Raw genomic sequence first — 72,089 nt, 5'->3', positions numbered from 1 at the left:
GATTATTATATGTAATCATGTATAACAATATATTAAAACTAAGATGCCATTTAATTATGTATTCAACAAAAACAGTTTGTCTAATTAAATATTTTCTATGAATGGAATAAAGAAAATGAAGAAAATTGATGATGTTTCCACAAATGCCATGATCTTTGCTCTTAATATTTTATTTGAAAAGTAATAGAAGAAATGGTTGAGAATTTGCCACTTGTTGGAATTTAAGAGATGTCAAATCAAAGGGGGTGGGGGTCAAAATCAGAGTGGTCTTTGCCATGATCTTTGAGACCGCCGATTTTTGGTGGTGAAAGACAAGTGAGGGGGTGGGTAATAATAGAATGGACTCACTATGTGAACAATATTCTAAGCTGTTAACATTTAACACTTGATGTGTTATCAACTTTTATGTTTGAATATAAAACACGAATTGAATTTTAATAATCTCAATTTAATAAAGTTGTCATATGATAATTTCAACTTAAAAAATAGCAATCGGTTCAAACTTTTATACAATTTGTTTTTATTGGACATCTGTTAAAAAAACCTTAACAACGCTAAATTGTTTCCAAATTTCAAATTGATATTTTAGGGCTTTCGATCGAAATAAGGATACGAATCGGTTGATGTAAAACTTACCTCGAAACGGTGCCCCAAACAACTTGATTTTTGTTAATTAAAAGTTTACACGTCGGAATTGAAGCATCCTTTAGTCGTTTGAACCACCGTTTTGAGGTAAGTTTTTACATAAATCGACTCGCATCCTCATTCTGAATGAAAGCCCTAAAACATCAATTTAAAAATTTGGAAAAAACTTAACGCCGATAAGTTTTTTTTAACGCGGTCCAATGAAAACAAACAATGTGAAAGTTGAGACTTGTGACAACTATTTTCTAAGTTAAAATTATTATCAGTCAACTAAATTAAGTTGAGATTATTAAAATCTAATTTGCCAATATAAAACTAGTTGCTTCATCCGTGCATTGCGGCGGGAAGTGACGTGAATTGGATCTATATTGATTCAATTTGTTACGTTATCGGTTCGTAGCGTATTAAAAAATTGTGCGGTTACCTGTATAAGTTAACAGAAAATGAGGATTAATTATGTATCTAAATGAATCTAGAGAGGTATATTACGTACATTGTTATGCATGGATTTCAAAATTATACTTTTAATATATAGATAGAATATCATAAGTTTCTCACCCTCAATACCCGAGTGAGCATTCCTGAGACGGGATGTCAACCGTCTATATTAATTTTGACGTTTCAGACCTGACTCATTCAAGGACACCTTCAAGGAGGAAACTCATCACTGTAGGAAAACCCCATTGAGTCAGGTTTCAAACCTGAAACCTTAAGAATCTCAAGTCTTAACCATCACCTCATGTCCAAGTTTTAATAACCTAACTAGCTAGACTCTAACATAATTTACATAAACAATTAGTACGTCATAAAGGGACATGGTATATTGGTATATCAACGTATCTGCTACACGTGTAGCGGATGGAGCTATTATGGTGGTGTTTTGCGTAACGTGGCGTCACGTCACAATAGGGGCGTTTATAACAAAGTGGTGTATTGGATGAGTGTTCAAATCATTACATAATTATTAGTTTATTATTATTTTTTTATTAAAAAACAAATAAAGTAACCACCAATCACCTTCCACCTCTTCTCCCCCTTCTGACGCTTTGTGGGAAGCCCCCCCACCCCCCAAAGTGCCACAGGGGTGGTGTTCTCGGGCGCTTTGGGGCTTTTTGGGCAGACAAAGCGTCCCACTACATCCAGTCTTAGTATGGTATTTGATGATGTACGTATCATATTTGGATGGGGATTATAAATGGTAAAATTATGAAATAACAACCAAGTTCTGTATAGGTTTAAAGAATTACACCTTTTCTAACTGTTAAAAGTTAAAAGTAGGTCAGTTAAAAATATACACCTTAATTCTCACACACACATATATATATTTTTTTAATCACAAGGTACTTCAACCTTAATTACTTGGATAATGATATTTTTATCTAACATCTTAATACCACGAGACCAACAACTTTGATAACATTTTACTCGTACTTTAATCTGAACACACGCTATTAATTTGAGGAAGAGTTATATGGTCAACTCCGGGTTGTTACACGTTAATGACTAACAAAATACATCTAACAGTTCTCCATTCTATTCACATGATCTCTCTAGTTTCTAATTATTGAATGATAGTTTAAGAACAATATATCAATTAGTTGGTCTGATTAAAGTTTCTAAACAATCAGATTTTCTAGTTCAACTAGAAGAAGCATTATCTTATACATATATAATGGTGATATTATATATTAATAATTAGGTGTGTCTAGCAATATAAAATATGTAAATATGTAATCACATTTATTTACTCGAATATGATTAAAAATCTGAAAATTTAATACTATGTGAAAACTAATACCAAATGTAGAATTTAAAAGTTAAAACTAAATTACAAAATTACAAAATTACAATAGTTAAAGTTTATAAACAAAGTGGTATTGCGCTAAAATTTAGCACATATCTAGTGACGAAGTTGTATTAAGCTCGATTTTAGCACATTTCTATATACGATATACATTTGAGTATAATATCTTTAGAACTTTGATGTCTTTTGGAATTTTGGTATTTAGAGGCTCCATATCCGAAGGAAGCTTGAGAAACTCTCGGTTTTAATTTATCTTTATCCTCATAATATCAACAAAATTCCTAACAACTGAAGTAAATGTATGTCTACTCTTAACAAATATTTTAATTTAGTTAACTCGAAATCTTACCGTTCGTAATAAGTCACATGTATACGATGGTTGTAATATTTCGCTTAGTAAGAACTTCACACGTAAGCATAGACACTATTGTGACAGCATGGTCTAGGTGAGAGAGTTTTATCAACAATTAATGATATATGGAACCTAAACAACGAACAATAGACAATTAGACACGACTAACCGCTTAGATAAACAAAACAAAGTATAACATTATACCATTAGAGTAATATACATGTATAAAACTTAATTCTTTGCAAGTTGTAAACTTAATTAACTAAAAAGTTGCATATATAACATGATCAGTCAACATCCATATTTGTAGTTTTTAACCAGAATGTAAATAAAAAAACTTATTTGTAAAATTGAATTAACTAGTAATAGTTACTAAAATGATGTTACTATTATTAACTAATGTTTTGACTTAAAAAAGCCTACATATAAAATACAAAAGTACTATTTTCATTAAAATTAGGTATATTGGTTTTATTAATCTCAACTATTGTCTTTTAGTCACTGTTGGTCCCAACTAACGAATTGACTGCTGACGGTCCCAAATTTTAACATATATATTCATAACGGTCCGCACTAACAGAATCCTAACACCGTTAGTTGTAGGTCACCGGAAAAACGTTTTTGACCGAAAAAGTCATTTTTTTGCCGGAAAACACCACCTGAACACCACCACCAATTGACTCGTCGCCAACCAACGACCATCACTTGAACACTATCAACCGATTCCGATGATGGTTATAGGGTTCCAACGACCTCAATAATCAGGGCTTTTATTAGAAAAAAAAAATTCCTAAAGGTCCGATACAAGGTTACCAAGATGTTTGGGACGAAAATGTTGAGTTTTCAGAAAAAAAAAATGTGAGTTTTCTGGGCAAAAACTTTTTTCCGGCGACCTGCAACTAACGGTGTTAAGATTCTGTTAGTCGCGGACTGTTAGAAACAAATACGTTAAAAGTTGGGACGGTCAGCAGCAAATTCGTTAGTTAGGACCGACAGTGACCAAAATACGATAGTTGAGATTAATAAAAACCAATATACTTTAAAGTTATGGTACATTTATCTCTCGCTAATTACAAATTTGTTGTTATTCTAATCCATTAATTACACACTCCTAATATGTAGGCCTCATTGTTAGACTCTTCCAAACAATATTATTCACTCAATGTTAATGAACTACATGAGACATGAGACCCCCATCTGGGCATATATATCATCTATTAATGACATAAGTTTATTGACAATGGCCAATGTACAATAAATAGGGCATGTGCATGACATCGTTACCATCACGTTTCCTTCCAGTTACGATGACGCTCGTCGTGCATCACAAACGATCGTTAACTTGATTGCATTCGGTGCATGGTTGTGTCTGCGTGCTGCAGTGGATTAGTTTTGAATTAAATTTATATCGAATTGTAAATGTTGTTTGGAAGGTATTGGTTTAGTTGGGTAACAAATAAGTAATTTATTTTGAATATAATTATGTTTTGAATAAAGTTCGTATGGGAATGTATATATATTTTTAAACATAACTGTGTACTTAGAATGTTTTTTAAATAACGAATGTAAGTTATTAGAGATAAATGGAATAACATCGAGACCGGAAACCAAACAATAAAAGAGTACAAGTAGAAGTGACGGTGTTATTAGGTTAGTATATTAGGTTAGTATCGGTTTGCTTCGATATACGATATTGGTACTTGTTGGAAGCAGGCCCTTGTTCGAAAACACAAATAAGAAAATGAACAACTTGTTCGACTCTTTTTATTATTAATCAACAAAAACACACAAATTATTACAATAACCCTAACCATCTAATTATACTAAAACTATCAACTTGCAAAACAAGAAAACTTAGAAAACTAAATAACCCATAATATTCTTATCATGCTAAAATAAACTTATTAAAACACTTTCACTTAGCCTCTCAACTTTCTTAATAACCCGTTTCATGATTACCTTTCAATAGTACTCAATGTATTTCACATTACAAAAAAATATATATTTAAATATGACTTTACTTTCAATAAAATTTATATCAGTGTTTAGAAAAAAATAAACTAAATATAACTGTATATTTAGATTTCTTAAAAAAGTTAACAAAGGAAATTTGTTATGGAATAATAATAATAATAATAATAATAATAATAATAATAAAAGAAGACAAAAGACTTAGAGCATTCACATCCCATCCTCTATAAAATTATGTGTGGAGAGTTTGTAAATTATGGGGTGGGGTTGTGAGTATTTGTGAGTGTAAATTATAGGGTGGAGAGAGAAATGTAGTGATTTTTTGTAAATTTGGGGAACATTGTTTGTCCCTATCTATCTTTTAATATTTGTTGGATTGGTTGTGAGTAGAGGAGAGAGAAAACTGTAATGATAAAGGTATAAAAAATATTATTTAATTGAACATGAGAGAGAAATATAGTGTTTTTTAGTGTAATTATAGAGATGTGGATGAGGAATGGGATGAGAATGCTCTTATAAATATGAGAATATAAGTTTGTTTTGAAAAGACCAATATGCCCTCACATGCGTATCACGTGAGGGTATTTAACTGAGTTTTTCTAACCCAGTTAGCGTAAAGGACATAACGTGTATGAAAAAAATGTTTAAAGGACACCGCCTGCAAAGAAACTAAAAAAGGGACACGAACCATAATTTGGTTTTTTTTAAAGGACAAAATTTGTAATTCTGTCTATATAAAATCACTATGGTAAGAAATTTCTAACCAGAAACAAGACAAAATTACATACTAAGTAACGGGTTTTTAAGCCACGTCACCCAGTTCTTACGGTATTTAAAGTTATGAGACGAATACCACCAAAAAGAAACCGAAACAATGGAATCAAAGAGGCTTTCTCTATACTTGATACTCGAACCATATATCATTTCGTTCCAGACACTCCAAATAATCCACCAAACTGTAAAAATACACTTTGTAGTTTTTTCTATTCCTTGTCGTATTAAAGTATTAAAGTTCCACCTATTAGAATCCGTAATTATTACTAGCATTCACAAAAATACTTTTATATAAATATATACTGGACCACATAAACAGTATGTGGTAAATAAATCTGAATATAATTTAAGATAATTGGTATTCGTATCTCACTATCTCGTTGCGACCTATCTTATTTGGTGATAACATTTGGGCCACATATTTTTATTTTTTTTCAAATATAGTCCCATATAAAGCGTATAGAACTAAACTACCATATTGTACGTGAGAAAGTCGATCAAATGGTTCATTACGAGTTCATCATATCAATTCAGCCGATCAACCTTTGGAAACACCCACAAAACCCGTAACTCGGGGTCCATTTCTCAAACTACGACCCAATATTAAAATTTAGAGTATCTGATAAATCCCCATCTTACGAGGACGTATTAAGGATATGCTATTTATTATGTTACATTTCAAATACTTAGATAAAGTAATCTTTATTGCTATTTATTTTCATCATTTTCTCTTTGCAATTATAGGCTATATATACAAGTATACAACCATTAATCAATATATTGTGCACTATAAGTCTAATACATTTATATACCCCACGGAACACTTTAATAATATATTTGTTTCAACAATTCTACTAAAATGATTGTTACATATTACATAAGTAAGCAAATTAGACCAACAAGAACATACATCTATGGGCAGTACTAATACTTAGTTCTAAAAGAAGAAATTCGAAAATCGACAAGCTTTTAAATGATAAGATGTTCTATTTCCAAAAGCATTTTCACTTTCGCGCACACGTTAACTTTCTAGGGATGTAATGGAATATTTCTAAATGATTGACGAAATAAACATTCAATTTAGTATCAATATTTTTATGTAACAAATGGTGTAAAGCAAACACCATAGGTGAAAGAAAACATATAAAGCGAAGAACCATTGGATATGAAAACAGAAGATCTTGAGAAGGCTTTTGCATTATTTTTAAGAAATAATTAATATTTTATTTGATACAAACTCTTATAATTATAATGTTTGTTTAATTAATGTTATAAAATTTAATTTTTTATTCTCTTTAAAAGGAATATGATATTGCTATATACTTATAAAGTAACATTTTTTTAAAGTATAATGCATATTCATATCATTTACGCATCACAACTATATCATTTTATATAGTGTGGGTATGCGTCTAACGAAGTTGTACGTTGTGGATATGTACCCAGGTCTGAAGTCAGTTTTGACTACGTATGAACAAGATACAGTTATTCTGTTTCATACAATGCTATAATCTGTGGTATAAATTCTTGTACAAAAAATTGATGAACTAAGTAAACCAACCAGGTTTTCAGCTGAACTAAGACAATTATAGCCATTGTTAATGATGTGTATCATAACACTTTCATAATATCGATTTCCATTCTCTTTAAGTAAAAGAATGCAATTCATAGTTTTAGAAACATGACATACATATTTTTGGTATGTAGTATAAAGGTTGAGGACAATGATCATATTTTTGGTTCGTGTGATATAGCTTCCGGTGTATGGTGCTTGATTGTGACCTGGTCTGACACTGATATTATAATGGTGGTTCGGCCTAAAACTTTGGAGTTCTTAATGGTACGAAGGTTAATGGTAAGAAGAAAAGGCTTATTGAGGCGGTTTATTTCTCGACATGGTAGGTGCTTTGAAAATACATAAACAAGTTTATCAACCATACAATCTAAGGAACTTTTATTTTCTTTTACATTATTCGTATTTATGGTATGCTCACATAAACCGTAACGTTTTATTTTCTTGGGACGAGTGCTTAAAGAACCCTCTCCTTTTGATGTAAGCTCTTTCGAAATCTGCATTTTAATAAATCCTTTGCCGTTAAAAAAACACATGGCCTACATATTTGATTTGCTTAAGAATATGTTATTTGCTATAAAAACTTTATAATTTAAAGTTCCACTCAATAGATCGAGAACTCAATCAGTATCCATTTTCATGAGTAAGGACACACCCTTTTAAGAAGTAAAGTTACATGTACTTAGGGCATTCAATGGCTTCACATGCAACAAAGCGAGGTCTAGAATCCATATGTGAGTGTTTCAAGCAAAACTAAGCTTTTTGTGAAAACATGAAAAACAAAATAACTTGTCCATTTTTTCAAATTTAAAATTTTTTTAAATATAAGAAAATGTTTATTTTTTTACCAACCAAAGATAAAATTAAATATCACAAGAAACAACGGCTAAAAACTAGCCGAAAGAAGAAAATTAAGTTACACAACAAGTAGTGGATTCTTCAACCACTCGATCTAGTAAATTTTAAATCTTACATTTCTACTCGAAACCTATAAAAATACCATCACCATAATGGAAACAACAAGCGGCTCCCTTTTGAGGTCATTTTTGTTGAACACAATCTTATACTGATGCCTCATAATAAATCACCACAATGTGAAAAAATAGCTTCCGCTAAATCTTTTTACTGCTTCTTGATTGGAGAAGAATCCAACCAAGAAGGCAAGAACACATATTCACTAGAACTTTGGAAGTCGAGCATGACACCTCTGGCCACCTCCTAATCACTCTCATTGGCTACCATAGTACAATCACCAATAATATCAGACTAAATTTCTACATTCGTTTCATATAAGGAACACATAATAAACGAAACATCAGTCGCCTTCTTGCATAGATTACTCCTCGTAGGTAACCGGTCCAGTAACACCCTCCAGACATGAATGTTAACATTCTTAGGAATAGACTGAATCCATCTAGTAGGTTTCAGACATGAATGTTAACATTCCTAGGAATAGACTGAATCCATCTAGTAGGTTTTATAATAACCGGAAGAATACTTCTATCAATATAAATACAAAGAGGCTTAATTGAAAAATCTTCATCAGGATCCAAATCCTGTATCCGTTTACCCTTGTTCGACGACCATTCTATATATTGGAGTGAATTTAATAGAACCTGATGTTGGATCAATTCACCCCCCCCCCCCCACCCACCCAACCCTTGACATACAACGCCATTTCAACTCCTAATTCAGATCAAGAAATTGATCCGATACATAACATCTTTTTTCCAGCTCCAGATTGTAAAGTCTAGGAAATCTTTCCTTTTACGGAACATACCCCAACTTATTACAAAATTCAACATTTCTCTTAGTTTCCACTTTTTCGTCAGAATATCTACAGTAATATTTTTTATCAAGAAGTTTCGTAGATTTAACAATTCGTACCGAAATCCTATTCAACTTACCTAACCAAAAGCCATTAATGATACCTGGCCCCTCTAAGTCTCCATTAGTTCAAGATGGATGAATAAACATCTACATGTTACTAGTGTGGCTGGTTCTCCCCAATTATCCTTGCTATCCCAGTGTTTTTTACACGATTTTGACAACATAAAACTTTTTCTTACTATCAACATCTTACAATGAAAACTAACATTTTAACCACCAAAAATCATTTCTTAAAAATGTGTGAGCATAATATAAATCTATAAAAGATTCTTATAAAGAATAACAGGACAAGAAAATTAGACATTAAACTTATTTCTTTCTTATTTTTTAAAGCTCTCAAATTCCGAAGCTTTCGATTAGCAATCTTTTAATTTTAACCGTATGTTCTTGATAACCATCTGTTTGCGTTTCTACATGCATCAAAGGGGCACAAACCGTAAACTGTCTTATAGTTAAAAGAATACAAAGTACAATTTACTTGGTTAATTATGCTATACTACAACATAATTAAAATTTTAAAACTTGTCTATTTATTTCATAGTTGCCACACATCCCAAGTTTACAATTTAAATCTCTTTCCATTTCTTTCGATGTTTGAAATCTGAAATTAAAAAAAAATAAAATTAAATCTCTTATTTAAAAAAATAAAAGATTATTGACTTTTTTATCTGAAAATATTGTCATTGAAAACTAGATGTGTTGACTAAATGAATGCATAAGTTGGTTTCACGTCTACAAGAACAAGAATATACTCAAATGGTTTATGATCTCTACTTTATCCAAATGACCTTCCATTAACGTCTTGCTAGTGTGTTTTATTAGTTTTAATGTATCTACGTCTTTCCAAAAAAAATAAAAGAAAGAAAGAAAGAAAGAGAGAGACTAACCGGAACATGTAAGGGCAAAAAAGTAGATTTCACCATTTAATTATAAAATACATTATTTCAATATATTATTAAAATAACCTGATAAAATGGGTAAAAGAAATAAAAAAAAAATAAATTGAAACGGTCCCAAACATCGGAGAAACATAATTTGGTTGTTGAATAACCATCGACGTAATTTGGTTTACTACTTTTGCAACATGTGCCAGAAAAGCCCTAGATCGGTCCCAAACATCGGAGAAACATAATAGGATTTTTGGACTGACTAATCGCATATAGTAGATTTAAATTTAATAAACTAAACCTAACATCAACACTTCCCCAAATCGAATAGGGATACATATATAATAGTTTCCCAATCCAATGGCAACTCCGATTATGGGATTCGATGTGACATGGAAGTTATTTCCTAGTTGTGTTTCACTCGAGAAACTATTGACCAAAATGATCATTTACATACCTAAAAACCATGCAACCCTAAAAAAAACATTCTTATATATAATAGGCTTTAAAATGAGCACGTATTTTGAAAATACGAGAAACCATGCACACATATGAAAACCCGTCTCACATACCATAAGCACATATGTAGAAGTTTGGACCATTGCACATGGGGTTCCCACAAACACAGATGAAGAATCCATGACCTCATGTGTTCTCGTCCTCTTTGGGATATGTATGGTTGATTTTAGTTTCATGGTACCAATTCCAACAAACTAGTTACCACAATACAAATAAGTTTGTATAATACATGTGAAAAAATACAGATAGGTATCGAATAAAGAATCAATATCGAGAAACTCCCTAATAGCCTTGTCATAAATCTTATTAAATCAATATTATCAGTGGAATGACCTTAAAATTGTACCCAATTTAAAAGGTCTGAAAAGTCTATCTTTATCTTTACTTATAGAATACTAAGAAATAAACAATCCGTAGACAACATTTGTACCCACCTAAACACAAAAAGGATAGACCAAATCTTATTAAGAGTTTTAATTACGTGAGTGATTTTAGGAATTACCCACGGAAAATTCAACGAAAGTTTTTCTTCCGATTAGACTATCCGTTCAGATGATTATTTATAGTGTTGTTTATTCATTATTTTGAGATTCATGAGTATGCAATTAGTTAATGGAATCTTGATGAAATCTATTAGAAAGAACATTTGAGAATACATAAACACCACGTTCTTTAAATGGTTTGCTATTCATGTCTCAATCTAGGTTGATTTACCAAGATTTATGCAAGATATGATGATGATGATATACGCATATGTTTGTGGGGACATGCATAACCATGAAATGGTGAAATATTGGAACAACGTTGGTGTCACCAAATATGATACTAGAGGGTAGAGATGTACAAACAAACGGGTTCGAGCTCAATCAAGCTTTATTGATAGTCGAAACCAAGCGTTACTAAAATTGTGATTGAAAGATTCAATTGTGATCAATATGACCACACCTTTAATCTTTTCGACCACTTGGCTTTTATGTACATGTTAGATAATGTAAAGGGTGTTTGTCAGTTAAAGTATCTAAGCATGTGTACGCACATACATATCTTAAGTTTCAATAACACAATATTTACTCTATTATAAACTATAAATTGGGACCGAATTAGGGGTGCAAACAAGCCGAGTTTGAACTTGAGCTTGAGTAGGCTCAAGTTCGGCTCGTTCTTACTTACTAGAGCTCAAGCTCAACCCCAGCTCGTTTCGAGCTCTTGTCTAAAGCTCGAGTTCGGCTTGGGGTCTACTCGCTTATATTAATTTACTAATTTATACACTTTTTTTTATTATTTTTATATATTTTGAGAAAAACTTGAAACGAGCTTAAACTAGTCAAAGCTCAGCTCTAGCTCGATTGTGCAATGCAAATACTTGAAAATACACAAGGCTCAGGCTTCCCATAACTAAGCAAACTTTTTATCGACCTGTGATTAAGTAGCTTGTGACCAGCTCAACTCGTATTTACCTGTAGACCGAACGAACACGATCTAAGGACATGGGCTTTTATTGATGGGCTTCTATCATTGGACTCTATGAACCATATTTGGTCGGAGAATGATGTTTGCAGCCGCAATTTGACTCCCAACATGCAAAAGCAAAAACAACAACTTTGAAGTAATTCAAACACCGACCACCGTCATTGAAATGCCTACCGGTCCTTTGTGGTCCGATGATAGTCCTTAACTTTCAATGTATCTTTTAAGGAATATTTTTGTGATTTTGTCCGACAAAAAATTAAAATAAACTTTTTATAGAATTATTTTTAAAGTAACATAATTGTTGTTACTTTTATTTATTATTATAGAAGATATCAATTTTTTTAAACTAAAATGGTTAGGCAAATTTATTTATGTAAATTAAAGAAGTTAACTCTTTTTTTTTTCCTGTGATTTACGTTTTATAGCTCTTTCAGCCCAAAATGAAACTCTTGGACGAATCCAATACGGCAATACACAAACTAATATTCGGAATATAACTAAATTGGTTTAACAAAACCTAATCGAACTAAAATCGTCTGAATTTAGTTTGATTAGTCATTTGTGAATTTGGATCGGTTTGGTTTGGTTATATGTTAGTGGAAAAAAAAATCAAATATGAATAAATTGACGAACAAATCGAATAAATGGTTATCCGAATTGATAAACACCCTGATTTTTAGTGTTTTCTTTAAAAAAAATATATATTTTACATAATAAAGATTATCATAATTTGATGTTGTAGATATTTGTGTACCTCTACATTACGTAGATATCATGTATACTATTAATCTTGATCGATGTTTGACTGGCTTATACATCCAAGACTTTTGACAAAATGTATGAACTAAAATCAATAGGCATGCACCCTGCCACCCTGTATGTTTGAATCGAAACCACTAGTGATTCAGACAAGACATTTGATAAAAGTTTGAACCAAAATCATTAATTATGCATACAAGATGTTTGAACAAAAATCACTTGATTTTTTGAGAATTATGCTAAACACAATGCTATTTGAATCTTGTGTTTCAACCTACGTCAAATTAATATATAATTAATTATATATTCCTTTTGTTTGATAGCGTTTTTGAGATTCCTATTGGAGTATCTGCAACAACAAAATTTACAAAATGTTATATCAGCTCTACGTCAAATTTTAAACTTTTTTTTTAAAACCTTCTCATTTTTCCCACAATAACAAGCCTTCACAATTATAATACATATACACACACATGTGTAAGTGCGTATGTGAGAGAAGGGCCCCATAACAGTCGTTTGCCTCTCATTCTGCATACACAAACCCAGTCCGCCTCTCCGTCTACATACAAAAACCCGCTCTATAGACTTTAGCTCAACAACATGGAAGTTTGCAACCCTTCTCTTTAGCCACCAAGCCACATCATCTGGAATTAGGGGATTGTACCTCGTGGATGATTTCAGATATCTTCAGATGCGTAGACAAAAATATGTATTGAGTATTAATACATAGACAACAATTTCAATTTCATATAACTATTTGATCGAAGAAATTAAAGATACTGAGAATAAATTCAAGGGGATTTTATTTCGGGGCATTCATCGTCCATATTTTATCTTCATCTCTATAACTTAACTAAAACACATAATTTTTTAAATTTATGTCACAAGTTTTAAAAACCTTCGCGATCTCATTTATCATATCTATCTTTGTTTAATTAAACAATACTTCTTTATTCTTCCACTAACAACAAATATATAAAAGCAAATACAAGAGACGGATACGAACCCTTTAAATATAGGGTGCGTGTTTGTTTTCCCCTAAAAATACGACGATGTGTGTGGGAACGGGGATGAGATATAGTGAATTTTTAAGTTATTTTTGTTAAAATGCTGATATTAGGCTAAGGATTAGTGATGAAGTGTGAATGCTCTTAAACTACACGTGTACTTGTATTTAATGTATTGTCCATTGAGATACACAACTCATATGAATGACAATGTATTCAGTGGAGGTCTTACTTGGAAGACTAACATGGAGACCTAAATAATGTAAGTATATATGTAACTGAAATACCTAGTAACTTAATTCAAGTTCAATGTGCAAAGACTAGGCCTGTTCACGAGCCGAGCCGAGCCCGAGCCAAGGCAAGCTCAAGCTTGGCTCGATAATCAATCGAGCTGGCTCGGCTCGAGCTCTTAACCGAGCTAAAAATTTGAGCTCAAGCTCGGCTTGGTTTTAAATCGAGCCGAGCCCGAGCTCTTAATCGAGCTAAAAATTTGAGCTCAAGCTCGGCTCGGTTCGGCTCGATTTGGCTCGAGTTTACCTGTAATAATAAAAGTTATATGCAACCATCAAGCTAAACTAAATAAATATGACGTTAAGATCAACACCAACCAAATACAAACTAAATAAATACGTCTAATAACACCATCGAAAACAAAATATGTTCAACAAGTCTAAACCAAACCAAATACAAAATTAAGCAGAGAAGTATTATCTATGAGCGGCGGCCGACGGCGGAGGTGAATATGAGCGGCTAGGGTTAGGGTGGAAAATGGAACGTATACTGATTATTGAGTGTGTGAACTATGAAGTTCCATCTTTCAGTTACTCAGTATATGGAATTATGAATATGAACTATGGAGTGAGAAAGAAAATTGGGTTGGATTAAAGGAAAGCCCAGTGTTAAATTAATTGGGCTCGATAATTATATGCATGTATGTATATATATATAAATATATATAAAATAAATTAAAATAAAATACTTCGAGCCAATCGAGCGAGCCTATCAAGCGAGCTTGAGTCGAGCCGGGGCTAGCTCAGGCTCGGCTCGTTTAGAAATCGAGTCGAGCTAGGCTCGGCTCGTTTACAATCGAGCCGATTTTGAGCGAGTTTTCTCCGAGCTTTTTTCGAACGAGCTTCGAGCCGTGAGCTTTTTGAACAGCCCTAGCAAAGACCAAATGCATAACCATATTGAATGTTTAGTTATATAATAAAAGTATAATTTTAATAACATATTTTCTACATAAAATCCTTTAAACCTTGCACTTGAAAAAAATTTAAACCCACCATCGCATTTATGAATAGACAATCAAATAACTACTTGTGTCATGTATTACAGTTTTGCGAGACCAAGTTTCTTTTTTTTACTTTTATTTCACATATTTGTGTTTATAGTAATAATTAATAAACGTCAATACATATATATACGAAATTAAGTGAGATACTTAACTCCAAATATATTAAACTAGTTAGTAAGTTATAAGTAATTTCAGTCGTATTTTTTTTTCTCAAAATATCGTTTTATATTTTTGTTCTTTTTATAACTTTCAATTTATATAGCTTTTATAACTTTTATTAATAAATACAATTTTTTACTCATTTTATTTCTTGAAGTATAAATCTACAACACCGTCGTACCTCGCCGGAGCCGTGGTCATTCACCCTTAAAAGTAGGAAAATGAATAAAAGAAAAGTAAATGAAACAAAAGAAAAATGTTAGGTCTTTTGGTCCTCAATAACGGTTAAATGGTCAATTTTTTATTTTTTATTTATTTATTTTTTTTAAAACTTAACATAAAATACAAACATCTATTATGATGAAAAGTACGTAAAGTGTGACAATATATGAAATTGAACTATTGAAGGACATTGAGTGTAAATCATAAAAATAATCCAAAATGAAATGTATGTGGGCATGCATGCGAAAGTGACACGCCATTTGTGGCTTAGAATGGTTGAGTTATTTAGTTAAGACTTAAGTTTGATAATTAAAAAATTGTCAGTTAAAATCTTCTGTTCACGGGGCTTTCATCCCACGCTAAAGAGTCATGTTTTAGTGACGGCATAACATCTGTCAAGTGGCAACTGACTGTATGGTTTCTCAGGGTTCGTCCAAGCCAAATTCTGAAGCAAACGTGGGTCTAGTTAGTACAACATAGTCTGGCCTGAGTAAGGCAACATGACTATAGTTTGGAGAGTGCGGCGACCTAGAAACACAAGAAAGTCATCGTTCTAAAAAAATGCATGTGCATATATATAGGTAAAAGATCCAATACAATAATACTTTAACGTACAATACGTACGCGAATCCCTTTTTTCACGAATCGATTCATGAAATCACATCCCAACATCTTGGAATCATCAATACATACCAAATTAATCATCGATTCACCGAAAAAAAACAGTTTTGGGTTGTTAATCGATAAAATTTTTACTTTTTTTTCACTAAACCCGTTTTTGAGCGTTTTAGTTTCGGCTGAGCGTTTTAGGTTTCCGGCTGAGCGTTTTAATATTTTTGCCTTTGAGCGTCTCGCGTACCTATCGTACGTTAAGGCATTATTGTACGGTATCTCGACCCTATATATATATATAGGTATGTAATTGATGATGATAATATTGATGGATGGAGATGGTCTCTCATTAGGGGGGAAGACAAATAAGAAATAACGGCGGATGTGCCACCAAATCCAAATCCAATTCCACTTGGTGGGGTTGGTGAGAGTTTGGCCGGAGAAGCCGCAATTCAACTCTAACCGACCATTTTTTATTCCAAATAATAATAATAGTAATAATAATAATAATATACTTAACATTTTCATTTTAGTTTAGTTTTAAACATATGGTGAAAACTATTATTAGTTTACTACTAGGGGCGTAAACGAGTTGTGCCGAGCCTAAGTTTGACTAGTGAATTGTTTTTTTCAAGCTTGTGTTTGACTCAGCTTGTTTGTTATTTATTAATTAGTTTAGATACATTTATTATTATTATTATTATTATTATTATTATGTTTTGAGAAAAAACCTTAAATGTGTCAAAGTTCGGGTTGAGCTCGTTTAGTACCTTAAATGAGGCAATGCTCGACTCGAGCTAGGCTATCAAGTGTTAATCATATAGATAGAATTCAAAAGATGTATAACTTAAAGATATACAAGGCTTGGCGAACCTAAACGAGCTTGTCATACAAGGCTTGACGAACCTAAATGAGCTTCACGAACATAAATGGGCTTTGTTTAAGGTTCGGGCTCGAAGAAGCTCGGCTCGATATGTACTCGAGTAGCTTAGCTCGTTTGCATCCCTAGCTATTAGCCTTTGTGTATTGGCGGACTCAAAATTTTTTTCCCCAAGGTTCATTAGTTTTTGGTGGACAACTTTCTCACAATCACACGTTAAAATCTTCGAGTCGAGTATTTCTCACATCAAATGAAGTCACTATTTTTAAATGCTTCAGTTTCATTTAATCGAACAAAAATAAAAAAATTCATTATGAACTTTCCTGAATAATTTGAGCCATTCGTTTCGTGGAGCAAATACGCGCGGCTACTAATTTTTGAGTGTTAGTTGTTTGAGACTCTTCATAAGGTTCATAATGAAGTTTGTGGGTCTTCCCATGTTTATGTGATTAAATGTGAACTTAAATTCATTTATTTTGAACGTGTGTTGATCCATATTAAGGAGGTGGGGGCGTATGTGGATTGTGGCCATCGAGAGAGACAAGTGCATTTAAAACTCACCAAAAGCCATTCGTTTCGTGGAGCAAATACGCGCGGCTACTAATTTTTGTGATGAGTTGTTGAACATGGGTTGGATGTTTGCCGGGTTCTAGCGGGTTGCGTCACTTCCACCATATATCATCTAAAACTCACCAAAAGTCTTATAAAATAACACTTCCACATTATTATCATTTTACAATTGGTTTTTTCATAAAATATAGTTTAAATTATCATAATTTAAAAAAAAGCCTTTGTTGGTAATATACTTTATTAAAGCTAAAGTATTTTGTATACTAAAAATAAAAACAATGCAAGAGATTATATAAAAAAAATACATATATTTTAATTGTTTTATATTGAAACGCATATTGTACAAGTCATTAATATACCCCTGAATAAATCAGGAAAAGAAAACGATGCAAAAAAATTCGCTCGGCTCTATCCTCAATTCCTCATTGCCCGAGAGCGTCTTTGCGCACGTGCTCTCCTTCCACGAGCTCTCCCCTCTAATGTAGCCCTTCGATGGCGCGGCTGCCGGCTGCAACCTCACCCACATGCATGGGTTGAATATAGTCTTGGAGCTTTGTAAAAAAGTCACAAAAGTAAATATTGAAAAGGTCAACCAAAAGATGTGTTGGTGATATTGTCATATTGATATGAAGAAAAACTTGTCATAGGGAGCAAATGATTAGAGGAAAGTCAAAACCATTATTTTGTAAAATATTGACTTATAAACTAATTATATTCATTCAAGACTAAATTCTAGAAAGAGTATGATATGATTTGGACTTTTTGAGGTAATCATGATTCATGAGTCATGACTAAAATTTCATTTGTTATAGCAAATTTAAGCCCAGTTGAATCCGGCCCAAACCAAGATTGATTAAGCCCAAGTTGATCTAGGAGAGGCCATTGCTCATTTGCTTGGGTGCACAAATCGGGTTTTTCCAGGAAGCGAAACCGGGTAGGAACTGGTTCCGGGTATGGTCAACAAAAATCAAATCCGGGTCGGGTAGGAGCCGGTTCCGGGTATCGTCGGGTATTTGACCGGGTTTTTTTTTTCAGTTTCGAGTATGGTAGGGTTGGGTTCTGACCGGGAAGTTCCAGTTCCGGTTTCGTAGGTCCGGATTGGTTCTGGGTACGACTTTGGAGAGAAATTCTATTCCAGGTCCTACCCGCGGGTCGGGTAGAAACCGGTTCTGGGCCAGGTCCGGAACCAAATATTTTGTGTACCTTTAAGTCAAATGTTAACAAAACACAAGATTAATTTAGTATTAGGTTGTTAAATAAACTAAATACCACTTAGAATGTTCAAGTAGCACAGGAAAGGGAATATATGTTAACAAGTAAGCCCACAAATTGAGAAGTCGGGCGAGTTCGGATGACTGGTCAAGAGGGTTCGGAGCAACTTGGGTCAAAGCTTGTCGTTTAGAAAAAGTATAATTTGATTCGGGTTAAAACAGATTCTAGACAAAATGAATTTAAGAGAGTACCAAAATAACCATTAAAATTAAGAATCCCAATGATAGGGCCGGTCCTCGGTCCCAATTATTGTTAGTTTTCGATTTCAGGCTGATTTGGTCCCAACCCGAAAAATAGACATGAACAAAAAAAACCTGAATATTTTCAGACATCATTCACGATAATTGCCGTCGAAAATTTGTATACATGTCTACCTCTATGTAATTAACAATTGGTGGACTAAACATGTCCTGACTAAACTAAACATAAAATAAAAACTGTATTATAAACTATGCATAACTAAAAATGTAAACTCGCCCTCCTAACTAAAATGTTCATAGCAGCATAAAAACTAGACGGAAAAGTGAAGAAAAATGAGTAGATGATAACCCATTAAGCATCTCTTATAACAAAATGTAAGTCAGTCTCAAGACGTAAAGTATGCTGTAAGCATGAAAATTTTAGTTTACAATACAAAACCGACATATATCTTATTAACCAAGGTCTATCAAAGTAAAACGAGCATCGTTAAAAAAGGGTACGCATTACAGAAAACAATGATTATAACAATAATAATAGACCTCGATTTTCTTTGTTTCATGGAAACGAAGAGTTGTTACTTTTTACCCGTCATACCTGCAACCACCTGCAATGATCCGTTAAAAGACCAGATAAACAAGCTAACACCTCTTTTAAAAATACTAATCTTTGCTAAAATAAATCTAAACTACATAAAGTGATTGCGTTACTTACATCGCTTAATGCAGGTGGAGGAACTTGCTTGGTTGATTCAAAGGAATCGAGCATCGGCCTCACGAATGCAGGAAGAAACAGCCCTAAAATTCACAGTCAAAGTTAGTGTATAACAAGATTATATTTACAAACTTTTGGCAAGATTAGATTTAAAAAAATAATATATGTACTTCTGTTGTAAACACCTAAATGACTTCATTTTACATGAAATTAAAACACTTAAACATGGAACCAGTGGAATGTGGTAAAAGACTAGTTTAGGGGTGTGCATGAAACCGGAAAAACTTATCTGAAACCGAAAAACCCAACCGTAACAAACACTGACAATTTGGTTTTATGTTTCTGTAAAAACCAAACTTACGATTTGGTTTTGGTTTTGCATGTGGTAAAAGCTGAACGAACCAAGTGTCTAGATTTGCATATATTTTAGCCCAAAGGCATAACAATCAATTAGTTGTTAATTTAAAACATTATTCAACCTAAATTTGTTTTCGACCCAAATTTTCAATCTCAAATGACAAAACCGTAAAAACAGACAAAACCAATCAAAATTTCTAGATTTTCACACTTTAGCCCAAATGTATAAAAATCAATAGTTATTAATTTAAAACATTATTTAGGCCTAAATTCATTATTTTAGCCCTTTTTTTCCACTCAAATGGCAAGACTGAAATAACTGAAACCGAACCAAAACCAAAACAAAATCTGAAAAAAACCAAAGTTTTGGTCTTTGGTTCAATTTTAGCTCAAAATGACCTGAACTAACAATTAGTTTAACAAATTTAAAACACACTCAGGCCAAAATTCATTATTTTGGGCCAAATTTTTGCTCAAATGGTAAAACTGGAAAAATCGAAACTGAACCAAAACGAAATCCAAACAAAAACCAAAGTTCCGATTTTTGGTTCAATTTTAGCCTAAAATGACCCGAACTATCAATTAGTTATTAATTTAAAACATGACTCAGCCCAATATCCATTATTTTAGCCTTTTTTTCTCTCTCAAATGGCAAAACCAAAAAAACTGAAACCGAACAAAAACCAAAACGAAATCCGAACAAAAACCAAAGTTTCGATTTTTGGTTCAACTTTAGCCTAAAATGACCCGAACTATCAATTAGTTATTAAATCAAAACATTATTCCAACCCTAAATTCATTATTTTGGACCAATTATTATTATTATTATTTGCTCAAAAGACAAAACTGAAAAAACCCGAAACCGAACCAAAACGAAATCCGAAAACACGGAAGTTTTGTCTTTGATTCAACTTAACCGAACCGAACCGTGTACACCCCTAACTAAGCACAGCACATTGAAAGTCAGCTATAGTTTCTTCAATCCAAACCCTTAAAACTAATAATAATAATAATAATAATAATAATAATCTGTTAATTACAAAACAATGTATAGATCCAGTATAGACTGAATCGGAAGTAAAATTAGGGTTTACAATAATAATAATAATAATACCGAATCCGCCAATAAGACATGAAGCAGCAACAATTGGTTCTTGGACGACGAACATCTTCAGCTTCTCCATTATCGCCATTGATCTCTGTTGCTTGCTCCTGCGTTTTGACTATCAATTAGGGCTCGTATTTATATGTGTCACTATTTGTTTTTTTCTTTTTTTACTTTTAAATGTAATAACAGCTTTAACAGACGACGCTTGGTTATACATAAAGAAAGCTAGCTCGATGTCGTGAGGCCTAATCATTTTGTCTTTAATTTGTTTTTTTTTATTATTTTTGAACGTCTTTTATATTAACAAAATTAGCAAAAGCTAGATAATAACAAAGTATGATTACGTAACAAGGAGAAGGTTTTTTAATCCACTCAGTCAAACTAAACTAATGCTGATATTAGTGTCTTTATTTGCTGACCATGAAAAAAGAGTAACTAAAAAGAGAGTCGAAAATAAGGTCTTTTCTTTTATCTTTATTGGGAAAAACAGTCTCATTCCGAGTCCACCAAATGATCCATCATGCGGAAAGTATAATGTTATGTATTACTTTCCTCATCTTAGCAGTAACAGATAGTATATCCAATAAAGTCAAGATACTTGAAACGGTGTAAACACGGGTCTCCAAATGTTTCATCTGTTTTTTTTACGTTTGTTAATTGATACGATAATTTTTTATGTGTAGCGAAACTCTTCACCTTATGTTGTGTTTCCGAGTTTTATATAACAATAGAAAATAAAGGATTTGAAATAATAAAAATGTGATTTTTAAGTTGTTTTTAGAAAACACATGGAAATGGAAGGAAAATTTAAACATATTTTCTTCATTTCAAATCGATTTGGAAAGAAATGACTTTTAACATATAAAATCTTTACGCTCCTTTTCATTTTCTTCAAAGTTCAAACTCAGAAAGACGGTATTTAATTAAAATTTTATCTTCCACTCTCTTTCTTTTCTCCCATTAATTCTCTTTCCATTCTTCTTTTTGTTTATTTAACTTCATAAATCATCATATAAGCTAGACCTTGGATTTCAAATTACCTAAATAACAATTATTTTTTCTACAACAGTAAATCTGCACAAAACTAACTAAAAATAATATATAATATAATAGTAAATGACGTGAAATGTGATAGTAGAGACAATAAGACTCGTTTGTTGCATGTTTGTATTTACAAACTTACTCCACAACAAGAAAACTCTACAATTTTAAGTCTGCTTATATGTCACCTCATCTAAACCTCCGACAAACTTTATTGTTGTGGAAACTCTTAATTACCAAGAGATTTCTCCTATCACTTCTTATTAACATAGAAAACTTTAGTTAGACATCACAAAAGCAAAATCATTTTATTTTAATTAAAAAAATACATAATGCATAAATTAAAATACCTCAATTAACTTTTTTATACATTAACCTATTAACCTATGTAAACACTTTTCTAAAAATGTGATTATTTATGAATAAAAATGTAGGAGTTAAAACTTAAAATTATAAGAAAATCAAATAAATTATTTCGTATTGAATTAAATATCACTTAATGAGCTTTAGCTCAACTAGTATGGGAGGAGAAATGAAGATTTGAACTAAAGATCGCAAGGTCTCAAGTTTAAAGTTGTTTTCAATCGGGTTTTACCGCAATCCGCCTTCTGATGGCAGGTTTTTCCCATAACATGATTCACCTTTTACCATTTGATTACCGCGGGTTAGAGGTGCACAAACCGGTTTTAAACCCTAAACCGGTTCGGGTTGAACCAGTTGGTTTGCTCAACAAAAGTTAAAATCTGTTTATGATTGGTTTCGGTTCAGGTTACGGTTTTTGGCGGTTTCGGGTCGATTAACCGGTTTCGGTAAAGAAAATTACAAACATGTTCCAAACCTACTATTTCTATCGGTTCCAAACCAGTTTCTACATAATCGGTTTCAAAAAAATTCGATTTTCTAATCAGTTCGGTTAACCGGCGTTTTTTTGCCCGCCTCTACCCTGTATAGCCAGACTTTATTCGTTTCACGTTAAAAAAACAAAATAAAAAGAAAATTTGTGCGTGCATGCATGCATGGCATAATAATAATAATAATAATAATAATAATAATAATAATAATAATAATAATAATATAGTTTCACATCGCATGTTCTTTCAAATTCCCAAGATTTGGATTAGAGTTCACAATCATTTCATGTTCTTTACACAATTCTTGAAATCTTCATTACATGCATGCATATAAATAATAATAATAATAATAATAGCAATAGCAATAATAATATTAATCTCTTGATCCGTTAATAAGGGTAATACATATGGCTCAAAATAAAGGTGGTGGTGGTAGTCCGGCTGCCGGTAGCAGTGCCGGTAGTAGTCCGGCAGGCGGTGGCAGTGCCCGCGGTAGTCCCAGCGGGTTCTTTTCGTCCATCGCTTCGAGTTTCTCAAGCTTTAAGATGCAAGTTAATGGGTAATGAATCATTCTTGATCTATATTACATGTTAATTATTTGATTACTAATAATTTGGTGGATTTTTACATGCAAAATTTTATTATTGCGTGATCTTTTACAGAGCTTTTGCGTATAAACACATGAAGATTATGTAAAATATATATATACATTTTTTTTAATAAAACAACTTCTACATGTGTTTATATGCAAACGCTCTGAAAAAGATTATGTAAAATTGAGTTTTTTTCTTTCTTTTTTTTACATGTAAAAATGATTTTTTTACGTGTTAAAACTTACAAGTAAAACAAATCATTTTTACATAATCTTTTTGGGAGATTTCGCAGATAAACACACGTAGAAGATAAACACACGTAGAAGGCGTTCTAATATATAAAAAAAACTCATTTTTGTAACTTTTTTTACTATTTTTTTATGTTTTTAATTTTTTAAATCAAAACAGCTTCTACATGTGTTTATATGAAAAACCCTGAAAAACATATGTATAAATGAGTTGTTTACGCGTAAAACATATGGTTCCCTGGTTCCCAAATGAACCCACCCATAACTTCACATATGGTTCCCTGGTTCCCAAATGATCCCACCCATAACTTCATGTATGTTGTTAACTGTTCATATCTATATGTATTAATATATATAGATGTTTTAATTATTTTTTTTTTAATAAAATGGCATCTACATGTGTTTTAATGCAAAAACTTCAAAAACGATTATGTAAAAATGAGTTCTTTACATGTGAAAATTTGATTTTTGCATAATATTTTTGGAAGCTTTTGCGTATAAACACACGTACAAGGCGTTTTAATAAAAAAGCTCAATATTGTGGGAAAAGAAAGTTACATTTTTAACTGTTTTTTTTTTTTTTAATTTTTAATTTTTAATTTTTGTTTATTGAAATGGATTCTACATGTGTTTTAATGCAAAAATCCGAAAAAGATTATGTAAAAATGAACTTTTTACATGCAAAACACATGGTTCACCGGTTCCCTATAGGTAAAAATGTTTTACTTATCTTCTTGTTTAGCTTGCTCGGTTACGAAGGTCTTGAAGTTATTAATCCCGAAGGCGGTACCGATGATGCAGAGGTGGAAGCACAAAAAGGCAGATGGAAGCAGGAGGTGCAGTAAACAATAATTTTTTATTATTATAAAATTTGCCATTTGTTATTATTTATTTTTACATTTTTTTCGCAGGAGCGTGACAGTTACTGGAGGTCAATGCAGAAGTACGTTGGAGCCGATATAACATCAATGGTGACTCTGCCAGTACTCATTTTCGAGCCCATGACAATGCTGCAAAAAATGGCAGAGGTTTAATATTTGTTATTACTTCACCATTATGTTTAACATTTGCTTCTTGCATATTGTTTTTATGAAACATAATCAAATAAATTTTATTTTTAACATGAAAACAATGAGAACCAATTTGCTGTTATCATTAGGTTTATTTTTATAGGTGTTTGCTGTTATTTTTTGTTCGTATTTGCTAATTTTCGATTATGAGACGTTATAAGTATTTGCTGATTTATATTTTGTTGTTATTATATTTTTTTCTTTTGCTGTTATTATTTTGTTCTTGATTTTGATTCTTTTGTTGTAATTTTTAGGTTTTTTTCTTTGTTATTATAAATCATTGTTTATGTAGATTGGTATTGTAGTTCGTATTGTTTCTTACGTTATCATTTTTTTAATAAATCAGTATCTTTTCCTAGGTTCTCATGTTAGGATTAAAATGCACATGGATCTTCCTCTTGTTATTATTATTATTGTTATTATTGTTGTTATTATTATTATTATGATTATTATTTTCTGTTGCAGTTGATGGAATATTCCCACCTTCTAGAGTTAGCAGACGGATGCAAGGATCCGTACATGCGATTAGTATATGCAGGTCTACAAAATCTGTTACTAAATGTTTTACATAAGTGTGTCACATATATTTGTAAAAAAACATGAAAAAAATAAAGTTTGTTTCTTGTTGCAGCATCCTGGTTTATATCAGTATATTATGCGCTGCAACGAACATGGAAGCCGTTTAATCCGATTCTTGGTGAAACTTATGAAATGGTTAATCATTGTGGCATTACATTTATTGCAGAACAGGTATACTTTAACAGTTTAACTTATGTACATGTTTATTTTTTTGTTATTGACATTTTTCTTCACAAAGATTATTAATTAAAGAGCTTTTCAACCACTACTGTGTTTTCTGGTTTCTTTCATTTTTTTGTTGTATTTGTTGTATGATGTCTAGGCTTGTAAACGGACTAAAAAGAACGCGGACAGAGCATGTTCGTGTTCGTTCGTTTAACTGTAATCGAACAAATGATAGAATATGAATATTTGAAGGAACGGGATTTTCTTGTTCGTGTTAATTCGTAAAGAATATGAACATGTTGGTGTTTGTTTATGTTCGTTTATTAACGGTGTAAACGAAAAAATTGTTCACGAACGTAACTGAACATAGATGAATGAATATAACTGAGCTAAAAGTTAAAACCAGTTAAAAGTAATGTGAAGATTAATGTTTTGGACGTAAAAAGTTATTAAAAAGCAGACTAAGTTTTAATGCATAACAAATATTTATATGAATATACGAAGTTAAACAAATGTAAACTAACGAACATAAAAGAATTCAAATGAGCTAATGTTCACGATAGGGGTGGCAATTGTGACCCGTTGGGTTGAATGGGTTGTATTAAAATGTATATAATGGGTCAGAATGGGTCAAACTAAAAAATTTTGATTGAAACGGGTCAAAATAGGTTGACATTTCTCGAGATTTTTTTTTTGTGGAATGAGAAAACGGATGAAACTTTTTTATATTTTTACTTTTTAGTTTTTGATTTATATTTCGAGTTATAATTTTTAATTATTTTTTTTGAGTTTTTTAATGAGGGGTTTTTGAAATGGGTCAAAATGGGTTGAGATTTCAAAAACCCTCATTAAAAAATTCAAAAAAATTAGTTAAAAAATCATAACTCGAAATATAAATCAAAATTAAAAAGGTAAAAATTCAAAAAAGTTTCATCCGTTTTTCTCGTTCCATAAAAAAAATAAAAAAAAAATTATATGAATATACAAAGTTAAACAAATGTAAACTAACGAACATAAAAGAATTTAAACGAACGAATGTTCACGAGCATAAAACGAAAGAACGAGACATGTGTTCATGTTCGGTCGTTTATTAAATATACGAACTTTCTGACAAACGGTTCACAAGTTGTTAACTTGACGTGTGGTTCGTTTACAGGCCTAATGATGTCAAGAAGTGACTAATAGTTTAACAATTAATATTAATCAGGTTAGTCATCATCCTCCCATAAGCGCTGCACACACTGAAAACGCGCATTTTGTGTACGATATAACTTCAAAGGTGAAGACCAAGTTTCTTGGTAACTCTCTTGAAGTATATCCCCTCGGAAGGTAAATAACTAACTCGGTTTCTTGTTTATATAACAACAACAATAATAATAATAATAATAATAGTAGTAGTAGTAGTAGTAGCAGCAGCAGCAGCAGCAGCAGTAGTAGTAATATGTTACTTGCAGAACTCGTTTGAAGCTAAAGAAAGATGGAGTACTACTAGATTTAGTACCACCACCGACGAAAGTTAATAACTTAATATTTGGAAGAACGTGGATTGATTCGCCGGGTGAGATGATTTTGAACAATGTGACCACAAGAGATAAAGTTGTTCTGTACTTTCAACCCTGCGGTTGGTTTGGGTGCGTACTTTAAATCTTTTACGTTTTGTTTGATGTTAGAATACTATGTAACTTGTGTAAGTGTAACTACATTATGCAGTGCGGGTCGTTATGAAGTGGATGGATACGTGTATAATTCGAATGAAGAACCAAAGATATTAATGACGGGAAAATGGAAAGAGTCTATGAGTTATCAACCATGTGATTTAGAAGGAGAACCGCTTCCGAAAACTGAACTTAAAGAAGTGAGTTTGCATTAACATAAAAGAAAAAAAAAAGTATAAAATTTAATGTGATTAGTTATATTTTTTTATAACTTTTTTTTTTTTTTTTTTTGAAATATGGAGGTTTGGAGAGTTGCTGAGGCCCCTGCAGATGACAAGTTTCAGTATACGCATTTTGCGCATAAAGTAAACAGCTTTACAACTGCACCGAAGAAATTATTTGCATCGGATTCTCGTTTAAGACCAGATAGATATGCACTCGAGCTGGGTGACTTGACTAAAGCCGGTTCAGAAAAGAGCATGTACCTCTCTCTCTCTCTCTCTCTCTCTCTCTCTTACACACACGCTGACACACGCACACTCGCATTGTGGATTTTGTTATATTAAAGTCCTTACAGTTGCGTAGAATGTATGTACTTGTGAAAAGAATATTTAAAGTAATGACTTGTTAAATCTTGAATTGGTCAAAATAAGATTTTATAAATCTTTTGTGCAAAAAAAGTTGGATATTGTCAAATTTTTAATAATTTAAGAGGTAAAAAGTGACTATTTTAAATATTATTTCACAATGATAATTGTAAGGTCTTTAATATAGCAAAGTTGGGTTTTTTTATTTTTATTTTATGATTTGTTTAACAACTTTAATATGACAAAATTGTGTTGTGATTTTTTCGTGAAAAATGCGAAAGTATGCTGGTTTTTTATGATATTAATCGTGATAATGATAATATCCTATTATAACGTCAAACACGTATGCCACTTCCACAAACAATGTTGAAAAGTTGAACCTAAAGTGGATTCATTTTTTGTTTGTTTTGCAGTCTGGAGGAGAAACAGAGAGCCGAGAAAAAGATTCGAGAGTCAAAGGGTCAAGAATTCGTCCCGAAATGGTTTGACCAGACTAACCAAATTGCTTCAACACCATGGGGTGAGTTGGAGATTTATGAGTACAACGGTAAATATACAGAGCACCGAGCCGCTGCTGATAAATCTAGCACCGGTGAAGAGGTTAACGTCACGACAACAGAATTTAACCCCTGGCAGTTTGGAAATGTTGCTGAAACCAGTTGAAAATTTTATTATTTGTCACATGCTATTAGTTTTTTTAAACTTTCACATAAATGTTTCCATAAGTAGGTTCTTTTTGTTTGGCCTTAATTTGAATCTTACTCTATATAAGTTGATTAATATTTTGATATTGATTCTTGACTTTAGTCTTACGAATGCTAGATACAGGTTTTGATATGGGAGTCGGTTTTGACTTAGGCTTAAAAACGGTCTTTTTAATTAAACGAGTAACTTATTAAATCACGAAAGTAGCATAAATTAGCGACGAAGTTGCATAAAAATGGCGACTGTATTTTTCTACTTTTTATTAACCAAACCGAACCAAATAAAATAAAGTTAAAGATGATAGTAATCACCAATACAAATCATAATAACCGATATGACTATACAGTTTTTTTGGCATCTCTTTTAACATGTTCACAACTCGATTACAATTTATCTCCTACATACCGAATTTAAGAATAATAAACACAAAGAGCATAAAGGAGAATGCACACATACATGACTCGAACTTTATAGTTTATACACACATACCTCACAAACGCTAACTTTTATGAAGTGTTAGCTTTTTAACCTGAACCGATAACATATCATGCTCGTGTCTCATTTTTTCGAGTAATGTTTCAACGATGAGCATCTCCTCTTTAAGATGGTCCATCTGTTTGTGTAGTAATGTTACCGTCTCTGCCCTTCTGTCTATGCGGGCCTTGGTAATCCAAGCCGTGTCTGAAACTACTTGGACGGTCTGTGGTCTCAGTAGTAGCACAACAATACTTATCTGCATCAACCGACAGCAAAATGAATATGTTAGTAGTCTCTACGGGTCGGGAAGTTGGGTAATGAGCTCAGGTCAAAACTCAAGTTTCCACGTTCAAATTTTTACTTATTATGAATTTATGATATTAACTTTTTGGTGTGCCTCGGGAAGTATTATATCGGTAATGACTCTTTAACAGGTAAAATAGAAAAAAATTAGCAATCAAGGAAGCGGGTCAAATAAAGCAAAACTTGTTAAGATCATATTCAGGTCAACCCATTAACCTGTTTTGATAAACGGGTCGTGTTCATGCCAAATCGAGAGGTTCATGTGTCGACCCGCTTAACCCGTTTTTTTTAAAGTGTTTTATATCATAACATAAATTTGTTAAATAATTTATGCCAAATTTAGATTTTATAACTAACATGTAACTGCTTATATCAATTTGTTTTTTGTTTTTTTTTTGGTAGTAAGTAGTAATTTTAAAGTATAAATATGCAACAAAATTATGAAAAATAGAAAATGGGGTAAAAGAGTCGTGTTTGTGTCAACCCGCTAACATTGGTGACGTGTTCGGGTTCATATGTCTAACAAGGTTCTTGGTCCATTTCCTTGGGTTGGACCTGCCAACCCATGAACACGACCGGTTTAGCACCCCTATTAAAATGGTAGAAAGTTGTCTAAAACGCACTCAAATGCTTAAAACCTCTTAAATTATTTTATATTTTGATTAACAGATGAAAATTACAACTTGATTTCCAAATATAATTACAGATAAATCTAAAAAACGAACCAAAAAAGGTATTGATGGGTCAAACCCAACCCGTTTTGACCTGAACTTAAATGAGTTGTTTTTATTCGTTACAAGTCCCACTAGTTTTATCAATACTTTTAACCGAGTAAAGTAAACACACGTGGAAGTAAAATAGTACCTGCATTAGAAGGATGACCACAGCCATAAGAATAACAACAAAAGACGGGACCTGATTCTGAGACCTGAATGATGAAAACATTTTTGGTACAGAATCTCTGAAAAAGGAGACCGCAGTTGCTGAGCCTCTTGGAGGTCCTTGAAATGAGTTGTTGACAGTGTTCACTTCCTGAATCTGTGGAATGCTTTGTGTCGCCATTATGTCCCCGTTCTGACATGGCGGTCCTAATTGATTTGGGGCCTCTACTGGTGGTCCTACATTAACCTCAGATATCCGGTTGTTGGCTGAAAAGAAACACCAACGAAATATAAAATAATAATATTACAAACCACATTTAATATCAATATCACACAAGTGTAGCATTTATAAAAGTTACCTTCTCTATCAACAGTCTTCTGTTTTAGTAAAGCATGTGCCTGTGAAAAAAATGTAAATAATTCATAACTAGAACTTTTATCAGACCCTTGATAATAATTATTATTTTTTATATAAAATTTTATATAGGATGAAAGAGAAATAAAGAAGATACAAGTTCTATGAAGGCTGCAAACGTATCTCGACACTCTTCAACCGTAGCCCTCACTATCTTCCCTGAAAATTGTAAATCCGTTAATTTTCATCGCCTTATTATGGAAAAAACAATTATTCTGATCTTTCTTGAATTTTCCCTTAAATTTATGTAACCAGATTTGGTTAAGTATATAAGCAATGCAAACCTTTCCACATGGTTTTCTTGGAGAACGCCACAGTCACATACACCTTTAACGTGCAGCTATTATTTGAATTTGCTACTACATCCCATAACCCCTGCAAACATATAAAATAAAATATATTCACATTTCCTCTTAAACACTGCGTTGTTCAAGTAAAAAACTAACACATTGATCACTCGTGATATTTTATATTTTATATGAAAGCATACCTCCACGGAAAAGTAGTCCCCATAGGGAACATCATTGATTACTTGTGATGTCTTCACAACCAAATGACTGGTACAAATTGAAGTTAGGAATAAATTAAAATTGATAAACTGTAAATAAACGTGTCACAAGAATACTTTACACAGCCTTTAGAAAGTTTACACAAATGGCGCAATAAAAATTCATTTTAACAGGGAAAATGCAGTCCACCTGTTTCTGTAAACTCGATAATTTTGTACTTCATTGCAAGTACCAAACCTAGCACCTAAAAGGAGAAAAAGAAACATTAACATTGCAACAACAATAGCTATTTACCGATATATAAATACAAAATAATTACACATTCTACTATAACACGTACCAAAATAAATTTTAATTGGATGCTGGAATGATACTTCACGAGCATGACCAAGTTGTTCATGCGGTTTCCATGATGTGCACTTAAGATCTGGAAAACAAAAAGATTTAAATTTATATTTAAATTCAAGTGATCAAGTGAATTATATCAATTTCATAATATATAACATAAGTCACCTTTATCTCCACATTTTTTGTGATATGATTCAAGAAAAGGGAGAGCTTCATCTGAAAAAAAGAGACTAAAGAACTCATCCACCTTTATCTGCAAAAGAGAGACGAGTAACATAAATATAACTTTCTAGCACATATTGGCATGACAAAGTGTTACCATTACTCTACTAAAATAAATAATGCTACCGGAAATGTAGATTCAGCAGCTAGAGTATACTCCCCGGGGACTGCAAATGAAAAAAAGTGATGCATTACTTCTAAACATTAACTGTTAGCAAGTGTAACTCATCAATTATCCAAAAGAAACTAACCCTCGGGTGCATCAGCATCCTCAATCTCCCATGCAAATGACTTTCCAGAAGATGAACAATCAGTATTTTGAACAAGAACTGCATCCTCTTCTATTGTGTCTTGCACTCCTGATGGCGTCACCGCCACTTCCGGTTCAATGCCACGCGTACCATTGGGATCTTCTTGAGTGACGTCACCCATGTTTCTGTTTGCAGTTTCAAGATCTTCCCCTGGTGGTCTGGCTTCATTTGGATTTTCAACCATAACAATTTCAGGCTCATCATCAATCAACTCAGATCTCGAGTCCTGCAAAAAAAATAATAAGTATAACTAACTATAATAAAGTAACAGATACGGTTATCAATTGATCATCACTTGTAAGCTGTGTTAAAGATGTAGAAACCTGTTGATCAGAAATAGCTTTACTTCCATTTCCATGTTCTACCCAACCATCATTAATAAGCTTAAAGGCTTCATCACGTGATAAAAAAGATGTAAAGAAATACTGCAGAAATAAAAAGCAAGTTAAGAACTTAAGATGTCATCGCCTAATGTATACATCATGTTAAATTTCAAAAAGAGCCCAAAAAACACATAAGTACTGTTTCTGTTTCAATTACTAGACAATAGACAGAGATCAGTCAATTATAATACCTTCTTTTCTGAAGCTATTAGTTCTATGGCTGTAGGGAATATTCCTGCAGTCTTTGCTCTTTTTACTGAGGTAATTTCCTCAAAAGCAACTATTTTCTGCATGTGAACAACCACCATTCAAAATTGATTGACATCGTATTTCACAAGAAAATAACTTAAGAAAACAATGGACTTTAGGTTCATAAAAACACCTTTGTCTCAAATCCAAACAGGTTTGAGTAAAAGCATATGTGATGAAGAAACAGGTACATATGACCCTACAACATATCAAGCAAGAATAATCAGAAACTAAAAAAAAGTGCACACTCATTTACCAAAAGTAGCTGAGGGAACTCAATACATGCAGTTAGTTATAAAATAATGATCAAGATAAGAACAATGTTTAGAAACTCAGCATTAAACAGACAAAGGACCAAACAAACCTGAAGAATGAAATTCTCTTGCAATGCACAGTTGAAATCTTGAATAAGGACCTAATAAACAGAAGTTAAAGAAAGACAGGAAAATAATATGCTTTCAGAATTTGAGATAAATTAGAGAATGTGAATTTAATGCACAAGTTTTAACAATATAAACCAACAGGCACAGTAGACATTCTTTAACTAGACTAGTCACTAGAGTTCCAAAATTGTTTTCTAACACATCACTGAATCGTGTCTGCGCCTATGTAAAGTTAATGAAATATTCTGTTAATTTTAGAAAAATAACTATTCTGTTTATTTAAGTAGCTACAAATTCGATGTGTTCTTCACATCCATATCATTACCTCCAAACCTAACACGGATAAACTATATTAAAACTCACTATCTGCAATACAGCCTCTACATAAGCCAACCATATAATGCAATATACTGTTAATTTTAGAAAAATAACTATCATGTTTGCTCAAGTAGCTACAAGTTCTATGTGCTCACATCTACATTACTGCCTCCAGACCTAACACCGGTAAACTAGATTGGAATTCACTATCTGCAGCACATACAGCCTCTACATAAGCAAATCATGAACCAACTATACTACAGCCCCAGAAATAGTAAACAAAAAATCAGAGACCTCTTAGGTACAAGCTAAATCATTGAAGGTGACGTTGAGATTGTAAATGCATCCAATAACCCTAACCGCAACAAATAGCATGATCAAATCACCAATAACCCTAACTCTATTCTCCATCCTACCTGAATAATTAAATGTTAAAACAATACCTAAATCCTAAAGCCCTAAAGTCCAAACATAAAACTTCTACCCCAAGCACACGCAATGGAACCGTAGACCCTCAAGTGAAATCAATCCACGAAATAATATGATCTATGGACAACATCATTGCGGTAAAGGTTGCAACGTCAGAAGAATATAGAGGAAGAGGTCATAAGACGACATCTTTATTGGTTTTATCGGTTCGGTTTCCTATTTTTTATGAAGAGAATGAATCTTTTTATCGAAGGAATGGAAAAGAAACGGTCCAATCTCTCTAGTAAACTAAAGGCATTATTTAATAGCCATTTTGCTTCAGTTTATTCCCTACAAACAAAAATTGAAGATTTAGTTACTATTAAAAATTAGAAATCTACTTGTCTATCTTCATCCATGGATTGTTTATAACTGTTTATAACTTTGTCCTATTTCCTACTCATACTCATTCAATTGGATATATTGATCCAATTCTATAACTTTGTTTCACCATTTCATAATCCAAGTTTTTGATATAATCCAATTCAAATAAAAGTAATCTAGTTTTTCATATCTATTCTCTATTCTAGCAAAATAATGAGCAGATATAACTTAAACACAACAAATGTTAAGAACTAGGCCTGTAAACAAACCGAACGTTCGGTGAAATGTTCGTGAACCGTTCAGCAGGACGTTCGTTTAAATATTAATAGAAAAGACTTAAATATTATCTTGAATAGTAATCTACTTAATGGTTTTATACTTGTTCATTTAAGTGTGTTTATGTTCGTGAGCTGTTCGTTTAAATTTAAACAAACGAACATAAACGAACATGAACATGTTCATTTTCTAAATAAACGAACACGAACACTAAATTTGTGTTTGATTAAGTGTTCATGTTCGTTCGGTTCTTTTACATGACTCTTCAACAACAACAACAATAATAATAATAATAGTAATAGTAATAATAATAATAATAATAATAATAATTACTTCTTCAGGAGGAAGCCGAAACAGCTGCCGATACTCTTCACTCCTCAACGAAGGCTGAAAACACACATCAACAAACAATTAGGTCAAAAATTAGGTCAAACAGTCAACTCAATATCTCAATATCCAATACAAAACCTAATCGCACCTGAAACTCTAGCTGTACGGAAGATCTGCGAGACGAATCGGAGCTATCAACCGGATCTGACGCCGGAGATTCGCCGGCGGTTGCAGCATCAGACGAGTTTGTTGTAGCTGATTTGTCCATGGACTGTGACGGAGGTGCGGTGTTATCGCTGCTAGAAGCCGCCGTTGCCACCGCCATAGCGTGGAAGTTGTTACGGTGGAGTAGAATATATAGATCACGGCGTATGTGTGTACCGGCGGTGATGACGTGGCTTAGAGTTACTACTATTATTATTATTATTAGATTATTACTTGTTGGTAGTTGACGAAGGAAGACGGGCTTTGTTGTTCACTAAGTTGAGTAATGTACAAGTTTTTGTTCCAGATTTACAATTAAGTTAACCAACGATGGTTTCAGAGTTTGGTTTGTGCGTTTTCCGGAAAACTAGCACTTGACATTGACAATCTTTGTAGCGTCACAAAAGCAGAACTCTTGGGAGTAACACGGTGGGACAAAAACCCGGTGAGACTCGGATTCGGACTGACAACCAACCTTATAAGGCCTGATTCCAATCATCCGTCATCCCACCAAAAGTGACACAAGTAAATACTTGATCGAACTTAGGTTTAATAATAATAATAAATAAATAAATAAGACGATACATGGTATCTTTTATTGTAATCTTGTTGTTTTCTATATTTTATTTAGCAAAGTATAATTTTAATAACGGGGACTAGTCGACTGGTGGACAACTTAGTTTGGATCGATTTGATTATTAGTCTAGATTGAAACCAAAGTCATTAGTTAATCAATTTTATTAACTAATTAGTAATAACCAACACAAAACTTGAGCTAAAATTTTTGCTTATAAATACATGAAATTAAGGTCTAAATACATGAAGTGGAGGTATAAATACATTAAATAGATGTACAAAAGCTAGAATATAAAAACGTATCAATGATTCGATCTGGTTAATTTAAGTTAACCAATGATACAAAAGAACCGTTTTACTGATTTTCAGTTGATTTCGGTTTGGTTTCATTTGATTTCGGTGGTTGAGGCGTTCACTTTCATTGCTAAACTTACTCGCATAATAATCATATACTTACAAGTTACAACTTGCATAATAATTGAATATTCACACTATTTTCACTCTGATTTCGTTTATGAGAATTGATATGAGCAAAATGAGAAACATATTCTTATTCTTATTGTAAGCAATATTGAGTGAAGATCAAGTGTACATCTTTTAGTATAAATATAACACGATGTTTATGTTATTTTTGTTTTTTAATTGTATTTTTAGATAAATAAAATTCAGATTTGTGTATTCTATTTCTAACGAAATTGATGTAATTGAATAACGTGGGGTTGGTGAGTCACATCAAATCGCTTAAAACTTAAAAGAGGGTTTGTTGGGATGATAGGTGTGATTCCTCGTTAGCATGTGTAGTTAGATGTGTTCTTATCTTGTTATGTTTCAATGTTTTGATAATTATTAAATTAAAGTTCAAGTTCATTATTAAATAATCAATTGGATTGGTTGATATCAGTTGTGTTTTCTTAGCGGTTTTCTTCAGGAGAATCAATGAGTTCGAGTCTCTGAAACGTTAAATGAATAATGAACCGTTGAACTTGACATTCCGTCTCAGGTGTTGAAATCGGGTATGGTTATTGGTGGGCCTAATGACTTTCTGCGAAGTTAAAACGCCGTTAAAAGAAATAAAAGAGAACTTTAGCATTGACTACAATGAGCTAAAATTAACACAAATTGAATAAACTTATAAAAGATTCCAAATTCCAGTATCCTAAGCCCATTAATAACAATAAAACCACTATCCGTTGTAGTCCATACGTAGAAGGTATCATCAACGGCCCATTATCTGGAACCAGAGGCCCATAGAGCCTGCCTCAGATCCATTCACCGAGCCTAGAGTTGTGGCCTCGGATCCGAGTGGCTATTAGTGATGCAAGTCATGCCCATGCACATATAGAGGTGCAAATATCGGTTTACCAGTTTTAGTAACATTCGTTAATAACGAACCGGTTATTGGTTAACATGGTCATAATCGGTTTTCATATGTATAAAAATCTAACCTATGAAATCGATTAGAATAAACTAGGGTTAGTAACTAATTCTTGAAAAATATTAACTTAAAATACAAAAAAGTCAATTAAATACTTAATGATACGTCAAATAAACTCAATAAAGTTCTTTTTATTTGTTTTTTTTTAAAATTTAAGAATTACCAAAACGTAATCTCATTGCAAGAAACATAGAAAATCGAGAATACGTTTACAAAAGATAATCATGGGCGCCTTCCTTTAGTGTTTATTCGTGGACTTCAAGAACTTCACTTGATATTTGTGCTTGATCATGAGTCGAGTTGGTTTTCACCGCCTTGCATTGTTTTCTCAAATGAGCCCTCATAGTAGAGTTGGACGGGGCCATGCACTAAGACCTATACAGGACTCGGCCGACGTCTAGGGCATGGTGTAAATAAAGGCCAAAAAAATCAATAAGGGTCCAATTTTTTTTGAATAAGTCTATTAAACAATCTAATAATGTCTAGACCTAGTAATGAAGCATTATAACTATTGTCAATCTTTTGATATTTTTTATATAAGGGCAATCTTTTATTACTCGTCTTGACCACTCGAAATCTCGAGACGACCCTGGACGTGACCTTGGGAAACACATGCCAATTCTTGTATCAAGTCTTTTCACTCCTAACATTTGACGTAAATCAGGTTTCCTCATAATTAGTAATTTCATTGCCATGATTGGTTCGCTTTAGAAAACATCAACACCAAAGGAAGTGTTCATCTGGTGTTGATGCTTCCTCAAGTGAACCAACTATGATGATGAACGCATTCTCTTAAGTGTGTATGTAACTGCTTCAATCACAAGATTATTTAAACAAACACCATAATGGTTTTGTTTTGATAAACCTGGATCATTGTGTTGAATGAAAAGTCTGAATACGTTTTCTCAGTTTCTTAACAATAAGACTAGGTCAGCTTTTAATCCTTTTATTATGGTGACAAAGCTAAATATCAATGCTGGTTATTAATTAAATATTATTTACAAACTACAAATAAGACACTAAACAACAAAAGTGTGTCATTGGTCCAACAGTAATTCTTTATGGGACGTTTTTGTTTCTTTGTTTTCGTTGCGTGTGTATTTTTTGGGCTTCTAGTTTCTAGTTAGGGTTTTGTTGTTTATTTGGGTCATCCCATAAATCGTTAAAAGTTTATGAACCTAAAACGTATAAAAATCTAGGCCTTTATGAGTATAATACACACACACTAAAAGTATATGGATTGATGTTTGTTTCTTTTATTAATAACACAATTTTTTTTTTCAAAATCCATATATAATATATATAAAATTTAATTTTTCAAGCATACCTGGGTGATCAAGCTGGGAACCGTGAGGCGTTGCTCTTCCCGCCCCTTCTCAAACCCCCTGGTTTTTAATATATTCAGCCTTTAAAAAAATATATTTATTTATTTATTTAGTATCTTAAGCATATATTTCACATTTCATTTCAATTTTTAAAATATAAAGAGTTTATTCCCAGTTTTTAGTATTTAGTAAGTTATTATCTCATCCGTATTTCTTAAAGTTTGCACTTGCAGTTAACACAATAATTTTTATAACATTCATGTCCTTGTCGACAAATATTCTTGTCATATCATATATTAATATAATATTCCATGTTTCATATTTGGTGTCTATTTTAGTGATTTCATTGCAAGTAATCAACATCTTCTGTTCTACCAAGTGTTTAGTTTCTAGTAAGTGATGCTACTTGTTTGTTTCCTTATCACAAATCTACTTGTTTTTACCTTATGAGAATGGGCTAGTGGTATGATATAGTTACACTTTGGGTGTTGATGCGAGGAGAGAAGTTGCTTGTGAGCTATTCGAAATTAGCTCATTAAAATTTTGAATCAAGCTGAGCTATGAGTCCATGCTTAAAAAAAAGCTTGTTTAATAAACGAGCCCGCTGAAAAAGGACACACCCAATGTTTTAAAATAGTAAAGCATAGACAAAAAAGTGAACATATTTAGGGGTGTCAATTGTGACTCATTGGGTTGAATAAGTTGTATCAAAATGTATATGATGGGTCAGAATAGGTCAAACTAAAAAGGAAAATGATTGAAACGGGTCAAAACGGGTTGACATTTCTCAAGAATTTTTTTTATGAAACGAGAAAAACTGAGGAAACTTTTTAGTATTTTTACTTTTTAATTTTTTGATTTATATTTCGAGTTATAATTTCTTAATTATTTTTTTTGAATTTTTTGGTGAGGGGTTTTGAAATGGGTTTTGAAATCTCAACCCATTTTGACTCATTTCAAAACCCATCACCAAAAAAATCAAAAAAAATAATTAAAAAATTATAACTCGAAATATAAATAAAAAACTTAAAAAGTAAAAATACTAAAAAATTTCCTCCGTTTTTCTCGTTACATAAAAAAAAAATCTTGAGAAATGTCAACCCGTTTTGACCCGTTTCAATCATTTTCTTGTTTTAGTTTGACCCATTCTAACCCATCATATACATTTTGATACAACTCATTCAAACCATGGATCACAATTGCCACATCTAAACATATTCACCACGTATATAGCCTTTTGATAGTCAATTCCAATTTGGAGACACTTTGATCCTTAACCATAGTTACATTATAGGTTATTTCAAATCTCTAGATCATCATAAGAAACAACTTTAAACCTTACAAGGTCTGGTTTTACAATTTCAAACCTTGCTTTAAAACGTTTACCTCATTTTATAGTTCAAAACCCTTAATAAGTAATAATACATTTACTTTTCTAATAGATTATCATAATAGTTAGACTTTTAGTCCATTTGTTTGATTAGTCATATCTTTATTACAAAGACATCATGACGAAACGTTCATTAACAAAACATTTGTAGATAGTTTAAACTTTGTAACAAGGATTGACTATATCTTCGTCTAAGGTGTTAGTTTAGATATAAGTAAAGGCGTACTTTTAGAAAAGTTACCAAAAATATATTTTAACTAGTTACGAGGCGAGGCTATGACTTCTTCGCGATCGGGAAGAAAGTTCATGCTAATTGAGACACGAGGGTTGGGTTCTCAATCCCTTTATTTATAGCTTAGTTCGCAGATCCATCACGGACCGTTAAGATAATTGTTGGTGGTCCGCCACCGATTTTTAGATATTATGGCTTGGTGGAGTGTTAGCGGCTAGGGTGGCGGTCTGCCGCCATGCTGAATCTTCCTATACGTGTCGATATGTCATCTGCCACGTGTCACGTCCGTATTAATTCATGGCTATGTAGCTGGCTATCAAGCTTTGGCTAACAGTCCGCAACCACCTGATTTCCACTATTTTCACTTTAAACCAGAATATAACTTTGTTGTTATTGTCGACTGGCCTCTGTATTTCTAAAAGTGTCATTTTGGGCCCATATTGTCAAGGTGTTACATAAGTAATTTATGAAAACCATTTGACATTTGGTTGGATTGGCATCCATGTTACCTTTTTAGTGAAATGACTTGGTTCAAATCTTAATTGATTGAATCGGATGCCTAAGCATCAAGGTTCTATAAAGGTGCGTCAATATTCTTAACGCGACAACATTTTAGACTTGTCATGATTTAATGGTGCTTTAGGATTTGAATAAGAGTGTCATGATTTGAATCTTCACGCTCACATATTTCATGACGAATTCACCCTTGCCCCTTTAGAACATGTGACGATCTTAGCAGCGACGGATCTAGACCAAAATCTCAGGGGTAACATTCAATTTTTTTTATGATATTTTATGCAATGTAAACGGAATTGTTTTCCTTATTTCATAAAATAACTGAAATTTTTTCTTATCGTATTCCATACAATAACCGAAATTTTTTCTTACCTTACTTCATATAATACTTTTTTTTAACTTGGTGTTGGACCGATATCATTATTTTCTTGGAATTTTCGTTTAGAAAGATTGTTAATAAAACTTTGCTATTTTATCTTTCAAGTTACCTAATTTTAAAATAAACAAATTTTAAACCATAAACTGATAATCAATTCTAATTTAAACATAAACCCTAAATTCCTAATCAATTCAAATTTCTAATTTACATCCAATAAACCATAATTAATCATTCAAATATTCAATTGCGCATAAACAATTTCAAATTGACAATTTATATAAACAAATTAACAATTTAGTTTTAGATAAAAGTAAAAGAACACCTAAAATGAACAAGTAGAAGTTGAACCATAGAAGAGGGACTGAGGGAACATCGGTCATCAGCTACTCAGCTGTAGCCTGTAGGGTGGAGGTCCGGTGACCAGAGGAGGGTAGCAGGGGGTTGAGGCAGCAGCGGGTGAAAGCAAAGGTTGAATGAAACTTTATTTTAAGGAAAGTGTATACAACAATTAAACATAATATTACGCAACAAATATAATTAATTACACAACATATGTAATAGTTACACATCTTATGTTTTAATTACATAGTACACATAAACATAGTTACGCACGTCATCCCCCAAAATAATTTGACCTTTATAAAAAGCTGAGATGAAAAAAAATTATATTACTATACTTAAATTAAAAAAAATAAAAAATTAAATTTTACTATATATATATATATATATATATAATTTGACCTATATATATATAGGTCAAATTATATATATGCGAGAAGTGATATTACAGCGAGAAGCGATATATATATATATATATATATATATATATATATATATATATATATATATATAAAGGGGATGGAATATGAAAGAAGGAACTTGAGCATGCCACATTAGGAGCATGGACAATTTTGAAGTGGTATATATATTAGAGGTCATCCATTCTAGGACTACTCCTACATGAACATGTTTAACACTAGAGTTTTTATATGCTTCACAACCAATTAATGCTACGAATCTTTTTTGTTCATGACCGATGCACGATTTGCCTAGGGCATACAATTGATCATGTTAGTCTTCTATATGTATCGTTACACTGCTACTCAGTTACTACCGATAGTACTTGAAGTTGTCGCTAATGGTTGGTACTAAGTAGGTTACTTTTGGTGGCTGCCTCAATGATAACTTGTTGCCATTAATATATTTACTGCTGGAGCATTTACTGATTGTAATATACTAACCGGGTTGTTATGAATACTTTTTTATAAATATTATAATACGATAGATGCTAAGCTCATAGGGAATACCAGGTCTCAAATATCATTAACACATTTTGGGCCTAATAATTGCGGATGAAAGGATCACTTATTTTATTGTTAAGCGTGTCCAAGTCAAAGTTAAAACTCTTTCATGTAGAAAACTTAAACTTAGGTAGGATGCTGATACAAGAGGTCGAATGTCAAAAATAATACCACACGAAGGTAGCGTTAAAGATAGTGGTATGAAATACTTCATGTTAATGTAATTTTTATTTACATTTCTTACACTTAGTTTTGTAAATGGCTCGCTTAAGTGTCAAAGCCAGTCATGAGGATTCAAGTGTCATGCACAAGCTAGGAAAATAAAAGGCCCTTAGGCTTTAATGAACTATAATTTTCTTAAGCGATGATTAATGCTATAGCAATAAACATAGTAAAACATAGTATTAGCTATGAGGTTTTAATGTTTTATATACAGAGCCAGTAAGTTTTTCAATTTTTATTTTAATATATATATATATATATATGTATATATATTTAGTGACCCGGAAAATGTGCCAAGGAAGGGAGTCACGCTCGGCCTTGCCCACGCCCGCCCCTGTTAAGTACAGACCCAGTTATAACTAACAAAGGACATCCTATACTATGATACAATTACAATACAACCCCTATAATATTTGATACCTAAGAAGATGTATATTAATTAAGTATAAGGGTGAAATTAAAACTAAAGAAAAAGATGGAGATGTCAATGTTGCCACATGACACTTTCGAAGAAAGTTACCATTTACATTAAACTTTCAAAGGTCTGTTTTGTATGAGATAATAAAATAAACAAAGGAATTGAATGCATGAAGAAAATAGAATGAACTATGAAATGAAATAGAACATTATCATTCTCAAGGGCGAGGCATAGAAAGGACACCCCTCCCCCCAGGAAATAGGGTTCGTGACTTTTGACCCCTCCTATATAAAAGTCTAAGTTTCGCCACTGATCATTCCATTGTATTGTTGGTTAACCTGCAGGAATATTATTTAGGTCAAATAAGATTACTTGTGTAGTAGTTGATTTCATTTTAGTGATCAACCAAGTATTCTTTTCCATTTCCTTAGAATAATGGACTATCCCATTATGCTTATTGTTGATGTGTATCAAATACCTAAATGTTATTACCGGAATATAAATTAGTGGTGGTAGCTGGCTCTAATATAATGCATATAAAATTTATTGTTGATTCGCTACATCCTTGTCATTTTTATAACAATTTGGTCTTTTGTATGATGTATGTGAATCTTTGGGACTTTTTTAATTTCAATATGATTCTGACGGGCAACGTGGCTTGCATTAAAAGAGCTAAAAAGAGTTGTAATATAAAATTACACAAAGTAAAAAAAACGACTGGTAAACCGACCGTACAACGATCGTTTATTTAAAAAAAAACGACATAACAAGAAACATATATTACATTAATTTAAACTAACAAATATAAACAAATTGTCCTGTTTTTGTTCATTTGTTTTCTTAAATGTTTGTTTATAATCGCTCATCAATGTTTATAAAATGCCATCTACATGTAAAAATGATTTATGAATCAATCGTAAGTCAACTCATCTTCAATCGTACGTCCAACGTAGCTGCCAATATTTTATCTCATCCCATAGTTTGAAACCCTAAATTTTATCAATGATTCTTACCCCCCCCCCCCCTCACATAATATCGATACGTGTCATCAGAATATCCATCCTCTTACCGTCTTACGGTTGCATGCTTAAGGTGAGCACGTCATGGCATGTCATCACGCGTCTTAAATCTTGTTCATTGTTTGTAACCGTAATAAAAATTGAACAAAGATAAACTAACAATAATCTTGAAATTTACAATTGGGAAAATTAAAACCTAATAATCGACTTATATATAGTCGATGTATCAGATCTGTCAGTCGACTGAAATCAACGCCCTAGTCTAAAAGGACGTAATATATGTAGTTACTAGGTTTACTTAATAATTATTGGCACAACCACCCAAAACTATTTACACAATAAACTCCAAAATATACATTCTATTAATTTACATATTTGACATAGAGACTTTAACTAAGTGAATTATCAGGATTATCCCAATCATCATGATTATTTTATAGTGATAGAATTTGACTGTTGGTAATGCATTTGTTAGAATGCACGGTCCTAGTGATGAATTTACATGCATTTCTTACATGTAAAAAAATAATTAAAAATGAATCATTTTAATTACATGTAGAAGTCACCTTATAATTTTTATAAATAAGTTAAAAAATTCGTTTTTACAAATTTAAGTATTCTTATTGGAATATTTTATATGCAAAAACTCTAAAAATATTGAAACTATGAAACTATTTATTTACCTATGAAATAGAGTTTTATATATTGTATATATATATATGTAAAAGATATGATTCCTCAATTATTCACTCTTTTTATTTTTTAGCTTTCGTTTGAAAATTGAAACCTGCCCCTCGTGTGTATATATATAATAAGTAATATAATATATATAATATTAGTGTAAACTGTTTCTTTAGACATCATGCTTCTTCTGCTTTTGTTCTGGCTTTCTTGTCTGTAGCTCATGTTGGTAGTTACTTTTGGTTCCAAGGAATATAAACACTCCAAACGTTAATTAACTGAAATTCGAGTCTAAAACGGAATTTACTTTTAACTTCTTATGAATCATTATTAAACCCTATTCAAAAACCATCTTTAAACTATTCAAGTAAGAATAATATTCAGTCATACTCAAATAATATAAAGTCATAATCACTAATTTCCACTTTTAACATTTAAGCCCTTCAAAAAACCTACAACCACACACATGACACAATTTACAATCTCAAGTACATTATTTAAAGTTACAAGAACCCTAATCAGACTCAAAGATCTGAAAAAAATGTACTAATGATCCATATTTTCTATGCATCAATTACATACAATATAGATCTATTATGTGTGTGCATATATATATACACTTGTGGTTGGATCAAATTACGTAATTACTCTACCAGTATATATAATTAATCTACTTAATTATCATGTTTAGCACGTTAATTTCATTTGTACGTTAACCTTCCTCTATATACTTAGACTACAATGAAAAAAATAATGATAAACCTAACAAATTTATATAAATAATTAATAATGTTAAATCATCATCAATAGACTAGCATAATTTATATAAAGTTACCCTAGCTAATTTATATAAACCTAAGTAACTATAATAATCAATATATAACGATAAAACGTTATCAATAGACTAACACAGGGCCGCCTTCAAGTATCGTTAAACTTTCAATCTCGGGGTCTTGTATTGATTTAATTTAAAAGAAACAAGACATGTAAAAGAAGTTAATCTACCAAATTATACATAGTCCTTATTGTTTTGGAACTAAAGATCAAACCGAAAATCAGAACTCACTGTTCGGTTTTTGTTTGGAAGCCTTTGCTTTTCAACTTACATTCCAAGGCTACTAGTGACAAAGAACACAAAGGGTTCACAGCTTTTGACCCTTTCAAATGTGGAAAGTTAACCATAGCTCGCGAACCACGAATCTTGAAAGCCGCTTGATCGTAAGCCAATGCGGCTTCTTCAGGCTTCGAGAACGTCCCAAGCCAAATCCGAGCCCCTTTTTTCGAGGGGTTCTTTATCTCGGCCGCAAACTTTCCCCACGGCCGTCGTCTCACGCCTCGAAAGCGTCTCCAATCTTTACTTCTTTGGTCATTTTTTTTTACTTTTTCGACTTTTCCTAGCGAAAAGTCGACTTTAAACCGCGGTTTCTCTGTCGTAACCGGAGAACTTGGACTGTGAAGTGATGGACCACCTTCCCAATTTGTGAGTTGGAACATATTCACTGAATGGGACTAAGTGTAGCTTTGGCTCGGGCTATGACTTTGAGTAGACTCACTACATGTACTCATTAAACAATTATCTTGAAAATAAGGGTTGATCATATTATTATTATTATTATTATTATTATTATTATTATTATTATTATTATTATTATTTATACTAGGACTTATTACAGAAGTAAGAGAATCAACAAATAAGTCGACACAAAACGTCGGTTCGATCGATTTCTCAACCGAAAAGGGGCTAGTGAAGCTTGAGCTCCTGCTGAAATGTGGTTCAACATCTAAGGGAGTTTCAGTCACCGGTGTTGGACTCGTGATATCGGGATCTTCGAGAAGGTATTTTCGAACAAATTCAAGCATAGCAGAATCAGAATCCGATATGCTTTCGGACATTTTCGATATCAATATGTTGTTTTGTGATCAAAAGTTATATAAAGGTTTTCTAGAGGTTGTGTTTGATGTGTTGAAAAGAATGTTTTGAGGTGCTTGTTGGCTAGGGGACTTCTATTTATAGCCAATAAATAAATATTACTTTTCCACCTCGTTCAAATTAGTTAGCTTATAAAAAGCATTTAATCATTATCTTATTAAGATTTTTAATGATACCCTAAATGTACATTGTAGCAACATAATTTTGATTATTCAATTCATATATTAGATAATGTTTTTTTAGTGGTGAATATTTGATTAGAAAATATTAAGAAATTAAAGTACAATGCTGAGAAGACTAACTAAAATCCTTAAAACTTATGTAAATTATCGCGTGTTATTGTGTAATTATTTAAGCTGAATAATGTTGTACGATCTATCCATATTAATCTTTCCTTGTCTCATATTTCAAACCAAATGTTACGAGATTGGGAACTATGTTGTCTTACATTCCCTTATCTACAAGACTAACTAAACTCTTTTTGATGGATTGGTAAAATATAATCCATATCGTATCTTAAGGACATCAAAATATATGTTTTACTCCATACCAATCTCCTTACTAGACTAGACACGGGACATATCTTGTCAATTAACTTAACTAAATTTGAAAATTGGCTAATAAATTTTAAAAGTGAACATTTGTAATGAGACAAACAAAAAAGGAAATATTGACACTTTTAATAGGACGGAGGGAGTATTATGATATTGTTGTTTTACAAAGATCACATGAGCTAATTATAACGTATATATATCTTTCTTTTTGTGATAATCACTCAGCTGATCATACCATGTTTGATCTGACTACTTTTAGACTATATGTAGAAATGGTAACATCATATAATATTTTTTTGATAGCTGATACAGGGTTCTCTATCACTTGACATTATTAGAGGGTTCCACCACTCTAATGTTTCTCCTTTGAACATTTGTGATGTATACTAACTCTTCTATTTTTTGGTGCATTTACTAATAATCACAATCGACTCCATCTCTTCCAACCAACGGAGTGCAACTGTGGTACCATTGTTGCCATAAAATTCTATTGTTCCATATGTCTTAAAAATATTTAAAATCATATATGCCCGGTCAAGATGTTCCTCTTGTGTTTGCGGTATGTGTTAGATAACAATTGTCAATATTTTATGTATTTTTTACTTTTGGTATATATCTCCTAAATTTGGTCATCTCCTAAAGTCTAGGAAGTTTGTTATTATTCCTTGTATATATATTATTGTTAATAGAGAATTCCATTTGTGTGGTTGCATATCAAATCTTTTTATGGTATCAGCCAATTAACCTATTCTATACTGCCGCCACCCTTCTTCTACCCTGCCCTCCTCTTCCTCTCTGCCATGGCTTCTTCCTCATCCGATCAACCTCTTTCAATGAACACCCTATTGCACCTTATACCCGTTAAACTATCCTCCACAAATTACCTTGTCTGGAAGAGTCACGTGACACCCGTGTTCGCGTATCAGAAACTCTTAACTCTCGTGGATGGCTCTTCCCCAAAACCTACGACCACTATTGTTCAAGACAACAAGGTTATCGCCAATCCTGAATTCGCCTTGTGGACAGAACAAGATCAACGTGCCACGATTCTTCTGAACTCGTCCCTTTCGGAAGAAGCGGCTTGTGAAGTGCTCGGCTTATCCACAGCCAGAGACATATGGCTAGCTTTGGAAAACACCTATAGCAATACCTCCATCGAACGAGCATATACTCTTCGGGACTCTCTTCGCCAGTTAACTAAAGGTACTTCCTCCGTCGCCGATTACGGTCGAAAATATAAATCCTTTTGTGATCAATTAGTCGCAATCGGTCAGCCTGTTCACGAGATGGACAAACTACATGGTTTCTTTATGGTCTCGGTCCGTCCTTTGAGTCGTTTTCCGTTACCATTAAAGCTATTAAACCTGTTCCGGCCTTCCGCGATCTCATCTCTCAAGCCGAGAGTCATTAAATATTCTTGCGGACCCTTCATGGAACCACCACACCTGCTGCTGCTTTTCAATCAGAGCACGACCGACCTTCCTCTTATTCAGGTCGTGGTTGTGGAAACTCTAACTATCGTGGAGGTGGTTCAAGAAATTCACGTGGAGGCCGCGACCGTGGCTCTAGTAGTCGAACACCACGGTGCCAACTTTGCAGTGCATATAGCCACTTTGCAATCAACTGCCCAACCTACACCTTCTCGGCTCGTTCACCTAACACCGAAGAAGACATTGCTAAAGCGTTCCACGCTCAATGCCATGTCACTCACGACACTCCGGATTAGAATGTCGACTCGGGAGCGACTGCTCATATGACTCCCGACACTGCAAATCTTCAGCATACTCACCACCAACAAGGTAATATGCATGTTATCTTTGGTAACGGGTCCTCTCTTCATGTTACAAATATTGGTACAACATTCATTAATGACTGTTTGCCCCTTCGTGATGTTTTAGTTGTTCCAAATCTCACTAAACGTTTACTCTCTATCAGTAAGCTTACCTCTGATCTTCCTGTTGATGTTTTATTGTCTCACCCTTTTTTTACTATTCAGGACCGTCACACAAAGCAGGTTCTGGCTAAAGGGCATTGTGAGAACGGACTATACGTGCTAAAAGAAGGACCCCGAGCTTTTATTTCTAAACATAGTACTTTAAATAAAGTTTCTTTTGAAACATGGCATACTCGCCTTGGACATGTTTCGTTCGATGTTATTTCTTTGCTACATAGACTTTGTTTTTTATCTGTTACTTCGTTGTTGCCTAAACCCATTATTTGCAAGTCTTGTCAATTGTCCAAGTGTCATAAATTGTCCTTTGAACTTAACCCCAAATGGTCATTACATCCGTTAGATTTAGTCCATTGTGACTTGTGGGGTCCATCACCCATTGAATCGGTTAACGGTTATCGCTATTACGTCATCTTTGTTGATGATTATTCCCGCTTTACATGGCTTTATCCACTTAAAACTAAAACCAGTTTTTACCCGATTCTTGAGGCCTTTATTAAGTTGGCGGTAACCCAATGTTCTAGAAAGATTAAAATTTTTCAATCCGATGGTGGCCCGGAATTTCTAAATCATATGGTCAAACAAATTTTTCAAAACAATGGCACTTTTCATCGTGTCTCATGCCCATACACACCCGAGCAAAATGGCTGTGCCGAAAGCAAACACCGACATATTGTTGAAACGAACTCGCAATGCTCTTCAACGCCCATGTTCTGGCTCACTATTGGACGGACGCCTTTGCTTCGGCCACTTATATCATAAACCGGTTACCCACAAAAATACTCGATAACAAATCTCCATTTGAGTTAATATACTCACAAGCTCCCACCTATGCTAACTTTCGCACCTTCGGTTGCCAAGTTTTCCCGTATCTCCGAAATTACTCTCCTCACAAGCTTTCCTCGAGGAGCTTACCGTGTGTTTTTATTGGGTGTAGCACTCAATACAAAGGGTACCGATGTCTTGATCCCTCTACATCTTGGATTTACATTACCCGGCATGCGCGTTTCAATGAGTCCGTCTTCCCTTTTGAAGGCATTAAATCCCCTTCAATTCCAACAACTTTGGACCTTTCGAGTTTTCTTGATGATTTTCCCGACCCAACTAATTCACCCGTGAATTATATTCCCGTTCCAACCACTAGTTCCACACCTCCAATCCAACCCCAAACTCATCCTACTCCATGTTCCCTTTGCCCTCCACCTACTTCTCACACTCCCCCACCCAATCCTACCAACCCACCACAAGATCCTCCCACACCAGCCCATCAATCCCCACCTCCTAATTTAGCTGATCCCTCCCCAGCCATCACACCACAAAATACACCAGATTCAACCCCGCCACCCTCTCTTGTCCAACCACCACCCGTCACTCCTGAAATACCCGTTAACATCACCCACCAACAGCCCGTCAATCAACACCGTATGGTTACTCGTGCAAAAGCGGGTATATTTAAACCGAAACACCAAGCTGACCTGGCCTCTTTATCGACTAGTGGGCTACACACAGCTCTCTATGCTGAATCCTTACCGAAAGGGGTTAAGACGGCCGCTAAAAATTCTCTTTGGATGGCGGCCATGAATGAGGAACTGGATGCTTTAAAGCTAAATGATACATGGACTCTTGTTTCGCAACTAGCTCATGCAAATGTTGTTGGATCAAAATGGGTATATCGGATTAAATACAAGTCAGATGGCTCGATTGAACGCTATAAAGCCCGTCTTGTGGCTCAAGGGTACTCTCAAATTCCCGGATTAGACTATTCTTACACGTTTAGTCCGGTGGTTAAAGCCTCAACTGTCCGTATCGTGCTATCACTTGCTGTTATAAAAAAATGGGTCTTGCATCAATTGGATGTCAAGAATGCCTTCTTGAATGGGTATCTAACCGAAACGGTTTTTATGGAGCAGCCACCCAGGTTTGTTAATGGAAATTATCCAAACCACGTTTGTAAGCTCAACAAAGCCCTATACGGCTTAAAGCAAGCTCCAAGAGTGTGGTTTCAACACCTAAGCTCCTTTCTTTTCGCCTTTGGTTTCACATGTAGTCGTGCGGATACATCTTTATTTGTTTGCAAACAGGGCGCTCACTTAATGTATCTGTTGGTCTATGTGGACGATCTAATCCTTACCGGAAATTGTAAGGATATTATCCAGGTTTTTGTGGATCGGCTAAACAAGGAATTTGCAATTAAAGATCTTGGAAATCTAAGCTATTTTTTTGGTCTTGAAGTGGCTTACACTACTGATGGTCTGTTTTTATCCCAAACAAAGTATGCCACAGACAACCTTCAACGTTCGGAATTGATTCACGCCAAACCGGCCACCACCCCTCTTGCTCCTTATAAGTCCTTCACCTCGGATGGTGAGCCATTTACGGATGCAACTCTTTATCGATCCCTGGTTGGAGCTTTACAGTACTTGACAATAACCAGACCAGATTTATCATATGCGGTGAATCTAGTCAGTCAATTCCTTCAGGCCCATACTGTTGATCACTTTCAGGCTGTTAAACGAATCATTCGCTATGTTAAAGGCACGGTTTCATTTGGTCTACACTTTTCTCGTCCTCAAAAAAACCTTATTCTTGGATATTCAGATGCTGATTGGGCGAGGTGTATTGAAACTAGACGATCCACCTATGGTTACTCCTTTTTTCTCGGTGGCAATCTTGTTTCTTGGAGTGCCAAGAAGCAACCCACGGTCTCTAGATCCAGTTGTGAGTCCGAGTACCGTGCCATGGCAAATACTGCTGCTGAAATTGTCTGGATTACTCATCTTTTACGTGAGCTCTACGCATTGTCACCTAATAGGCCAACATTACTTTGTGATAACAAGAGTGCATTGTTCATGTCGCAAAATCCGGTCTCTCATAAACGAGCGAAACACATCGATTTGGATTACCACTTTGTCAGGGAACTAGTTAACTCGGGAAAGTTGTATACGAAGTTTGTGCCTACCAATATTCAAGTGGCGGATATATTCACTAAAAGTCTTCCGCGTGCCTCTTTTGAGACGTTTCGATCCATGTTGCGCCTTGGTACACCGCCTTGCAGATTGAAGGGGGTGTTAGATAACAATTGTCAATATTTTATGTATCTTTTACTTTTGGTATATATCTCTGTAAGGCCCCGTTCCCGGTAGCCCTACTTTAGCGTCGGATTTACTCATAAACACAGTTCTACAAATCAGAGTTTATTAAAACTTTTCGCGAAATATAAAACATCAATCATTCGTTACAAAACATTAAATATTTTCCTTGATACCATAACACAAAACATTATATTTAAAACATCATTTCTTCTATCTTCAGATGCCAGCCGTTCAATCCATGCCATGTGTCATCCTCATGCTAACTCTATAATCAGCTCACCTGCGTGCATACTAAAAGTCAGCTACGCTGAGTGAGTTCTAGTTAATCAAGCAACTTATCATACAACCACTACATGCATCATATATGTATCGAAAGACACGTAGCCTACTATCATACCTGCTCACCTTACCACTTAACCTCTTGTTCACCCCTACCACTTAGCCACTTTAATAACGAATAACGTTATGCCACTTTGATAACGTAATAACGTTATGCCACTTTGCCACTTTAATAACGAAGTCACGTATAGGCTTACCCTACCACGTACTATCGTCATGCCACTAACACTCTTACTAGACTCTCGCCACTTCTAATACACTCTACCTCTACTTGTCTACATCACACTTCATTTCATTACATCATTTACATAATAACCAAGTTACATCATAACATTTACACACACTAATAACCACTTGACAATCACTATCCTTGGCGATACGTGCAATATCCGAAGATCGTTCACGCACCGACAAACATTATATAATAGCTACCTCGTATAACCTCTATAGAATACACTTACCACTTAAGGTAAGTGTATTCACACTTTACATCGAGTATGCACACAACCCCGAAAACATAACAAGGAAATGTGGCTAGAAACTCACCTGAACTCTGCTTCTTTCTCCAATAGTTAATCCCTTCTTCAACTGAGCTCGGCTGACTGTATAAGTTACACGTATCAATACTCATCTGATCTTAATCTAACGACCTAGTGTTAGATTACTTCTACTTAGCATTTTAATGGTTTCCCCTTAATTTTAACTTTATTGTATTTTATCTCTTTAGTCCTTACAGTGAAAACCATCACGTATGTACACATATATGTCTACATATACAAGTCGCCATGTATCCGGGTCTCAATATAAGCGAACTTAGATATAAGCGAACTTAGATTTAAGCGAACTTAGATTTAAGCGAACTTAGATATAAGCGAACTTAGATTTAAGCGAACTTAGATATAAGAGAACTTAATGTAGGCGAACTTATCCGTAGGCGAACTTAACATGCAGCAGCGAACTTATATGTGGCGAACTTGAAGCAAGCGAACTTAAGCAGCGAAGTTAACAGCAGCAGCTACGGGTTCTTTCTCAACCCCCATAATCATCTTCGTTTTAACGTGTAACCCATAGATATGATATTAACCAACCCCGTGAACATTCCCCTTATCGATATCGGGTAAAACTCGGCCCGGAAAAGTATAAAGTTTGGACCTTTAAGCTAAAAACGTTTAATACTAGATCTAAAGTTTATTTTAAACGAGCCATTCATAACCATGAGTTCGTTAAGTCCATTTTAATCTTCAAGTTTGCAACTTTACGATTTTTCTAGACCCGAGTTATCATCCTACCAACTTTCATGTAAATCCGTTCATGAAAAGTAAACATTTTTAACGAAAACGTACCTTTGATGTTTATATTCGAATCACTCGAATAAACCAAAACCATATCAAACGAACTCGGATTTGAGTGATTCAAGCGGCCACGGAATCGTCTCTCCCCGCTCTACAAACCCATCAGCTCTCCTTCGCCGGAAACTGAAGCTACAGTCGCCGGAAAAGTTGAACAGTGGCCGGAATCGTCATTATTGAGATGCTACGGTTTTGATAATAAAAATTAGACTTCCCAACCTCTGATCGAAGATCTGATCGGTTAAAATCTTCATTATTATGTCATTAATACTCAGTTAAAATTTGAGACCGATCCGACGGCTAGATCTCCAGGAATCATTGTGTCTTTGTGGGTGGTTTTCTCAAAAACGGGAATTGAGTTAAGTGTGTGTTTTGATGTTGGAGGCTATGGTGTAGAGATGTATGAAAATGGAAAGGATTAGGGTTTTAAGGGGTATTTATACTCCCTTAAGCCCATGGACCTAAGACCCATCTTTCCTTTTTGTTCCATAGTTAACTCCATCTAATTAGCCTACTTATCCTTCAATCCTTATTATTTTATTAATTCTCTACTAACTCAAGTAAACTTTTCCATCCTAAATAAATAATATATTAAATATTATTTTTAGAAATTTCGGGAAGTTACAAGTCTTCCCTCCTTAAAGAGGTTTCGTCCCCGAAACATAGCTTATTCCTTGTAAAAAGAACACTTCTTATATTCATGCACTTTATTGAATCGTCTTTGCTTTCTGGGTCATCCTTCTTACTCCTGACTAGTAGTCACTGGGCGGTGTTCATGTGTTTTAGCTATTAAGGTAGCTTATCCATGAGGCCCTCGATGTACCAAGTCTCGTATTGTCCTTCCAAGGGCTTCCTTTGATGCTTTGGTGACAATTTGGCAACTCTCTTAGTGTATCTGACGACAAGCTCAAAGCGTGATCCTTCTTCATTACTCCATACAGTCTGAGTCCTACTACTTTCGTATATCGCTCTGCTACACATTCTTCAAAAGGGTGTCTGGTTGACACGTGTCTTACCACATCGTCCAGTACGTCATCCTCGTGCTCGCCTCTTTTGTAGCAGTCATCTATCTTATCTCTAAGGAAACACAAACGTTATCACTCTAGGAATTATTTAGCACATGATTCGTAAGGTAAGTAGTTAATGATGTTGATCAAGTGTAATTAACTATTTGCATTACTCCTCAGGTTCTACATACCTCCCTTTGTGATTTCACTTGTGCTAGTTTCTACTTTTAAACAATTAATCAATCAAACAATCAAGAAATCCTATCCCTAACCTGCATATATACTTCCTTTAACAATTAAGCAAACATCCTTATACATTATTTAACATACTTTGCCATTACTGAGCTTGCTTGAGTGACACATGGCTATCTTGAACTGGCATCTATTTATCTTTTCTCACTTAAATTCCATTCTCTGTTCGAGTCTAAGCATGTAGGATGCTTAAATCTCTCGAACTTTGCTCTGATACCAACTTGTAAGGCCCCGTTCCCGGTAGCCCTACTTTAGCGTCGGATTTACTCATAAACACAGTTCTACAAATAAGAGTTTATTAAAACTTTTTGCGGAACATAAAACATCAATTATTCGTTACAAAACATTAAATATTTTCCTTGATACCATAACACAAAACATTATATTTAAAACATCATTTCTTCTATCTTCAGATGTCAGCCATTCAATCCATGCCATGTGTCATCCTCATGCTAACTTTATAATCAGCTCACCTGCGTGCATACTAAAAGTCAGCTACGCTAAGTGAGTTCTAGTTAATCAAGCAACTTATCATACAACCACTACATGCATCATATATGTATCCGAAGACACGTAGCCTACTATCATACCTGCTCACCTTACCACTTAACCTCTTGTTCACCCCAACCACTTAACCACTTTAATAACGAATAACGTTATGCCACTTTGATAACGTAATAACGTAATAACGTTATACCACTTTGCCACTTTAATAACGAAGTCACATATAGGCTTACCCTGCCACGTACTATCGTCATGCCACTAACACTCTTACTAGACTCTCGCCACTTCTAACACACTCTACCTCTACTTGTCTACATCACACTTCATTTCATTACATCATTTACATAATAACCAAGTTACATCATAACATTTACACACACTAATAACCACTTGACAATCACTATCCTTGGCGATACGTGCAATATCCGAAGATCGTTCACGCACCGACAAACATTATATTAATAGCTACCTCGTATAACCTCTATAGCATACACTTACCAATTAAGGTAAGTGTATTCACACTTCACATCGAGTATGCACACAACCCAGAAAAAAAAACAAGGAAATGGGCTAGAAACTCACCTGAACTCTGCTTCTTTCTCCAATAGTTAATCCCTTCTTCAACTGAGCTCGGCTGACTGTATAAGTTACATGTATCAATACTCATCTGATCTTAATCTAACGACCTAGTGTTAGATTACTTCTACTTAGCATTTTAATGGTTTCCCCTTAATTTTAACTTTATTGTATTTTATCTCTTTAGTCCTTACAGTGAAAACCATCACGTATGTACACATATATGTCCACATATACAAGTCGCCATGTATCCGGGTCTCAATATGAGCGAACTTAGATATAAGCGAACTTAGATTTAAGCGAACTTAGATTTAAGTGAACTTAGATATAAGCGAACTTAGATTTAAGCGAACTTAGATATAAGAGAACTTAATGTAGGCGAACTTATCCGTAGGCGAATTTAACATGCAGCAGCGAACTTATATGTGGCGAACTTGAAGCAAGCGAAGTTAACAGCAGCAGCTACGGGTTCTTTCTCAACCCCCATAATCATCTTCGTTTTAACATGTAACCCATATATATGATATTAACCAACCCCGTGAACATTCCCCTTATCGATATCGGGTAAAACTCGGCCCTGAAAAGTAAAGTTTGGACCTTTAAGCTAAAAATGTTTAATACTAGATCTAAAGTTTATTTTAAGCGAGCCGTTCATAACCATGAGTTCGTTAAGTCCATTTTAATCTTCAAGTTTGCGACTTTACGATTTGTCTAGACCCGAGCTATCATCCTACCAACTTTCATGTAAATCCGTTCATGAAAAGTAAACATTTTTAACGAAAACGTACCTTTGATGTTTATATTCGAATCACTCGAATAGACCAAAACCATATCAAACGAACTCGGATTTGAGTGATTCAAGCGGCCACGGAATCGTCTCTCCCCGATCTACAAACCCATCAGCTCTCCTTTGCCGGAAACCGACGCTATAGTCGCCGGAAAAGTTGAACAGTGGCCGGAATCGTCATTATTGAGATGCTACTGTTTTGATAATAAAAATTAGACTTCCCAACCTCTGATCGAAGATATGATTGGTTAAAATATTCATTATTATGCCATTAACACTCAGTTAAAATTTGAGACCGATCCGACGGCTAGATCTACAGGAATCGTTGTGTCTTTGTTGGTGGTTTTCTCAAAAACGGGAATTGAGTTAAGTGTGTGTTTTGATGTTGGAGGCTATGGTGTAGAGATGTATGAAAATGGAAAGGATTAGGGTTTTAAGGGGTATTTATACTCCCTTAAGCCCATGGACCTAAGGCCCATCTTGAGACATTATGCCATTAACACTCAGTTAAAATTTGAGACCGCTCCGACGGCTAGATCTACGGGAATCGTTGTGTCTTTGTTGGTGGTTTTCTCAAAAACGGGAATTGAGTTAAGTGTGTGTTTTGATGTTGGAGGCTATGGTGTAGAGATGTATGAAAATGGAAAGGATTAGGGTTTTAAGGGGTATTTATACTCCCTTAAGCCCATGGACCTAAGGCCCATCTTTCCTTTTTGGTCTATAATTAACTCCATCTAATTAGCCTACTTATCCTTCCATCCTTATTATTTTATTAATTCTCTACTAACTCAAGTAAACTTTTCCATTATAAATAAATAATATATTAAATATTATTTTTAGAAATTTCAGGATGTTACAATCTCTTAAATTTGGCCATCTCCTAAAGTCTAGGAAGTTTGTTATTATTCCTTGTATATATATTATTGTTAATAGAGAATTCCATTTGTGTGGTTGCATATAAAATCTTTTCAGTATGAAACTGGGATATCCATACCATGGTGGTGGATCTCTGTAACACATCATAACAATATCATAGTGATTTCTTGAATATGGTGGTGGGGAACTTGCTTTCAAAAGGTAGGTTATAAAATGCTTCGACAGGTGCTTCTTGCTGCCGAATTTCATCATCCTGCTCATATATTATGGGAACAACACCGATATAAGGTAGAAAATTGCCTGATGGTCCATAAATATCATTGTTTTATGAGCTATAGTGAGAGGGCATGTGAAATGATGGTTCATGAGAATTGGAATCTTTTAAACATTCACACTTCATGTTATTCTTTATGTATGGACATTCACACTCATCATCACTTTACTCTTCAGGTGTCTCTTTATGGGGATATATATCCCGGTGAAGTCATAGTAATTCCATCTGATGATTCTTCCCTTGAATCTTCTTCTGGTTCTTCCCTTATGATTTCCTTCGGATTTTCTTCCATATCATTCTCATTAAAAGTAAAGTTTTCAATTGGATTAAATAACTCTAATCTTTGGCCTCCTTGATGGGCCTGCTTCACTACTGGATATGTCGGGGTCATATTGAGGAGTTCCGAAATGCCATTGGTTCTGATCTGAATGGCACTTCATCCAGATGGAACCGTTGGATACTGGTTTTTTATTATTGCTTTGCACTTATATTTCATTTGATGGGTGGTAATATAAAATTTTTGTTAAAAGTTCTTTCTTAACTCGTATTGCCTCTAGTTCCTTGGGAATATAATGTGAGGGATTACGACCTCCTGAAGAACCACTAGAAATCTAAATGGGCATTTGTTGGGTACATGGAAAGTATACTGGTTGTTCCTTATTTGCTCGATAAAATGATCACAGTTGAAGAAATCTGTGAAATAACTGTTTTCGATTTCATCTGATGTCGGAAGAGGGTTTCGATTTGAGCGAGAAGCCATATTTCTCCAAAGACCATAATAATCAACATATCAATTAATAGGAAAAAATACCAACCTATCTTATCATTATATATATATATAATAGCATTATATTAAAACTTATCTATGATCTAAGCTTAGTATATTAAACACTTAATTTGCTAAGATCGATAACTCTGATACCATCATGTCACACCCCAACTTAGGGCCTAGGAGTGTGACCAATAGTTATTACATGTTTTATAAATTCATTAGACTTTAAGGTTTTAAAATCAGAAGTCTTCTGATAAACATACTATGTTTCAAAAGTCAGGAATTAAATACCCGATACAGTTAGAAAGGAGTTTAATTGACAAAACCATAATTTATATTATGTATAATAGGGATGAGCTCGGTACCGGCGAAATTTGCAAATTCTTGTTACCGGTATCGAAATATTCGGTTCGGTACCGAGATAATACTGGTACCGAAGGTAAAAAGTCTGGAAATACCGGTACCGTCCCGTCCCGTACCGGTATTTTCATGTTGATTATCATTTAAGTACGAGTCCCTAATCATTAACAAACTAACCGGTAACCCGATTAACAACCGAACATTCTTATTCAATGTTTCCAGTATAGTTTCATCATGGTTTCAAGTTCATTAATATATCCACTATTTATTTTAGCTAAGTTGTTTATCGTTTCAAGTCGGATCTGTTCGTTTATCGTTCGAGCTTCATTTATTTATCTATTTATTTCTCGGTTCATCAATCGAGGTGAGTACTTTCATACCCCTTTTTCCATCTTTCGTTTTGGGGTGACATTTCATACTTATTAAACTAAATGCTTTATTTACTTGAATCTTAAACCCACAAACATGATTGTATATTTAACTTGAATAAATGCTTGATTTGGTGTTCTATGCTTACATGATTATGTGCTTATGTGTTTTATCGCTTTTGGATGGTGGAACTATAAATCCTAGACCATTTGGCAACCCCTCTTGGCAAGGTGTCGTTAACGTAATGCAATTAATGATAACTATAAAATCCTAAACTTTCGGCATCCCCTTATAGTTGGGTGTCGCTAACTTGTTAGCGATAACTATGTTTACAGCTTTTGGATTGTGGAACTATAAATCCTAGACCATTTGGCAACCCCTCTTGGCAAGGTATCGTTAACGTAATGCAATTAACGATAACTATAAAATCCTAAACTATTTGGCATCCCCTTATAGTTGGGTGTCGCTAACTTGTTTAGCGATAACTATTTTATCCAAGTTTATAGCTTTTATTTATTGTCTTGTATACAAGTTTTGTGGCTTTTTATTACTATATACTTATATGTTCAAAATTTTGAATTGCTCACCAACCTTTGTGTTGACAAACTTACAGGTTTGACTTTTGTTGACTCGAGGACTTGATGAAACGTTACCAAGACTATTAGGATATTAGTAAAACGAACAATATAATTGCTACTTGTATTCACTTTTTGTGTGGATGAGATGTGTTGATTATTGATTTGTTGAAATAAAAATGAGTTGAATAAATATTGTCACTTTAAATAGTGTCTTGTGTATTTGTCCAATCACGTTGCACCCCCGGCATATTCCTCCTTTGGTCGGGGTGTGACAGATTGGTATCAGAGCCACAAGACTATAGGATAGGTGGTTAGACGTAACGACCTAGTATAGTCTTTACTTTAAGGTCCTTATACGTGTTTCCTATACGTGTTTACCCTACTTGATTGTTCAATACACTTGTTTAGTTATATACTTATTTATTTATCAAATCATAAATATACACATACACACACTTTCATAGTATTCCAAGGTATCCTTATCTTAAAACGCAAAAACATTAGTTTTTATTGTGTTTTATGGATCACGAGCTTAACTTGGATCCCGTTGTTTCAAATATCCTTAAAGATTGTCTCATAAGAGATAACCACTTTAAGTAGTCGAATGCGAGCGTTCCACCCGCCATCCTAATTTTCGGTGTTAAAACAATAGAACTACGGTGATTTCGTGGACTAGTGTTTTGACATGACGTTGTATTCTGATTTATTGTTTTTGTTACAATCGTTATTTGAGTCGAAGACATGAAAAAGACGCGGTGGTACGTGCACATGTTTATACTCCAATATGGTATTTTTGTATTAAAGATTTTTTAGTGTCGGAATATCAAGTCATGGTGGTTCATGCACGATTTTTCCGCCTTTAAATCTTAAAACTTTATTTGTACATTTCAATAACTTAACCATTTTCCCTTTATTTTGTTATAAATCCTTATCACGAGTCCTCATTTATGAATTTTATATTTTTTTTCCTTATTGTTAATAATGTTTTTATATCTCGATTTTATATGGTAAAAAATTTTACACCAATTTTCTCATTTTGATTTCACAATGATTTTTATTGCAATTTCGTTCATTAAAATCTCTTCGTTATAAAAAGTAAAATAAATAAATAAATATATGTATATATAGAGTTTGATCTATTCATAATAATTTTTAACATGCCATTTATTTTCATTAAGACAATTTACAAACGAAATCTTATTATATAAATTTCATCATATTAAGAAGGTTTTATGATAAATTTCACCTCAACTTTTCAAGTAAATCTTCTATTATATAAACTTTAAATTTCTTTTACAAAAAAAAATTGTATAAAATTTCATTTTATAACTATTCCGTTTATTTTGAACGATCCTTTCACAATATTAATTATGTAAACTTTCACGACGTTATAATTATATTACATAATACCCATGGTAGAATTCTCATTACCTAAAATCTATGTTACAACAACTTTCATTATGCAATTTTGCTTCATTATAAATTTTCACAAATAAAACTTGCATCTTATGATACAATTCGTTTTAAATTTCCTATGGTAGTTTCGCTTTGATCTTTCAAGAAAATTCGCAAACTTATAATTTGTAACTTTCTTGAAATCCTCACGCAAAACTTCATAGAAATTTTACTTTAAATACCAAAAATCGTTTACTTGTGATTTCTCGATTTGCAATGCCGGTCAATTTAACTTACTATGATATTCTTCATTACACGATATTAAATAACGAACTTGGTAAAAAAAGAGGGATTTCATTTCGCAACTTTATATTTCCAAAACGACACTCATCATTCAATATTGAGACCTCATAACAAATTTTAACATTCAACTTACGTATTTTAAATTTCCTCATAAGTAAGTAAAAATAAATAAATAAATCTCCCTAAACGCAACCATAAATTCCCAAACACCTGTAACCCATCTCAAACTACCGCCTTAAATCAAACCACCCTTTCTATTTCAAAAGTTTCCCGCGCACTCAAATATTTCCTCAATATGAACGAAACCTAACACATCAACGTCATACCCTCACCTACTCAAACCCCATGCAAAATCCAAGATGTACAACATTAATCCAACAAAAAGCCTTAAATATCGACACCTTTACGTCACGAACACTTATCAAACTCACTACCCAAATACTTCAAAGACACCGACAAACACACCCACAAAATACCATAAACATACAATAACCAAAGCTTACCCAACTATGACTCAAATCCTTCGACCCATGCTATGTCAATTCACCAAACCATATCGCCACACCGTTCACATCCAACCATAGAGTTTGATATCAAAATAGAAACCCAAACACTCCTTACTATATACATGTATAAACCGAATCTAAACCCAAACTAGTCAAGGTCGACTTACCCAACCCATCAACTTACCTGAACTCAAATAAGCAAGCATCATCCTAATAGCCCAACCACTACTCACACAAATCATCTAAGCTTAACCCACTCAAAAGACCTAAACTCAACAAACCCCATCGATTCAACTCAAGAAAAACTCAACTACCCAAGCCGACCTAAACACTCTCACTCAACCCATTCACCGTACGAAGCCTAAGACACCTCCATACACACACGAGCTTCATTTTTCCCTAATTTTTTTTATGTATATACACACACACACACACACACACACAAGTAGTGTACGTATAACAATCTCATGTGTTCAAATAATCACTTTTAAATTATATAAAATAGTAATAATAAAAATGATAATAATGGTTTACGTGCCATGCTCGTATGTTATGAAGCATTTTTTTTAAATATATATACATATATATGGTATTGTCGTGACAACAAATTTTATAATGAGGACTTGTATTCAAAGGTTATTAAGCGATTATATGTATGATTTTTAAGATTTTTAAATATTGTCATCTAAGGTGATAAACCTCATAATAACTTTATAAATACGAGGCTTCATTTTGAGTGTTGAATGCGGAATTTATTTAATAACAAATTTCAACTTTCACCATCTTGCATAAACTCAATGACCATGGGTTTGCAAATCTTTCTTTCTTGGGACGCATTTATAAACGCTTCATACTTCATATTGTGACATAAATTTTAACAATTTGGGTTACAAGATTTACATTCGATAATGATATAAATATTTTCCCTAGCAACGCGTTACCGCGATGCCTTATTAGTATATACATTTCTTAAAACAATAAAACGACATTACTTAAGACCACATTTTCAGTTGTAGTCTATTATACGCTACGGGATTTAATATTTCAACATTAAATTCGAGTCTCACAATTATTGCAATTTTATTTTCATTTGATGAGATGTTTCGATGACAATATTATGCACATGAGATTTCATTTTTGTGTTTTGATGTTCGTGACCGAATGCAAACTATTCAATAATAATTTGTGTAATACTTTCAAAACCTTAACTTCGCCAAAAAATCTCGTTTACCTTTAAACGATATTTTCATGACTATGCTATTTATATTTGAGCATTTATGTAAACACGATTCTATACATTATTCTATATAATTTTATCTAATCTATTAACGGCCTATGTGCAGTTGTCTACTAGTTTTGGCGCTATTAGAAACCGTTATTATAATGACGATTATATAAATGGTTTCACAGTAGTGGCCGTATTCACGTTTTATCACATTTCATCGATTGTTTTGGTTGTTAATCAAATACTACCTTATTTATATTTATGCACGTATGCGTCACCCCAAAGAAACTCACCTCATTCTCATGTTATCACATTTCATGTAATCATATCCTCAATTACTTATAACCTCAAGTTTGTTCACGTGTGAAACTCATGGTACGACATTATTGTTAATTGTAACGTTGTTTACCTCGACCTCATGTACTCACTTATTGGGCTTCTCATTTACATCTATCGGATTTTTCATTTACACTCATCGAATTTTATACTAGTTTAGTGACCCAACCTTAAACCATGGATTCTAATGATTTACTTATTCCTTCACGCTGAGGACGTTTGACTTCAAATCTCGTTTCATATTGTTTACCCTGAAATTTTATATTATTCGATCGTCCTTACTTAATTTAAGCCGAATTGTTATTTTCGCCTTGGTTTATATTCTAAGACTGTAAATTGTTTTAATTATGTATCCCATTTTCCTACTTATTGAAAAGTCTACCCCGAAATTCTCAACCACTAGTACTGTTTCGTCAATATTGGTAAAATCCAACAAATTTATTTACACACTTATTATTTAAATATTTCAAAATAAATATGCCTCTTAAACCACACAATGGACGAACCATGTGGACCATACGATGATCTAAATAATTTTGGGTGCACACTTAATTATCAAAAATCCTCGTATGGAAGCCATGGTAAGTACGGTTGTGTGCGATAACTCAGACCCGAGGATGATGTCAGAAAAACGATAAAAATGTGAAAACATAATAAGGGCATGGTGGATACGCCTCTGGTACATCCTATATATAAGTGCCTTTATTATGTTTCTCATTTGTAGCGTTTTTCAAATGATGCAAGGCTTTGACGTTATTCGTTTGCTTAAAATTTGTTCATGCAATTATCTTACTAAAGATAACAATCGTTAATAATTACTATCCTGTAAGTTTATATCAATTTCGGGACGAAAAATTCAAAAAGTTGGGGATACTGTGACATTCGTCAAATTTGAGTCTCGATTTATATTCGTTTTGTAAACTTTCATATGGTAAACCCGACTCAATACTTTTAAAACCTTATATAATCATTGTATAATATTATTATATACCTCGACCATAATTATCGATGTTTGTCATATTATAGTGTCGTTAAGAAAACATAGAGGGTTTAAACTGATTTTCGTAAACTCGTTCTAAGCTTTGGAAACCTTTTAAACTCTTATTACACATTTATTAAAACTTGAGGGGTCAAAGGGGGTAACTTCTATACTTACCTATATAAACTTAAAACCCTAACCCTAACAACAATAATACTAGCCGCCCTACATCTCTTCTCTCTTGGTTCCGGCCGCCGCCGCCGCCATCTCCGGCAGGCGCCATTTCCGGCGACTCCAATGCACCACCACTAACCCCACCCTCTTCCCCTTTCTCCACCTCCAACACACACATACACAACACAGCCGTCCTCCTTCCTCTTTTCCCTCTCCGGTTCGTCATTCCGGCGACCGGAAAACCGGCTCCGGTGTCTCCGACGCACTCTCTTTCCCTCTCACTGCACCGTCTCTCCCTCAGCCACCACACCTCTCTTCGCCATGGTACACCCTCCCTCTCGGCTTTCTTTATCGCAGCTCTCTCTCTCTCTTTCTCATATCTCTCTCTCTCGCTCTATCTCTCTCCGATTTGTTTTTCCGACGGCCGGAATCGGTTCCGGCAATCCCGTACTTCCATTCTCTCCGGCTTCGTGTAGGTATTGTTAATTTACGGGTTTTTGCTCGGCTTAACATAATACTTGATGTTTGATTTTTAAGATTTCATTATCGAGTTCGTTGTCGGATTTAATTAAACGGATTAAGGAAAGGGTTATTGGGTGTTTATGTTGTGGGAAAGAGTTTAGTTTAATTTGTAATAAAATATGGAATAGGATTGTTAACAGATTTTGTTTGGGGATTAGATTGTTGAGTCGACTTGTCAAACCCGGGTTCGAGTCCCACGTTAAAACCGATTTTGTGTTAGTTGTTAAAAGTCATATAATCAGTATAAAACTATTTAAATATTAAACTTATTATTTTAACGATTATTATTATTGTTATTATTATTATTATTAACTAATCTATTATTATTATTCTGGATATTATTTCAAAAGATTATTATAAGTATTATTATTATTATAATTAATATGATTATTATTATGATAATCATTTATTTAGTATTACTATTATACTTATTAATTGATATTATTATTTTTATTATTATTATTATTATTATTATTATTATTATTATTATTATTATTATTATTATTATAAATATCAAAGATGTTATTAATATTATTAAAAGTCATATTATTATTATTATCTATTAAAATCATATTTTACCATTAATTACTAGCAAATAATATAACTATATTTATTTTGTGAACTCATTTAGAAATCGAACCAACATCGGGTATAGTATCATTCAATATTATTTATTATTATTATTTTTATCAACAACATTTTAATTAATACTAAGATCTTTATTCTTTAACTATTATTATTAGTATTATAATATATAAGTATTATTAATAATTATTGATATTATTATGATCATCATTTTCTTACATATCTATAAATATATATAAACACACACACATATATATATATATTACATATCTCTTTAGAATTATTATTATCGTTACTATCTTTATTATTAATAAGATTATTATAAGCTTTATTATCAGTTCATTTATATACAACCGAACTCTTAATTTAAACCCGTTTATTTCTATTTAATATTGGTTTAGTTATTTAAAAGCCCAATAAAATAATATTATTTTCATGTTGATTATCATTTAAGTACGAGTCCCTAATCATTAACAAACTAACCGGTAACCCGATTAACAACCGAACATTCTTATTCAATGTTTCCAGTATAGTTTCATCATGGTTTCAAGTTCATTAATATATATTACACTATTTATTTTAGCTAAGGTGTTTATCGTTTCAAGTCGGATCTGTTCGTTTATCGTTCGAGCTTCATTTATTTATCTATTTATTTCTCGGTTCATCAATCGAGGTGAGTACTTTCATACCCCTTTTTCTATCTTTTGTTTTGGGGTGACATTACATACTTATTAAACTAAATGCTTTATTTACTTGAATCTTAAACCCACAAACATGATTGTATACTTAACTTGTATAAATGCTTGATTTGGTGTTCTATGCTTACATGATTATGTGCTTATGTGTTTTATCGCTTTTGGATGGTGGAACTATAAATCCTAGACCATTTGGCAACCCCTCTTGGCAAGGTGTCGTTAACGTAATGCAATTAACGATAACTATAAAATCCTAAACTATTTGGCATCCTCTTATAGTTGGGTGTCGCTAACTTGTTAGCGATAACTATGTTTACAGCTTTTGGATGGTGAAACTATAAATCCTAGACCATTTGGCAACCCCTCTTGGCAATGTGTCGTTAACGTAATGCAATTAAAGATAACTATAAAATCCTAAACTATTTGGCATCCCCTTATAGTTGGGTGTCGCTAACTTGTTTAGCGATAACTATTTTATCCAAGTTTATAGCTTTTATTTATTGTCTTGTATACAAGTTTTGTGGCTTTTTATTACTATATACTTATATGCTCAAAATTATGAATTGCTCACCAACCTTTGTGTTGACAAACTTTATTTTATGAAATGTTACAGGTTTGACTTTTGTTGACTCGAGGACTTGATGAAAACGTTACCAAGACTATTAGGATATTAGTAAAACGAACAATATAATTGCTACTTGTATTCAACTTGTTTGTGTGGACGAGATGTGTTGATTATTGATTTGTTGAAATAAAAATGAGTTGAATAAATATTGTCACTTTAAATAGTGTCTTGTGTATTTGTCCAATCACGTTGCATCCTGGAATATTCCGCCTTTGGTTGGGGTGTGACACTTTTTGTTTATTTACCATTTATGTGCTACGTTTATTCTTCATGAAGAAACGTATATGCTAGGTTTCTTCTTCAAGAAGAAACATTAATTTGACTATAGTCATTGCATATTAAACTTTATGTTTTTAAATTATTGAAAAACAATATTTGAACTATACCCTCAGCTTATGAAAAGCTATATTAATTGTATATTAGATCAAGGTATGAGCTATATTCCCGACTAGGGTCCAAGCCAATATAATAAAATAATTAAACCTTATGCGAGTACTTTCGAATGAAATGCCTAGGCTTTGAGTGGGCGACACTCTTACTAGTCATCTAGTAATTAAGAGAAAACAACGTCAGAACTTGCATGTACTTCAAGAAATAAACCCGTCAAATTGTCAGAAATCCGACACGATTCTTGAGACTAAATATGTGAATGTGGGGGTGTGTTTTGGGATGCCAAATGCATAACCCAGTCAACCTATATATAGGCAAAATTTAAAAGTTCGTCGCATATCACGATGAAGCAGAAAAGTCTCCATCACGTATTGCGATGACCAGAGACATGGTTCGTCGCGTAGCACGACAGCTCTCATTCCGACAAATTTTTGGTTCAACTAAATAACATTTGACAAATTTTTGTAATTATGGTTCAACTAAATAACATTTGACAAATTTTTGGTTCAACAAAATAACATTTGACAAATTTTTGTAGTGCCCTATCACAAAAGCATTCTAGAATATCAAAATTAAAATTTGTATAAACATGTAAAAGAGTGTATTAAACACACGTGGATTTAATTTCCTTGATAAGGTAATAAAGAGACAACGACATGGTAATTGAATTATTATTATTATTATTATTATTATTATTATTATTATTATTATTTTGGGGGGGGGGGGGGGCGTGGGGTTGGCATTGCAACATGTTTTAAGTGTAAATAGTTACAACATCCTAAATAAAGACGACATAAAAGATTATACTTTATATAATGAATTGTTAATATCATGAGTTCCAAACCTTAGATTAATGTTGCGAACATTTGCAATTTTGCATTCACAATATTCAACATCAAAACAATAAAATTACATATGCAATTCTACGGACATCTTTAAAAGACAAGACCTTCATTTAATCGGGTAACATATCCTATAAACGATGAATACATCCATACCGAACAAAACGAATTCAACCACCATAGATCGAAAGCATCAACAAAATTAGAACTACAGGGTATACCACTTCAAATAAATTAGGGTCTGAAAAGAACGGATCTGATGCATCATATCTACTTAGGGTCACAAGCATTGTACGGTCCATGTCATCACTTTTTAGATCCATTCCCTAAATATTGTTAATCCAGTTGGTGTTTAAGTTTAGAGCATTCCCAATGATTAAGGAGCCTGTTAAACATTAAAAAACATATGTAGTTAGCTGTCACATTATAAAAACACCATTATTTAAAAACGTCCAATACCCACTCAATAAAAAAAATCCTAAAAACACCCTCACCCGCCCCTACCAAATAGGGATGAAAATGGGTCGGGTTTGGGTATTCCCAAAATCATACCCGGTTATTAAGGTCCATCCCAAACCTGTCCCAAACCCGTCGGGTTTTAATCGGGTAATTACCCGTCGGGTTTCGAGTTTCCTATCGGGTTTCGGGTTTCCTATCGGGTTTTGATAAAATACCCTTGGGTATACCCCGATCAAAACCCGCCGGGTTTTGACAATATATAACTAATCGATTACAAAGATGGTTACCATAAAGATAAAATATCTCAAATAATTAACATAAACAAGTTTCGAAAAATAATATATTTGGAATATTATATATATATATATATATATATAATAGACAAAATGGCAAAACAGGTCCTTTATGTTTGCATAGTTTTTCATTAGACGTCCTTTGGCAAACTTAATTACAGAAAACGTATTTCATGTTTCAAATTCTGTTCACGTTACGTACTTTGGTACTAACCCAGTTAAATTTTTTCGTTAAATATAGTCATGTGCATTGCACACGAGGGCAGTGTGGTCATTTTACCCCTTTAAGGACTGTTTGTGTAATTAGACTAAAGATTTGGTCTTTTGAAAGAATAATCTCTCTCTCTCTCTCTCCTCTCATTTATTCCATACTCTCTCCACTCTCGTCTCAGATCCACCTGCAAACTATGGAAGCACTTCTTCTCATCCAAAACCCTAATCTCATTCCGCCGTAACCACCTTCTAATCATCTTCCCAGACGACCCCACCATCTGCTCTCCGTACATATTCGACCCACAAACCCTAGCCTGGGCTAACTTACCACCTATGTCGTGTAACCACCACGTGTACAACCTATGCAATTTCACATCAGTTTCACACGATTCGTCTGTGTAGGGGTATGGTACTAAACCCGGTTTTACGACCCTAAATTTATTATGTTTGGCTTATTTTATTATATGGACTAATACAATGTTATTGGGCCGAGGGGGTTTTGTGGATGTAACCCTAACTGGGCTAGGCCCATTAGGGTACCATGATGGTGGCCATGAGACTCTCTATATAAGGAGGTCTCCACCTCCTTATTAAAGGGTCATGCTCAATAAGAGCCACCACCACTTTTTTGTGTCTGTAAACAAGAGATCCTCAGGATTTCTTAGCAGTCACCTCCACACTCCCGAAAAACCATTGCAGGTCTCAAGCAGCTGAAGAAGAAGATCAAGACGTGGTTCGTTCATCTCAAAAATCCGTGGAAACATCGTCATGGATCAGGTCAGATTCATTTCATGCTTCGACATTGGCGCCATCCATGGGACGGCAACGAACTACCCTTCGATCTTCATCTCGGCTGTCAGATCTCTCCCAGGAAAAACCCAGATCTGAAAGTTTATAGAAAAAGGCTTCAAGGCTTGTTCTATTAAAGCTCAAAAAGATCCATAGATCTAAAAGAGGCTTCCAGATCTGTGCGAAAAGAAACTGCCGAACTCGAATGATCAAGTCTCCGGATCTGTGATGGTTTTAAATCTGCTCCGAGCTTCAGATCTATCCAGATCTGATTCACAGATCTAGATCTAGATTAAAGACCTGGATTTTAGATTTAAAATTGCAGCTCTAACTCTTAAATTGCAGATCCAAAAATTACCAGACTTCCGCCGCCATGTACGCGCGCCCGCGGACTCTCTTTCCGCAGCCGTGCATGTGCCGCCGCGGAAACCACCATTTGGGTTTTGCGCAAGAGACCTCCGCCATGCACGCGCACTCGCGAGTCACCACTCCATCGCCGTGCATGCGCGCATCAGGCCTCGCGCCAAACTTCAAGGTTGGGAATCCTCATAATATCCCATATGGCTACGCGCCAAACTTCAAGGTTGGGAATCCTCATAATATCCCATATGGCTACGCGCCAAACTTCAAGGTTGTGAATCCTCATAATATCCCATATGGCTACGCGCCAAACCCTCAAGGTTGGGAATCCTCATAATATCCCATATGGCTACGCGCCAAACTTCAAGGTTGGGAATCCTCATAATATCCCATATGGCTACGCGCCAAACTTCAAGGTTGGGAATCCTCATAATATCCCATATGGCTACGCGCCAAACTTCAAGGTTGGGAATCCTCATAATATCCCATATGGCTACGCGCCAAACTTAAAGGTTGGGAATCCTCATAATATCCCATATGGCTACGCGCCAAACTTCAAGGTTGGGAATCCTCACAATATCCCATATGGCTACGCGCCAAACTTAAAGGTTGGGAATCCTCAAAATATCCCATATGGCCACGCGCCATGCCTAAAGGTTGGGAATCCTCATAATATCCCATATGGCTACACGCCATACTTAAAGGTTGGTAATCCTCATACCACATGCTCACGCACCACATATGCTCACGCATCACATATGCTCACGCATATTACACATGCTTACGCATCACATGCTCACACATATCAGTCTAACGCACGCGCATGCAACATCTGCGCGCGGCGCGGGACATAAAGCCTACGCGCACGCGCATGCAACATCTGCGCGTGGCGCATAACACAAAACCAAAGTCTACGCGCACGCGCATGCAACATCAGCGCGTGGCGCGGGACATAAAGTAGCTCGTAAGCCGCCTCACGCGCAAGCTTCATTATTATTGCAGCTCATAAGACGCCTCGCGCGCAAGCTGTTATTATTCTTATAGCTCGTAAGACGCCTCGCGCGCAAGCTTTTATTATTCATACAGCTCATAAGCCGCCTCGCACGCAAGCTTCATTATTATTACAGCTCATAAGACGCCTCGCGCGCAAGCTGTTATTATTCTTATAGCTCGTAAGACGCCTCGCGCGCAAGCTTTTATTATTCATACAGCTCATAAGCCGCCTCACGCGCAAGCTTCATTATTATTACAGCTCATAAGACGCCTCGCGCGCAAGCTGTTATTATTCTTATAGCTCGTAAGTCGCCTCACGCGCAAGCTTTGTGTTTCTTACAGCTCATAAGTCGCCTTGCGCGCAAGCTTCATTATTATTATAGCTCGTAAGCCGCAACTCGCGCCAGCT

At 33.8% G+C, this 72,089-nt stretch overlaps 3 protein-coding genes and 1 pseudogene across 3 annotated transcripts; 1 reads left to right on the top strand and 3 right to left on the bottom strand.

The window, feature by feature from the left end:
- Positions 1-19,240: 19,240 nt before the first annotated feature.
- LOC143591318 (uncharacterized) lies at positions 19,241-21,143 on the bottom strand. Its single transcript, XM_077071558.1, has 3 exons — positions 21,044-21,143; positions 19,573-19,655; positions 19,241-19,465 (listed from the first exon to the last, which is right to left on the bottom strand). The coding sequence occupies exons 1-3, from the start codon at positions 21,120-21,122 to the stop codon at positions 19,436-19,438; spliced, it is 192 nt and encodes a 63-aa protein (XP_076927673.1). The 5' UTR covers positions 21,123-21,143; the 3' UTR covers positions 19,241-19,435.
- A 2,168-nt stretch (positions 21,144-23,311) lies between these two features.
- On the top strand, positions 23,312-28,494 carry LOC143591317 (oxysterol-binding protein-related protein 3A-like). The gene is made up of 10 exons (XM_077071557.1): positions 23,312-23,488; positions 24,513-24,606; positions 24,682-24,798; positions 25,306-25,378; positions 25,472-25,590; positions 26,792-26,913; positions 27,039-27,215; positions 27,295-27,439; positions 27,542-27,720; positions 28,240-28,494. The coding sequence occupies exons 1-10, from the start codon at positions 23,337-23,339 to the stop codon at positions 28,487-28,489; spliced, it is 1,428 nt and encodes a 475-aa protein (XP_076927672.1). The 5' UTR covers positions 23,312-23,336; the 3' UTR covers positions 28,490-28,494.
- A 405-nt stretch (positions 28,495-28,899) lies between these two features.
- On the bottom strand, positions 28,900-35,090 carry LOC143591314 (protein VASCULAR ASSOCIATED DEATH 1, chloroplastic-like). The gene is made up of 17 exons (XM_077071556.1): positions 34,877-35,090; positions 34,732-34,785; positions 32,994-33,044; positions 32,763-32,828; positions 32,572-32,667; positions 32,321-32,422; positions 31,938-32,223; positions 31,813-31,853; positions 31,630-31,717; positions 31,457-31,543; positions 31,306-31,360; positions 31,098-31,164; positions 30,892-30,982; positions 30,705-30,766; positions 30,552-30,591; positions 30,176-30,459; positions 28,900-29,264 (listed from the first exon to the last, which is right to left on the bottom strand). Exons 1-17 carry the CDS (start codon positions 35,051-35,053, stop codon positions 29,031-29,033), a joined length of 1,881 nt encoding a protein of 626 aa, XP_076927671.1. The 5' UTR covers positions 35,054-35,090; the 3' UTR covers positions 28,900-29,030.
- A 10,286-nt stretch (positions 35,091-45,376) lies between these two features.
- LOC143591315 (uncharacterized) lies at positions 45,377-46,506 on the bottom strand (annotated as a pseudogene).
- Between the last annotated feature and the right edge of the window lie 25,583 nt (positions 46,507-72,089).

Source organism: Bidens hawaiensis, unplaced genomic scaffold (genome assembly GCF_021521415.1).
Source record: "Bidens hawaiensis isolate Kalapana, Puna unplaced genomic scaffold, B.hawaiensis_p1.1 tig00039572_1, whole genome shotgun sequence".
In the NCBI taxonomy this organism is placed as follows: domain Eukaryota; kingdom Viridiplantae; phylum Streptophyta; class Magnoliopsida; order Asterales; family Asteraceae; genus Bidens; species Bidens hawaiensis.
The sequence above is the reverse complement of the archived record's forward strand: the minus strand, read 5'-3'. Positions and strand labels throughout refer to the sequence as shown.

What these genes read in the sequence shown, in the direction of transcription:
- LOC143591317 (XM_077071557.1), top strand. Translation starts at nt 23,337, where the DNA reads ATGGCTCAAAATAAAGGTGGTGGTGGTAGTCCGGCTGCCGGTAGCAGT. An exon ending in TTACATTTATTGCAGAACAG is followed by an intron (nt 25,591 to 26,791) that starts GTATACTTTAAC and finishes AATATTAATCAG; the next exon opens with GTTAGTCATCATCCTCCCAT. An exon ending in GCCGGTTCAGAAAAGAGCAT is followed by an intron (nt 27,721 to 28,239) that starts GTACCTCTCTCT and finishes TTTGTTTTGCAG; the next exon opens with TCTGGAGGAGAAACAGAGAG.
- LOC143591314 (XM_077071556.1), bottom strand. Translation starts at nt 35,053, where the DNA reads ATGGCGGTGGCAACGGCGGCTTCTAGCAGCGATAACACCGCACCTCCG. An exon ending in TAATAGCTTCAGAAAAGAAG is followed by an intron (nt 32,423 to 32,571) that starts GTATTATAATTG and finishes TTATTTCTGCAG; the next exon opens with TATTTCTTTACATCTTTTTT. An exon ending in GGATGCTGATGCACCCGAGG is followed by an intron (nt 31,854 to 31,937) that starts GTTAGTTTCTTT and finishes TTTCATTTGCAG; the next exon opens with TCCCCGGGGAGTATACTCTA.
- LOC143591318 (XM_077071558.1), bottom strand. Translation starts at nt 21,122, where the DNA reads ATGGCGATAATGGAGAAGCTGAAGATGTTCGTCGTCCAAGAACCAATT. An exon ending in ATGTCTTATTGGCGGATTCG is followed by an intron (nt 19,656 to 21,043) that starts GTATTATTATTA and finishes TGTGAATTTTAG; the next exon opens with GGCTGTTTCTTCCTGCATTC. An exon ending in CTCCACCTGCATTAAGCGAT is followed by an intron (nt 19,466 to 19,572) that starts GTAAGTAACGCA and finishes GGATCATTGCAG; the next exon opens with GTGGTTGCAGGTATGACGGG.